The sequence below is a fragment of the Pseudochaenichthys georgianus genome, chromosome 20 (genome assembly GCF_902827115.2).
Source record: "Pseudochaenichthys georgianus chromosome 20, fPseGeo1.2, whole genome shotgun sequence".
Taxonomy (NCBI): domain Eukaryota; kingdom Metazoa; phylum Chordata; class Actinopteri; order Perciformes; family Channichthyidae; genus Pseudochaenichthys; species Pseudochaenichthys georgianus.
The window spans coordinates 16668909-16731322 of record NC_047522.1 but is presented as its reverse complement, the minus strand read 5'-3'; the positions used below and the strand labels follow the sequence as shown (position 1 = coordinate 16731322).

Below are 62414 nucleotides of genomic sequence, written 5' to 3'. Positions count from 1 at the left end.
TTTGATGATTTTTTTCCTTGCTGTAATGCTTAATTGCAAAAAAAATTGACAGATACACTGAAAAAACTGTACTTTTTCTACTTTAATTAAATGTATTATGTCAACAGACTTCACATAACTAAACTGTATTAGGTTAGTTGAAAGCAAAAATAGCAAGTTTAAATAAAAATAGTAGGTTCAACTTAATATTTTGCTTTCAGCTAACTTAATATAGTTATACTAAATGTGTTGACATAATACATTCATTTAAAGTCAACACCTCAGTTCTTTCAGTGTCATATAGTTGGATACACTAAAATAACTGTACTTTTCTTACTTTAATTAAATGTATTATGTCAACAGATTTCAAATAACTGTATTAAGTTAGTTCAGGTTCTACTAACTTAGTTCTAGGTTCAACTTAATAGTATTGCTTTCATCTAACCTAATACAGTAATGGAACATTTGTTGACATAATACATTTAATTAAAGTCAATGTTTCAGTTGTTTCAGTGTATCTGACTATCTATCTATCTACACTGAAAAAATGTAAACGTTTAATGTAATGTATTGTGTTAACAAATGTCACATAACTGTATAGGTTAGTTGAAAGCAATACTATTAAGATAGATAGATAGATAGATAGATAGATAGATAGATAGATAGATAGATAGATAGATAGATAGATAAAAGGATAGATAGAAGGGTAGATCAGATAGATGTAACACATGTACCTTGAAGAGTTCAAAGATTTCAGTAACATACAAATATTCCATAAACATGACTTTTCTTTTCATCTTCATCTTTTTCAACTCCACACATAAACACGATGAAAAATAAAAGATATATCAAATAAAAAAGAAACTTTCTCCGAGAGGTCATGGTCATCTTCAATCCTCCTGCACGCACCTCGCTGTTTCTCTTACCCCGTGTACGAGCTGACTATCCGGTGTGTTTAATGAGAGGAGGGGGCTACAAAAGGAGCCCTCCATACAATATTTAGCCTGGCTATTTATTTAGATTTCCTCTGGGTCAGGAGAGAAGAATACTTGTCAGGTTTGCTTCTCATCAAAGCTTCATGTGTTTGCCTCACCAAATAACAACAAGACAAGTGTAAAGAAGGAGAGAAATATATAAATAAACGGAGAGAGAGCTCTTTTGAAACTAAACTCAAAAGTTTGATACAGCTTCCCTGTCCGCGATGCCTTTGAAAAACGGGCAGGCTGCTGAAAAAGAAAGTAGTAAATAAATAAATAATAATAATAAAAAGCACAGACAACATACATTATTAACATTAGACTGAAAACTGATGCTCAAGATGCTTTCTCGTCTTCCTTTCAGCCCCCCCCCCCCCCCCCATTCATTTCAAGATGTATTTTTATTTTTGAGTGGTGATGGCTGTGCACTCCTCTCACTTATTTGATGTTCTTTTGTTTTTCCACGCACGTCATTTTCCTTGCGTTTCCCATTAACTATATAATTGTGCAGATTCAGCGCCTGACCCATATCTGTTTTCTCAAACTGTTTGTATTCTGCCGCTGATAAAAGTGTACTTTCTATCCTCTGTCTGCGGCATTTTCTGTTTGAATGAAGAGGAACAGGAACAGGATTATTACTGAAGGAAGTGTCAGAGTTTGAGCTTCGCATCAATCATCGTTAGACGTCAATCTGATCAGATGTTCCGAAAGTTCTTCCTTGTTTTAAAGTTTTATAGCATCCTATCAAAAACTACCATAAATAAAACATGAAAATAGTATCCTGTTCCTAAAAAGCTTCTTTTTTTTTTAAAAGCCTCTTCCAACTTTTACCTAGAAAATTGAACAAAATCACAGCAGGCGGCGAATGCTCCAGACTTCAGATTGATAGGGGGGCAAAAGTTAGGGTCATTTAATTAATTGTTCGCTTCAGAATGAATGAATACAGTATATTAGCGCAATATAAAGTGAAAAAAGGCATTTAAACTTAAACTAGACAATATAGTAGGGCCTCAAGATGTAAGGATTTTAGCTCAATTGCGCTTTAAATGAATTTACTACAGCAAAATTATCAAAAAGGCCTACTTTTCCTGACTAGATCCGGCTATAAATGCTGTGTGAAAAACTGTTCCACACTATTCAAGTGTCCTCATGATAAAACATTAAATAAACAAATTATGTTTGAACTCTTGTTTTGGATCAGGGAAACCCAAACAAAAACCTTTAAAGTGCAGAAATCTCAGCAGGAAGAACGCATATGCAAAAAGCCAACACTAATAAGGTTAATAGAAAATGAAGTATTCTATTCAAAACATAAAATGTGATTTCAGGCTCTGCAGAGATCTAAGAGCAGTACAGTAGTTTGAGGATTCACGCAGAGCCTTTGTTGTGAGATGTTTTGTCTAAAGAGTAATCCAGTAAAGAGGAGTTTTGACCTCTGAGTCTTATTGTTACTTTCTGGACTTACAGTAAGAAAGGTCTCCTCCATCTCTCTTCTTATATATTCCTCTCGAATCAAAGTGAAGTCTGCAGCCCGACTTGTTGCCATGAAACATTCCTGTTCAATCTGGAATTGTCCAGACTGTGGAGAGGGAGGTAGAAATAGTATGACATGTCTGCGCTCCAAATGGATTATGTTTCAATATCAGTCAGGACGTGGCGGCAGAGAGAGGGGGGGGGGGGGGGTTAGCGGTGTTGGATGCAGATGCTTTTAAATTGCTGCCTTTGTTTTCCATCAGGCATGAAGCATCCCCTTCCCTTATCTCCCAGCAGACACCGGGCTGATGTTCTGGGTAAATGAACTGTCGGAGTATCCCTCACCCTCCTTCTTGTTTTCACTTCCTGCCTCAAGGTTGAGATGTTGGTAGGCAACACCCGAGCCGCTCAGGCGTCTCCCACTTTGCACACCCTGATGCCTCTGGGGGGGGGGGGGGGCAATTACCAATCATCACATGCAATCGGGGTCGGCCATGCATGATCCCCTTTTGCTTTCACTCTTGTTCCTGTTTTTCTTTTTTCTGCATTATTAGCAATGACACGCTGAGGAATGTACAGGTGGAGGAGATAATAGGCCGGTTTTTACAGAGACACCTGTCCAGCTGATTGTCCGTTTCACTCTCCTGCCGCTCACTCTCTCAATGCCTCTGAGGTCTCTATTTACAGCACTCTGCTTAGTGTTCCTGGGGGGGTGGGGGGGCGGCAACTTCTCCTGAAAGTCTCAAGAAAACACAGGGAGGCCGTTACAGATGTTGATGCACACCTGCTTACCACCTATTCCACTTTATATTGAATACATTCATCAAATAACTCTACCCAAGTATACTTGTGTTTAATTTGAGTATTTCCATGTTCTACTAATTTATACTTCTACTCCACTGCAGCTTTCTTAAACCTCCCAATTCAGATTTTTTTTTAAATGAGATAATTCATCTTCAATATGTTATGCAATTTAGTGATATCATTGGGAAAGTGTGGACAATGTTCCAAGACTTACACTGTTGGAATTATTCAGTCTTCAGACACATTCCTCTTTCTATTGGTGGTTTAATTTACACCACGATATGTTTGGAAGAGATTCATCAATAAAGTTTTAAAAAGATATACACTTTATCTATCAAGAATAAGTCACATTGTCAAAATCATTCCATGAGAAGCGCTAAAAAATAATGTATTCCAACTTTATGGGCAACATCATACTAAGTGCTATGGGTTTAATTAGACTTTATAACGTCAGGACACTTCAGGACGCTATGGGACCGGTATAATGAAGTGTTACAACAATTGAAAAAACTCAACCAATTACAAAAGTAAAATGTCACTCGTATGCATTCGCAAAGACAAACATAGTACAGCTCTGGAAAAAATCAAGAGACCATTCCAAATGTTTCTTAAATCTCAATCTGTATGGCAGCCATTTCATCCCAGTGTCTGTTGAACTCCAACACAGAGAAATGTTGTCATTAGTTTATAGAATAACGTTTTTTCCCAAACTTTAAAACCTATCCATGCAGGACTTTAACTTGAAATAGTGTATTATTACAGTGTGGTATTTGATATGAATACTTATTCACTCTACATTTCTATACAGTTGAAGAGAAACTAATACCATGGATTTTCCTTTTGTCTAAAGTTCACGTCAGGCGTGCACATCCTGAATGAGTTTCTTCTGAATGCAGTGATAGTCAAAATCACAAGGACATCACAGCAGCAGTTTAAATACTGCCAATGGTTTCATTGTGTATTTAAGATCGCAAGGCCGGAGCAGTTTCAATAGCTCTCTGCTTTGGGCTCACAAAGAAGAGTATAGCTCTTTTTGTATTGACCTTGAAGATCATTCTATGTTCTATAATATGTATTACATTATGACTTTAAGTCATTTGAAGATAAAGATGTATTTATCTACTTGCACTCCGCCTTAATCCTGATTTTATCATTATTTCATTTTGTGTTTAATCTTAGCCATCTATATACATGGATGGGAGTTTAAATCCACACATTTGCTTTGAAATTAAATGATTGTAAGTATGAGGGGAGCAGGAGGTCAGTAAATGGATATTAAGGAACAAATAAATAGCAGAACACATAACAATAAATGGTTTATCATCAACCCAGAATCAGTTTGATACAATCCCTTAATATCTAGGGCTTTATTTGAGTTTTTCATCATTGATTTATATCATTTATCATCTGTTCATTGTAATGCTGTTTAAGGCCACATTGCAAGTGGGATGCCAGGACAAATATTGACAATTTTTTTCTAAAGAAATATGTTTTGATGCATCCTCTTAATCAATTCAAATTAAAGTCCTTTCATTTCAGTTCATATTATGAGTTGTTAGTACTTATTCCCAAACAGATTCATGGTCAATTGAATTAAAGAAACACAGTAACGACAGTATCTTCATGTTTTAGGTCTTATGTGTGTTTTCAATCGGCTTAAAAATACATTAAGAATAAAAAAGGACGTTAAAACCATTCTGTCTTTTATGCTGTTTGAAGGCCAGCCTGAAATCTGTTCTCATTTTTCTAAACTTTTGTAGTTGCTCTGCTTTTGTTTAGCAGCCAGGTGGACATTTAATTGTAAAGGGTCACAAAATACAAAGGTCAGGGATCAGTATTTTTGCGTGTAAGTGAATCTGCTGTGGCAAAAACATTCATAGTATTTCAAGTTTCCTGCAAAACACCACCGTTTTTAAATTACCACAAATTACACTTAGGGGTCCATCCTCCCGAAATCTCTCCATGGTTACGGCCCTGCCCATGTATAATAGTATGCTCCTTCATTTAAAACATGACAAAAAAGCAGCATCATGCCTGAAACAGATGAGAATGAGTTCAAACTGAAATGGTTTCCCCTCCTGCCAGGTAGTTTGTAAGCAGCGCATGGAAAACCCTTTGGCTAAGTGCAACTCTCCTGCTCATTGGTCATTGCAGCGCTAAGAGCTGGAGGAAAATAACCGGGCCTGCCCTCCATCATCCTCTCATCCTGCTGACCTCTTTACGTATGTATACGAAGAGGAAGAGGGGGGATAAAAGAGAATGATTGCATATCTGAAGGCGTGGAGAGAGCAGATATGGATGGGAGAGGAGTGACATGGTCCGACACATCTTTGCTTTCTTATTAGTGAAGGTCTGCGCGGACACTTTGGGCCCTTTTCATGGGGGGGCCATGATGAAACCCTCTGTGGAAAATGGCCAGGGGAAATCACAGATGAGAATCACTCAAAGACAGGGAGATGTCAACAGGCACATAATGATAGCTGATGGCCCCACAACACTCTCTCCCTCTCAGCCTGATACCTGCCCAGGTTGCACTGTAACCGCAAAACATAGTTAGAGAGACGGAAGCTTTATCTCTGTGTAAGCAATGCTCTTTGTTTTAGACATCAGGGAGTCTCCTTTTTTTCTCCTTCTCGATCTCTCTTTCTCTTCATGGAGAGGAGGGAGGAGAGAGGAGGAGGAGGGAGGGGGGGCTCCCTCTGTGAGATGCCAAGGTGCTCCCAGTCCATTGTGCTGCTGGCTGTCAGGTTAAATTAGGGAGTACAGGCTCCGTGAGTGTAAAAAAATCAATACTTGATGGAAGATTGCTCCCCGGAAAATCTGTTTTGATTCCAGGATTAATTCTTGACCAAAAAGCTCCAGCAAAATGACATGCCATTAGCTGGAAAATGAACACATTCTGCAGTGGAAATTGGATGGAAATGTGTCAGGTGATTGCCCCGGTTTGTTGTTTTGACTCTTTTAGCGAAAGGTGTGGTTGCAGAGAATGAGGCCTCCATTTCCAGAACAGCTCCACCGTGGCCTCGGAGAATTCTCGAGGCCTTTGTTGACCGGCGGCTGCAAAATGCCTTCCACATGTGATGAAAAAATGAGATGATCTAGAAATAAAAACATCCCTGTACTCAACTGTGAGGGGGGAAAGGGAGGTGAGATGCATTATTGATGGATGGATAATGTGTTTGTCATGACCGATGACATTTTCTCGTTGAAAACTTAAACAGGAAGCTTCAGATGCACAGGACAGTGATTTGAGCACCCAGAGATTTCAGGCTGCACTAAGTGTTTCATAGAAGAAGAAAAAAACAACAACAGCAGACATGATTTCTGACACTCTGAGGATATGTTTCCAACCAAAACATATAAGATGCATTTATTTTTTCCAGCAATATTAAATAGGATGATGTTGTTTTTTATCACTATGATTATATAGATGCAAAACATGAGTCCCTATGCATCACGCTTCTGTAGAATTTATGAAAAAAAATGCGAGATATCTTCATTATTAATATGTAGGCCTAATGTTGTTTGTAATGTTTAGGTTTATTCCAAAAAAATACTTAAGCAAATGTATGTTATTAATATGACTATACACTATTTTCAGGAATAACTTTTTAAAATATTTTTTTAAATAATCTATCGTAACACAATGCATTTTTTAAATCAGAAATTCAGACAATTTAGGAGGATTATCAGAAATCAAATAGGGTCCTATAATTTATCCAAAATACATGAAACATCTAAAATATTCAGACACTTTTCATTGATCTGCAATGATACATTTTACATGTTTTAACTTAACCTTCTTTTAACTTATTCTGGAATTTTGACTCTAGTGAACTATGAAAACTCTGAAACAGAAATAAAAGACAGGAGGAGACAAAAGTAAAACGTAGAAATAGGACATATATGTAGCTTTAAAATCGTTCGCCCGTTATCTTCACACGGTTGATATACAGGAGGGTGTTTGATGGTTAGTGTCAGTCATTCTAGGTATGTGTAGACCACACTCTGCTTTACAGTGAGACACTAGCGCCCCCTGCGGGACATAAGCAGTAACATTATCTGATTTAGGCAACCACCGCAGAAGAAGTGTGTTTTAAAGGAAAAGTACACCCTAAAAGAGCATTTATAAACATGTCAGAAAAATTATAATAATAATAACAAAGAGAGAAAATAACAATAAAACTATTAATTATTTTTTAGACGTGTTTCATTTTTACAAGCTGCAACCAGTAAAGTAAACCATCAAAATCCGTTTTAGGGTAGATTTCTTTTTTCAGGCGCATGTTGATGACGTACTTGAGGATAGCTGGTGCTTTCTCAGGAAGTACATGTGAAAAAAGTGTCAACACAGGCTTCTGCATGGTAGTGTTTTCGGGATACGAATGAAATAATAACCGTTTATTTTAAAACATACAGTCTATTTAGAAACGTTTTTAATACTCCCATGATGTCTTGGGTTAGAGCTGTTTCGACCAGTGGAGATGTGTTTGATGAGAATGCGGACGAACTTAGTTTGCAAAGTAAAGAGTGGGCATCTAACATGAAGAAGCGAGTTAAGGTAAAGCTAATGTAGCGTTAGCCTACCTCGATACATACCTTAAAATGTGTATTTTAGGAAAATGCTGAACATTGTGTGACATTCAGTGGTAACTTGCTATATCATGTTTGTATTCCGGTTATTAAGTGTGTGTAACAGAGGTTTAAAGGTGAGTTAAGCGTGGTAATGTGAGACTTTCCCTCCCGACTGATGTGATGGACAGGACGGGTATGTGGACGGAGTGGATGCCGGGGAGGATGCCTCGCTTCAGGCCGGCTTTGACCTCGGATTCCGGGAAGGAGCAACTCAGACTGTGGCTGTGGGCCGGCTCAAAGGAATTGTAAGGTAGACCATCATTTAATTTATACTTATTGTGATATATTATCAGATTAAGATTGGGTTAGAACAGTAACAACGTTACATGTGGAGTGCCAATATCAGTTATAAAACCCTTTTGTTATGGACATTGAGAATCATTCTCAAAGGGCCTTTAAATAAAGCAATCCAATTGTTGGTAAATCTGTTAATAATGTATGATTATTTTAAGGACATAATCTGTGATAAGAGATTATATAAATACACTTTGATTTATTTTTGAAAGGTTCGCAATCCCAAACCAAACATGATGAGAACAACTGGTTTAAGTGATATTCATGGTATTATACCTATCACTTTTCACTATAATTTATTTAACTTGCTGCCACCCAGTGGTGACTGCAAATATTAATTCTGGTTGAAAAGTATCTACAAATGTTTGATTGCCATATCCTTTGATTCCATCTAAAATGTTTTACATGGGCTGTTTATATTTCTGTCAGGCAAGTGGTTAAGTGTTATTTTAGACGTGCCGATTAACTGCTGATACTATACGTTAGTTTATTTTTTATTTTTTTATTTTTCTGTACGTTTTCCTCCCCCTACTTTGGGAAATACAAACATGTTTTGCACAGAAACATCATGAGCCTCTTTTGTTCTGGTCAGTATTGAAGACTGTTATTTCCAGTAGTTGCCTGTCCCAGTCTCTTCTCTGTACCATTGTATCCCACACTGTTGCCTCTTTGTGTTCCCGTCACAGTGCTATATGGTGCTGGTGCCAGACCCAACATCCGGAAAGCCCCCTGGCGGCCTCTGTAACCCACCTCCTGCAGCAGGTTTCCCAGCATGAAGACACCATTATGGAGGGCATTAAGAACACTTTGGAGAATCCTCCTCCCAGTGTGAGCGCCGTCTCTGAGAGCATGGAGGACCTGGAGGTGGAGCAGGCAAATCCAGGCTGTGAAGGAGAGGGATGTAAAGAAACAGACTGCTGTAGGACAGGAGACAAAATGGATCAGGATGTTCCTCAGCAGCCACAAAGGCTCTGTTCAGGGTCTACTGACTGCTCCTCCCGCTCCAGTGAGACCCTGAAGTATCTCCTGCAGCGCTGCATGGATCTAGTGTCAGAGCTGGGACTGCCTGAGGAGCTGGTCAGCCACATCCAGGAGCTGAACAACATGTAGGGTGTGCAAATCGGACAGTACTTGGATGAGCACATGAACTTTGAAGTAAATTAGATTTTTGTGTAATCTTACACATTCACAATTAAGTGCTTTCGATGTATATAATGTAAAATAAAAATATTGCATTCCTAATTTGTATAACAGGGTTAGAATGAAAATAAAAATACATTTTCTGTATTTTACTAGTTTTGTTCTCATTACCGAATGGGTTGCGCATCTTAATGAAAAAACAACAACATCCATATTATCTCTAGTATTTATATTTTTTTGTAATGACTAATGCCCACCAATTTGTTTTAATATCTAGGTAATGTTTTGGCCTTTTAAAAACTATTTAAAACTTATCACCCAAAGCATTGTCAAACAAAACCACAAGCTACCAAATAAATATATATTTAAACCACACCATTTACGCCTCAACTATTTAAAGCATCAATGCATCTATTATGTACTCTTTAATTTGATTTGTATGTATCAATTAATTATTAATTCTATGTAAAAAAAAAAAGCCTCAAATTACTGGTTTTGTATGAAAACTATCCAAAACACAGATATTCATTTAAAAAGCCATATAAAAGAGAAAAGCAGCTCACAAGCTAGAAACAGTGCATCTTGGTTCGTTTTGCATAATTTAATTGTATTCAATTTAAGTCTACCCAATCAATCCAGTAATTGTTATGATGTGTACCAGGGTTGGAGTGAAGCTTGAGAGTCCGAGGAGCACTTGAACGCACCAAAACCCTCGGCGCTCATGAGAATGACGTCATCGCTCGGACCGAGCCGTGACCTGCTGCTCTGGCTATGCTAGGGGTCCGTACAACAGATGTTCCGCCAACAGTAGAGTAAATAGCCGTTCTTTTTTAAATGTAACGTATCACATTACAATGCTTTTGTCCTCATTGCGGTGATACTCGGGAGAGGCGTTCGGTATTTAGTAGCGCATGTTTATCATTTAAGTTTCCCCCAGCTAGCTGACTAGCTAACTTAAGCTTGTTTTCCAGCTAACCAAAAGTGAAAGAGAAATCGGAGCTGCATGGTTGCACGCTTGCGGAGTTTGTCTCGAAATAAACTCAACTGAGGTACGGTTTAACGTCATTATTAACATGGGAGTGATAGTTAAATGTTCTGTGTGAAATGTGCTGTCATTTATCGATACTTCCTTGCATGTGTTGACATTAACAACACGATGTAGCTTTGCTTTGAGCTCATTTTACACTGACATGTATACTGTGGAAACATAGTAGCAGGTGTTTCAGCCACTTCAAAAACAGATTGTCTTTTTCAAATATTGAACATTTACTGTTTTGCGATTGGTGCTACCGCAAACAGTGCCCTCTTAGTTTTAAGATAGGGTCAGACATTTTTGATAGATGTTAACCAATCAAATGTGACAACATGATATACAGAAAGACTAACCCCTGGCATCTCCATTGTTGGCAACATCTATCCTAATGTAGTATGTGATTTAAAATGCAGGTGACAGAATCTAATTGGTCACATAATATAGTGTAACACCTGCTATATCACACATGGAGGAGTGCTTTGACTAATTTATTCAGTGATGTTGCACATTTTGCTTTTAGGTATCATGACTATAACAAGACTAAATATGGTTGCTCCTGGCTTTAGCAGCAGCTGGACCCCCCCCATCATGGCCTCCTGAGATCCCCAGGCTTCAGCGACTCCTCAGGTCGCTTGGGGTTGTTTTGGACCCGAGGTCAGTGTCCAGACTACGACCTGTCTGACCTCCCAACAGAGGGAGCGAGCAGATGGGGAACTGTTGCTGTCGCACTGAGAGTCCCTGTGGCAGCGCGGAGGAAACAAGCGGGTTACTGAAAGATGACTCCAAGGCCACGACGCCCGCAGGAGAAACACTTGTGAGGGGGTCCTGTGGTCCTGAAGGAGATGACAACATCAAGTGAGTCTTTCAGTCTCATTTTTGACCTCAGCACCACTTACGTCTCAATTTGATTGGGTGACTAAGTGTCTGCGGCGAAAATCCAAATTCCAGTAAGACACCTGACTTTTTTGAACACATTTACACATTGTTGGAGCTAAGCCTTTTCAGACTAATATCATTGAAAACCTACTCCGTAAAAGAAGTATCGAACACAGACATTTTTGGGCTGTATTTTAAACGTTGGTTTGACACATTGGACATCATGAAATTGCCTCTTAAGGTTTGACCTGCCACTTTAAAAAAAAAAAACCTTTTAGTTTTCCCCCCAAGGTTTGCGTAGGGTGTTTTAATGTAACCAAATCACACGGTGAATGAGATGTGATGGTGTAGGAGGGTTAGGGGACTTCCTAAGGTCTTAAAATGTTAGTCATTTCTCCCTTAAAGTGAAAAAGAGTACTGTTTTGATTATAGATTTTCCACCTAACTACATGCATTTTGAAACATTGACTGCACAATCTCATCTGTGATCACATAACTACTCCTGTTTTCCTGTTCAGCATGTTGTTGTCCTGTGATGTGACATTGCTTCTCCTCTCTGTGTTATGTCACTCAGGACAATGCTTGATGAGGATACGATGGAGCCGAAAGAGGCTGTGAAAGTGAAAAAAAGTGTCCCGGTCGTTGTGGAGAAAGAGCCCAATAACACTCAGGAGAATGGAGCCTTTCAGAAAGAGGTCATACAGAAAGCATCACCCTCTCCAAGAAAAGGCTCTGAACTAAAAGAGAACTCCACCGCAGTGAAAGAGGAAGTTATAAAGGACAGTCCTGCAGACGGTGGACAGGCAGAACCCATGCAATGCACTTTAATCTCTCCGCAGAGAGAACATGCCACCGCAACAAATGTGGCACCAGAGGAAGAAAATCCAGCCTCGGCGCACGACAAAATCCCTGACAGCGGCTCAGTAATAACTGAGGCGGTCTGCCCTGAGACAAACACAACAGAGCACATCACATCAGACACTACTCAAGATAATGAAGAAGAAGAAGAAGAAGAAGAAGAAGAAGAAGAAGAAGAAGAAGAAGAAGAAGAAGAAGAAGAAGAAGAAGAGGAAGAAGCAGTCTCCACAGTCACTACTGAAAGCAGTGCTGTAGCAGAGCCATCGGAGGAGCTCTCTCCAAACAATGAGGGTCTCTCTGAGCCAAACCCTCCGCCCACTGCAGCGGCCGGGCAGATGGCGTCCGTCTCTGCGGTCAGACAGCAGGGTGACAAACAGCCTGCGAGCTGGTGAGTCACACGCAGAGACAAACTGGACTTTTGGTTTCTGCTGCTGCTCGGAATGTGGTTTAAAAAAAGACCAGGAGGTTCAATCCAAAATTCCTCCTTAAGGAATGAGAGATACATTGTTATTTATGGTAAACGTCTGTCATTTAGTTTGCATTTTCACATTTAATGGTCAAAATAACTAATATACTGTAAAGCAAATTCTGGAGATAGACCAGTGGTTTGAAAAATGGCATTAAAGGAATGGTCCACTCATTAGATAATTAATCAAAACTTCAGTATTTAGTGAAACGTTATGTTTAAACCATACCCTGAAGAAATCAGCGATATTCCCCGGTAAATAATGATTTTATAGCTCTTTTTTATCAAGACCTGTATATTCCGTCTGGCCGCCGCCATGTTTGCCATTTTCAGTAGTCACGTGATGGTCGTGACGTCATCCATGCGTTCACTTTGTCAACACACGGAAACATGGTGGAGTATTTCAGTTCGGACTCGTCAGCAGAGGAACAAGTTTTGACCAATGTGAAGAGATTGGATGGGGGAATTCAGCCATACATATCAGTATGACAATACGACACCCTCTGTCCTTAGTCCCTCACATCGTACAAGGAAAAACTTCCGAAGAAAACCCACAGTTTAAAGGGAACATGGGAGAAACCTCAGGGAGAGCAACAGAGGAGGGATCCCTCTCCCAGGACGGACAGACGTGCAATAGATGCCGTGTATAAATTGAAAAGATAATACATTTGCAACATAGGTAGTCCAAATGTTTGGAAATGCATGTGTGTATAATAGGAAGATGATATAAGATACTATATGTATGCATGTAGTACCACCCTTGCTAGCGATTCCCTCTCTAGTTTAGCATACTCAGCTTCGTTGTCCCTGGCCATAGAATCACGATTTTATGGGGCCGGAAAAACTGGGGGGAAATACACACTAGCCGGTACTACGCTATATGGAAAGGCCACCAAAAACTGTCCTGGCCTGGACGTTAAAACGGGGCTAGCCGCTGCAATGGAAATGCGCTATAACATACCTTATTCTTACTCCGAGCACTACTTCTGCTCCTCCGTCGCTTCACACTTGCAGAGGGCGATTTCTCAACTGGCCGAACTGGTGTCCTGGTCGGTGATGACACCAGAAAGACCGATGGTACTGCATCTCAATTGAGTAATGGTTGTTCTTTAAATCCCATGTTATGTTTGATCATACTCTCAGAGTAGTCGTCCGGAAATGTGAAATGTTCGCTGCATACATGAGCCTGTAAATCTCTCGGTTCGGGCCGGCCACATTTCGCTAGCCACTGCCTCCGAATGTACTTCTTATGCTTACCTTTTGGCAACAGATGGAACCGAGCATTCCGTGGATTGTTCCTATCCGAATTATGGCAATATTTCGCGATACAGTGAGGCATATTTGAAGAGAGAAACTACAGTAAATAACATGGAGATCAACGTGTCTTCGAAAACCAAACGCATGGATTACGTCACGTCCGGGAAATGGCGGCGCCCACAGTGTTGATGTTATTTCGGTATATAATCAGTTTAAAATCACTGATAATGTCATCGGATTAAAAAAAAAAAGAGAGAGACTGGCAGAGACTGGTCTGTTTTATCGGATGATAATTTTTAAAAAATGAGTGTCATGAGCATACCATTCCTTTAAGTTAAATAAAATGTCATGTAACCACAAATGTAATAATTAACAGCTTGGTTTAAATTACTTGATTCAAACCAAAGTAGGCAGGTTCAAATTACTTGATGTATTCATGTTAAATATTTGTTTCTACTGTGCAATATATTTATTTGTAAGCTCCTGCGCCTTTTCTCTAAAACCGCACGACTGTCTGAAGAGCTGCAATGCATTTTGGGGCTGCCGAGTACTTCTCATACTACTATACAGTCACAAATCACAACATACTTACATTTGCGTCAATCTATACAGAGATGTTACAAAACAAATATTCTGTGATGCCAGATTTTATGCAAATCCTGGGAGGGGAATGGGATTTAAAAGAAAGAAAGAAAGGCCGGAGTAAAAAGTGTGCAAGTGAAATTTTGTTTGTGAAATATGTAAATAAACATAGGAAGGTAGCTAAAAAATACTTGTACAAACGCAATATAAAATATAATAACAGCATGTGTACAAACCTAAGAAGTAAAAGTGTGCATCGTACAATATATAACAAAGAGGAATATGTAAACATGTCTATTATAATAAATTCAGTGGTGTATTAGTAGGTATACAGATGTGAATTCTGAACGGCACAATACAGAGGATTTAACCTGCTCATGGTGAAATAAGTCCAGTGGTGTTCGCTGGTGTGCATTGGCAGAATGGACCCCTGCTTCATAGTAATATCTGTCTGCTGCCATCCTGTGTCTAGTGCTCTGCCCGAGGGTCCAGAGAACAGCAGCTCTTCAGCGTGCGAGGAGGCGGGACCTGAAGACACAAACAGCCCTGCGTCCTGTGAGTCCTCTCCTGGATCAGAGCCCTCAGAACCGGACCACAATGAGGAGGAGCAGGAGGCCTCCAGCTGTGTCAGGGAGCCAGAGACCACAGCGCCAGCAGACTCCAGACACAGGTCAGCAGGTCCAGAGTTGTGAAAACAAAACAAGATGCTTGTTTACACTAACTGTTTACACTAACTGTTTGCTTTCGTTTTTGAGCCACACTGTCACCACAAGGGGGCATTTAAACACCACAGCATGCAAACGTATGTTTTCTATTGCACACTTTGTTCTTTCTTATTATAGGTTTTGTATTTGTACAACTAAATATATATTTTATGGTATAAGTGTGAGTGGTGCATTTCATAATATGAGTTTGAGATGGACTCAAATATGTATATATGTTCATTTAATATATTTCTTATTTTAACAGTTCCTTACCTGTATATAATTATATTTGTAATTGTATCTTTACTGTCCTGTTGTTCAATCTCACGCTGTTGCTGCTTAAACTCCTGCATTTCCCCAAAGGGGTTAATAAAGGTCTATCTTATCTTAAATAAAACCGTTTTAACTTTTTTTTATTGAGGAATAAAAGTGCTGAAGATGTCTTCTCTTCCCAGCTTAAATTCCGATCAGGATGCACAGGCAGATCCTGAATGCTCAAAGGAGGTCCCTTCCTTGGAGAACTTTGAACGGGATATTGAGGAGGAAACGTTGCTGAAAGGACAAGATGAAAATGGAGATGTTCCCAGAGTGGAGGAGGAGGAGGAGGAGGAGGAGGAGGAGGAGGAAGAAGATGATAAGATGAAGGTGGAAGATGCTGAGATCCAGGAGGCGACAGGAGAGGAGAAGCAGCTGGCAGAGAGCACGGCTGATGTGAAGGCTGAGGATGAGACCGCTGTCCCAGAGAAGGGGGACTCTGCTGGAGACGGCCTGGAGAACAGGTTTGGAATGACCTTTTCTTTACGTGCGTCAAAGAGTCAACATCCCGCCATGTGTTCGGCTATTTGAACCGTTGAAAGATTGAGTCAGAGTATCACCGATTCCGGCATTCTAAAACGAGATGTTGAGGTAGGACACAAAACAGGAAGGGAACTGTGTGGAAATGTAGACTCAGTACCACATGTTTCATTTGTAGCTTTAAAAATGTCTGACATCCTCCCCGAAGAAGTGGACGTGTGATATGTTGTCTTTCCTGTATGAGCATGCCTGAATGGTAACGGTTGTTATGTGTTGGCACTGCTTAGAAAATGTCACTCAGGAGCAAAGAGTGAGTTTGTTTGGGGCCATTTCCAGCTTTGGGCTTACACCAATTTGGTGCACTTCAAAGCAGCAGGATGGTGTATGTGGGATTAACTCCAAATAAACTACAGTAACATTGAGGAACATGTCACCCAGTGAGGGTCATTGGTGTGTTTGATAGCTTTGGAATACAATATGGCACAAAAGATTAAGATATCAGACTTTTTTCTTTAAACAAAAAAGTAGACATATTGGTTTGTCTTTTCAAAGAGATCATGGCCTCTCTTACGCATGACTTGGACAGCTCGGATAGATAGGCTTAGATAGCTAAATGTGTTTTCCCCCTTTTTTAGTGAAGAAGACCTGTACAGAGGAGCCGAGGAGCTGTCGGAACCACAGACAAATCCACCAGAAAGTACAAGTCAGTATATCCAAATCACACTTCTATCACCTGACATTGCTTTTGTCTCTTTAAAAATATAAACTATACCAATCATTTTCTCTCCCTCTCTTCATCCCTCAGTCTTCAAGGTGGAGGACAGATGCAGTTTGGCACCAGCGGTGGATATTCTGTCGTACAGTGAGAGAGAGTGGAAAGGAAACACTGCCAAAAGCTCTCTCATTAGAAAGGTCGGTGCCCGAGTGTTTCACATTAAGGCCAGTTGTTGTTGTTGTTGTTTATTCACATGAATGTCTAAGAGACTTCCTGTGCGGTCCCGGGTGCGGCTGCAGGGTTATAAGGAGATGTCCCAGAGCTTCAGCAGCTTGAGGAGAGTGAGGGGAGACAACTACTGCGCCCTCAGAGCCACCCTGTTCCAGGTGCTGTCCCATAGCACCCAGCTGCCCCAGTGGCTGCAGGAGGAGGACGCTCACATGGTAAACACACACTCGTAAACATCAGTTGGTGAAGCCGTTTCGTTAGCGTTGTTTGCATGTTAGCCAGTTAAGCCCCCGGTACCAGGGGCAAAACGTAACATCTTGCAAGAAACAACTTCTGAGGGCTTCTTAACATTGAACAAACTATGAATGTGTCATACCCACTTAACGGGAAGAAACTCAGCTATCAGACAATATGAACCATTTTTAGCTCAACGAAACACACGGGTATTAGTATCATCACTCTGCGAACTCAGGGCAGCGAAGGCGAAACCAGACAACACACAACTTAGCTTTACGGAGCCAAAATGGCAAAATATTGCTTTGCTGTGTTCTGATCAAAAGTTGTGTTCAATGGCATTAAAACGATAAAACGCTGCTGAAGGTTAATCCAATGTGTCTGTCACTTTGAAATGATTACTGATAATCCATCATTCCATTTTTGTCAAAAACTGAGATTTCATATTAGCTGTTATGAGAGCTACAACCCAGCTTCCGGTTTTGGGCAAACTGCGTGCGCATCACTCTCACTCCTCAATGGTAATGTTTAGATGGATTTGAGGAACTTCCCCTCGATTCTATTGGCTCCAACGGTTCAAAAGAGGTGTCAATCAAACTCGACCGAGGGGGGCCAGAGATATGGAAAATGCTAAATCTCTCTCAAAAGTACCAAGTATCAAATCTTGATACAGGGTACTTATTATATGTTATAGTCTGGATTCCTCAAGCTTTTCAGCTACTAACCCATCATTCAAGGGTGGTTTTCACTATAAGTAATGGTGTATTTGTGGACGGACACTATAATTAAATAGTTTTTACTATGTTCAATCGGAATTTACTTTAAAATAAAAAAAATCTTTATTGATTCTGACTTTTCTACATCCAACTCACAGGTTTATCATTGCTTTGAGAAAAAAGATTATTAATTTACCCCTTTTTTAGAAGTGAAGTTATAGTCCTTTGTTCTGGGAATGTCATTTTTTCGCAACCTGAAAAACAGGCTGTCCTGGAACATGTCCTGGAACATGTCCTGGAACGCCCCGTAACAAGCACAACAGGTTGGACAATCTACAGTGATAAAGGTTAAGATAGTCCATCAACAATAACAACTTTCACCATAAACACATTGTGAAAGACGGTATCAGTAGAAAAACTCCCCTTTTAAAATGTATTTATGATTTTGTTTATTATCGTGCTATTTGCGTTTAGTTCAATTTGTTTAAAAGAATGTTGCAAATATTGTTAATTTTACAATATTAAGCAGTCAATCAGCAGAAAGGCAGAACTGTTTATTTATTGCAAGTAAAATGAATACTCAACAGTTATTTGTGTGTTCCCTATGTTGTGCAGCCAAAATGACTGCTTATAGTCCAGGCTTGTCCGAAGAGTTGGACTGTTGCTGAGAGGTTTCATTAGTTGTAGCTAAGCTAATTATGCTAGCCAACTCTGTGGTTTGAATACACTGTAGCTGATTTAATTTTGAATACATGTAGTACTTATCAGGGGCGATAGGTAATTAAAGCTAGAGAAGGCTAAGCCACCCCTATATAATTGGTCACTAGACTTTTGTGCACCACTTACAAAGATTATTGGCAGATGCTACGACTTACCAATGTTCCCTAAACGTCTCACATGCATGTTACTGCTAGGATATATTGTCATGTTCAGAAGCTCCAAATATCCGCCAGTGATATAAGCCTTAGTTTCCTAGATAACTATATATGTGTTCATCAGAGAACTCATAAGATCGTAGCACTATTAGAGCGCTACAATGTTTTGATTCTGTCAGAATGAGTAGAATGAGATTGTAGAAACAGTTAAGCAGCATTTACTCACAACAAACAGAGCTGGTTCAGAGACAACAAAAGCTGCATTATTCTTATCCGTTAGTGCTGTGAGCTCAACGTATGCTGTGGGGGCTATTTGTGTTTGCACAGTAACGGTTGGTGGCTCTGAATTACCAGCGCATTTAGCTCACAACAGCATTTTGTAAATATCACCTTTGCCCCAGATGCCCAAATGTTTTAAAGCTTTATTGTATTAGAAGACGGAGAAAAGGGGTAAAAATCATGTAAAAACAGCCTTGTTATAGTGTCAAAATATGTGAGATCAGGCTAACAATGTGTGGCTGCCAGGCTAACATACTCGTGTTTTCAGAACAGCTGAAATCTCATCTCGGCATTTGAATTACAGCTGCCGAAGCGCCTTGAGACCCAGGAAGGTCTGATAAGCCAGTGGACATTTCCTGGAGACTGCCTGCAGGGAGATGGGACGGGAGATGCTACCCTGCAGCTAAAAGGCTACATGGAGCTTCTGAGGGATAAGGTACGGAGTGAATACTGAAAATATGCACAGAATAACCACTGCACTATTTTTATGCCATACGTGAACACTGAGGGTATTGATGTTCGTCCCAGGGCTTTTAGATGTGATCGCTACCATATGGAACAGTCTCTTTCTAAATGCTGCTCTGCTCATTAACTGGACCCGCCGCCTGAAAGAAACTGTTTCAACTTTGAACCGCAAATCACAGTGCCTCCCTACTGTAACCATATGAGGCCCCAAACTTAATTTATAGTCAGGCGCTGCCACTGTTGGCTCGTGAGGAATTCTAGCTATTACTGTACACACATGTTTTAAAAGTCAGGCTTCATGAGAGGTAACTGTGAGAGGGTCTGGATTCCATACAGTCGCTGGGAATAGACCGTGTGTTGTGTAATTCTGGTCTGGGCTGGTTCCACAAATATTTATAGAACTTTAATAGAAGTATGATGAAACTGTTTTTTTTGGTGTTTTTTGGGGTCATACTTTGTCTGAGAAAAAGGGTTTGAATAGAAACTGCACGGTATGTAGTAAAGCTATATTTAGCAGATATATTTGGCCATAATTAGCAGATGTTTTTGGCCATTTGCACTTGAGAAATGATTACAAATATGAATTATTTTTGATTGAATGTCATCCATGTGTCCCCAGTGGCAGGCAGCCTTGGACTGCCCCTCTGCTGTGGAGCGGCAGCAGCTCTGTGAGCGGGTGTTTCAGGGTGGAGAAGAGGAGCTGGGGCTGATGGAGGCGCTGAAGCTGCTGATGCTGGGCCAGGCGGTGGAGCTGCACCGCTGCATGCAGGGTGGGGGGGACGTCCCGCTCTTCTGCTGGCTGCTGTTCGCCCGCGACTCCTCCGACTGCCCCCGCTCCTTCCTCTGCAACCACCTCGGACACGTGGGCCTCAGCGCCGGGCTGGAGCAGGTAGGAAGAACCCAGGGGGGGGGCTTTTTATTTTTTATTTGTTGACCAGCCAACCGCAGACCCACTTCAACGAGGCATTTAAAGACCTGTTTTACTAGCTGCATACAGTAGTTTCCTGCCAGTTATGAGCATTTACATGATCCTGTTTATGGTTTGAATCAAGCAATACATGTCGGCTGAATAAACCGCTGTCGTGCAACAACAAAACAACTCGTATTAAATGTCACGAGAACGGGTGTGTACTTCATAAACTGAGACCTGAGCAGTAAAACATGCTGGCACCTGCTTTCTGTGTTTCCCACGAACCCCGGGGTTGAGCAGGCTTCAGGAGAGACAAGCTGCTGAGTGATCTAATTGTTATTTTCACTGTTTTGATTGAGGCTTTTAGAGGGAACATGCATAAAGGAACCCCACCCATAAATACCATGTGCTCGAGCAGCTGATTAAACATATTATGCATTTAGAAATATGTGCTGTTTACTCTAACCGTGCTATTATCTCCCCGACAGGTGGAGATGTTCCTGCTGGGCTACGCCTTGCAGTGCACCATCCAAGTTTACAGACTGTACAAGGTCGACACGGAGGAGTTTGTCACCTACTACCCAGACGACCATAAGGTCGACTGGCCGTGGGTGTGCCTCGTCACCGAGGACGACCGCCACTACAACGTGCCAGTTGTAGAAGCTGCGGAAGAACTACACGAGCCGCTCAACTCGAGCTGATTGCCACTGCAGAGAAATCTCCTGCCATATAAACAAAGCACTCCTCAGGTCGATCCAGATTATTACTTTTACGCCAATTAAAGAAATAGTTTGACATAGTGGGACATGTGCTTTTTGGCTGAGAGTTAGACAGATCAATACCACTCTTGTCATGTCTGTTGAGTATGAAGCTCCAGCAAGCAGCAGATTAGTTTAGCATAAAGACTGCAAACAGTTGGAAACAGCTATCCTGGTTCTGTCTGAAGAGTCTTTGTGCTAAGCTAACTTGCTAGTTAGCTTAGCACAAAGACTCTTCAGACAGAACCAGGATAGCCTGTTGTTGTTTCATATTAGACATGCAGACTTAAGAGTGGTATCAATCAGTACATTTAACTCGCAGCAGAAAAGCATGTGTTTTTTCCCCCCAAAATGTCACTTTATTCCTTTAAACAAAGATATGCTGATTTGAGACCCTGTGCAAGATGTGGTTTACACATTTTTGTACACACTGTACTGTATACAGAGTTTTCTATTTGAGTATGTGTACATATCTGTGCATCTGATATTACAAGATCATCTCAGTGAGATCCAAATTTGTTTGGAGGGTGTCATTTTGAGGTGGGGGGGGTAAAAAAAAGCCCATGTTTTGTTTTACATTTTTTTGTTACATTGTGATCAAAACACAACAGAGCTGCCAACAGCGCCAATAGATTAAATGGATGGGGTTCACACTGGAATTTGGGCACTTTAAGTTGCATATTATTTATTATTTTTCCATTTTGTACAAAGTGAAATGAGTGAAGAGCGTTTGATGATTTATCAGGTTTAACAACAGCTCACACCCGACTGGTGTATTTATAGGAATATTTATCACGACCTCTGTGTCAGAGGTGTGTGTGTAACATGTTGCCTTTTAACCAAGCTGTTCTGAAGGGAAAAACTTGCCAAAGTTGCTGCAAATACTGGCAACAGTCCCACCCACCAGCCACTGGATTCAGTTTGAAGCTCGCTTGGTCCGCCATGTTGCCTTAGGAATAATGCACAATAAGAATGAATGTTGGTTATTACTGATAAGAGGCCATTTTCTCGCCCTTATTCCAGAGCAGGTGAAGGGGATCTGTTTGCAGTAAACATTGATTATGCCATTTTGCAGGAATGTTCTCTCTGTTTATGGATGGCATTTAGATTCAACTAAAGTACAATTTTTGTAAAAGTCTTTTTTTCTCCTTATGATTTAATCAGCTTGTTGAAGCCTTGCCTAATTTTGTGAGAAATGTGAACAGAAGTCTAAGAAGTACCATACAGAAAATAATTTTGTTTGGGGTCTCAGACTCTTTCTGTATATCATGGTTGAATACAATGAATTTTCCTATGCTCTAAAACTGATGTATGTGTGGACTGTGCTTTACCTTATTCAGCAGCAATACCCCTCCCAAAACGCTATATAGGTGTTACAGGTAATGGCATCCGTTTGTTCATTACTTTTTAGGGATACATAGCCCATATAACATTTCGTATTTTTGTATAATAACATGATTTATGGTCATTTCCGTATTTTGTCAACTGTGTCAAAGGAAAGGCTTACCACTTAAACTTTTATACAAATGTGAAAATAGATACACTTTGCAATTACTAACTTTTACACATCCAGCAGTGGTGTCTGAAGTACCACACAAAACAAAAGGATTTAAAGCAGATGTCAACAAAGCAAAGGTTAATAATAAAGCAATTTATTTGCCAAATAAGAATGTACATACGACAGAAACTACCAGGGAAAATGCTTGGCAGAACAAAAGTAGATGGACTCCCAGACTGCATGGAAAGTGAACAATCATAACTGTTTTCTGTAACACACGCAATGATATAAGGAGGGATTCCTGACCCCTCTGGGCATTTAAATATACACATTGCATTACCTATATAAAACAACAATAATCTGTACACCGGTGTATGTAAAATACGATTGCACAACCCAACAAGTCCCACAATATGTCTATTTGATTTCAAGCAACGCTCTTGTCGCTTAATCTTGATATAATGAACTCAGTATTTTGGCAACTCCACTACCACTCATCAGACGTTTCATTCTTGTTGCTGAGGAGGAACAGTTCTCCTGTGTCGTTTTCCCTTGTTTACCAGTAAACACAAGTGGTGAATACACCGCCTGATGTGATGATGCAAAACTATGAGAACGGAGGAAAAAAGGGGGGTAGACGTAACGGTATTTACACTGATGAATGATCACTTTGAGGTGCATGGCTTTCTTTACAGTGTGCGTTTAATGGTGTGCAGGTCGACGCGAAGAAGACCTTGTCACCCTTCTTCAAAGTCTGTCGGGAGAACCTCTGAAACCAAACCATACAGTAACACTGGAAAGTCTCCTCTTCAGCAAAATTCCACATGGAGGTCTGCTTTACTTTCCCCTGCAGTCGCAGTTCACCCCTGTTCCTCCTCCTCTTCCTCCTGGAGCTCCTCAATGGCGTCCATCTGAGTCCTGGAGCACACCTCGCTCATAGGGGCGGAGTCCTCACCCTCCACCACCAGATCATTGGACATCTCACTGTTTTTCTGCAGAGACGGTGGAAATAAAAACCACAAAATCCTTAAAAGTCGCTGAGAAAAGGAGAACTGGTGAGTCTGGCTCACTCTAAACACTATTATGATAGGTGAAAGACACGCGTGGTTAAAAAAGGTTGCTGATTGGATTTGCAAAAGCACGGAAAAAGGTGTGTACTCTCACGCTTGAAATGACCTAAACCCAGATGTTCTCACCTGTTGTCGATAAACATAGCACGCTGCTATGGCAACCATTGTCGACTCTCCTATGAAGCCGGCCAGGAGGGATCCAACCCCGAGTGTGGCCCCATGGACCCTGAAACACAAAGGATTATAATGAAGGATTATATTAGAAGTGTGGAAGTGAATCATCCGCTCCGATCTATCTTTCCAGGAATTAAAATACTTGTAAAAAACAGATTTGACCAGAATAGCTTACATTATGAGGAAGCCTGAGTCACGGTGCTGACCTTTGTGACCCTGACACTGTTCTCTGAAGTGTTGACTTACCCCATATAAGGCAGCACAACCAGACTGGTGATGAGGACAATGATGCGGAGAACTGAGCTGGGGGCCAGCACAAAGGTCTTTTTCAGGGTCATGAGCCATCCAGTCAAATGAGCCCGAACAGTCACTGCAAACACAAAAAGTGGAAAAATCACCCCACTGGTCCGAGGAAAGCAGCTGGACACTGATGCTAAAAAACTAATAGTGTCTTACCTGGCACGGGAAAAAAGGCGAAAATTCGGAGCGGGACCACACACAGATCAGCAAAAGATTTATCCACTCCAATGACATCAATCAGGATCTTCTCTGATAAACCAGGAGTCCAAAACACCACAAAGCAAAGCTGGACACAAAATGAACAAAAGCAAAATTAATTTGTTGTGTTCACTGCTCAATAATAGAATCGCCCGGCATGCCTCATTAGATTTCATCGGTTCATTAACTCAAGAGGAATCAGATTGAATGTGGGCCTTTGAAGCCCACATAAATCAAGAGAGATAGCAAACACATGACAGACAATGCTATTGTTTCCAGAAGCAGGAGCGGAGGCACATACAAAATTACCAAAATATCTCAGAGCTTTTAGTGTATTATGAACATTTTAGGGAGTGTAAAACAGAAATATAACCTTGTCTGATCTCGTCAATTTGTTTAAAATAGCTTCAAGATATTTTCTCTGCACTCCAAATTAAGATTAAGGTGTTTTCCCGGAATGTTTGTGTCATTCAAGGCCATCACAAATCTCACATCCGTGCAGAAAACCAAAAATACTGATAAACGTTCCAGAATTCCTCACTCACTGTCAGCCTGCTGTCAATAAAGCTGATGTCATCCCTGTCTTTGCTAGCCAGTCACATATTATACACACTAGCCCACTGAAACCTAGATGCGTCCAGAAATCTGCTTCTCCACCTGCGCTTTCCATCAATCATGCTGCTCGGGCATCAATGCAAGGAGGTGAGACAGGCTTTCTCATTTTTTTTAAATCTACATATTCCACTGTTAAAAGTGTTCCTTATTTGAATAACATGCAATCAGCTATCGTCATCAAAACTCTTTTATTGTTATTTTGTCTCCAACAGGACAACAATTGTGTCCATCACTGAACCCTGAGCTCCAGGTACATTCCACAGTGTTTAAGCAGGCCCCAAGCCTTGTTGTTTAAGCAGGTTGAACAAGACAATCCTGAACTGACCTCAAGTTAAAATATTCATGCAGGTCTCGCTACTGCCTCACATACACACAGTTTTAAAGCAAGTCTCAGGTTTAAATGTCCTCCCTCAAAACAATCTACTTGAATTAAACCAATATGATTTCCACTTCTTCTTCACTGCTGTTAGTGATTAAACGGCAATGCTGAGGCCTCATTTAGCTGGAACTGCCGTTGGCCTTTGACACAGAACCACAAAATCATCCTGTCCACCCAATCTCGAGTACAGCACTGCTCTGGTTTCTTTCTCAAAGAGCTTAGTTTTCACAGGGATTGCTTCAAGTAGTTTGGCAAGGAACGAGTCAGAGCATCAGTTTCTTTACACTCGGATACCGCAGGGATCTGTGCTTGGTCCCCTTGTTTTTTAATATACATCTTGAAAACCAAATCTCATTCTAACACAAGGATTTCTCAAAAAGAAAGACGATTGAATATTGCTTTCAACATAGTGGTTCAAAATTGTATTATCCCTAATTGTATTACTCAATTTAGACAAACGCTTCTGCTTATATAACCTTATGCTGCTGGCACTAAGTGATACTTAATGGAAAAATTGATTAAGTGAAAGAAGAAAGAAGACATCTCCCAAAATCAGGAAATAATTCATTGAGCAAAAGCCGTTAAGAGGTGGTGTTGTGGTTTTTGATCCCTTGAACCAATATAAATGAACTTGTAACTGATGATTTCATTTGGTATCACCTTACCATCTATCATTATTTTAGCAAGATGGAGCCACATAACTAATTTGTTTGGCTCTAGTGAAACCACCATCTCCCCTGACTCAGGTGTGGTTTCTATAAACAAGGTGAGACATCCACACTCACTGCTTCGACAGCCTAGACAGTCTGTTTTCATATGATGACGGTTTTGTTATAGAACATTAGTCAGTTGCTTTCTTAAATACACTGCGCCTGCTTCTGCTGTTGTTGTACATTGTGTTTTCTCTTTTCCATGTATAATCAGAACAAGTTCTGGCTTGACGGCTATCTGCTTGTGTTTTCAACAACGATACGATGATATCTATCTGCCTGTTCTGCTGTGTCAAGCAAACACACCCTCACATGCATGTTTACAGCACTGGGATTCCACATCTGGCGAGCCACACTCCTCCTCCCCCTCCTTAAAGACCCAACCTTGGCCACAAACTTCCTGTTTTTCTTATTCGGGTTGCTACGAAAACTGGGACAAAGTCTCCTTTTTCTTAACAAAAAATATTATTTTTGTATCATCATTGACTAGAAAACACCTAGATAATACAGTGTTTTTGTCAATCTGCTGGTATAATTATCTAAACTTTTTGCAACAAAAAAGCAACAGCGTGTGATTGCAGCAATCATTCTTTAACCGAAAAAGTTCACCTGCGAGGGGCTTTTGAAATGTGTTAACTCATCTTTTAAGTGAATGTCTTTTTATTAAACTTTTAAAGCTTGGGTGGGAGTGTAGCGGCAGGAACAAAAGCCCCCTTAGCCTCTTCATAAATTCCATCCTAATGTGTCTCCCTCTCTCAGCAACCTGAAACCACGACAGGATGGAAAAAGGAAAGTACATTTAGTACGCCTGAAGCTGAGCTAGGGACCCCCATCACTTTGAAAATTAGTGTACAGCTGAAGCAGGACGATTACCTTGAAGCTCTTTTCTAAGAAATCCTAAATGTGTCTTAGTTTCTGAAATAGATCAAGTTCAGTATCTCGTAAAAAGAAATTCACAGCACTGCCTTTGGGAATGTTTCCAAAAATGTGTCAAACATGTTTGTGCATAACACTGGACTGGTTCTGCCAGTCTTTGCTCTGAACCCTGACCTACAGTACATGCAAAGGTAATCATAGCAGAAGTGTTGTGTGTCAGGGAGAGCGTTCTGCATGTGGGCGCGTCTTTTTACTTTTTCATCAACACGTGCAGAAATAGATTTACAATCCCAAATAACTATCTATAATAAATCTGCTGTCGAAAAATATGCAGTTTATGCGGAATGAAAGGCATCTTAAATACATCTTAGACATTTAAAACACACGGCATCTATTGCACGTCTGTCCGTCCTGGGAGAGGGATCCCTCCTCTGTTGCTCTCCCTGAGGTTTCTCCCATTTTTCCCTTTAAACTGGGTTTCTTTGGAAGTTTTTCCTTGTACGATGTGAGGGTCTAAGGACAGAGGGTGTCGTATTGTCATACTGATATTCTGTACACACTGTGAAGACCACTGAGACAAATGTAACATTTGTGATATTGGGCTATATAAATAAACATTGATTGATTGATAAAACGACTCGTTTTGAATATGACTTAAGGCACTCTGTGGGACAGCTGACACCAGGACAAGTCTCATTGAAGGACACTTCAATGAGACTAAACAAATACACAGCAAGTGCAGGAGTGATTATTATGAAAATGAATACTGAACTTAATAGTAGCTGTATCAATTTCCAGGATGACAGCAATGCTTGCAAAGTAATAATATCAGTTACTTTATAAGGGCTGTCAACTTTTATTGAGTTAATACATCATCAGAATATATTATAAATGAAAAAGCACTCATTTTTCCAAGAGACATTACATTTTTAATAACATGTCTAATAGAGATGTCCCGATCCTATCACGTGATCGGGGATCGGAGCCGATCACTGGATTTTCAAAAGATCGGAATCGGGAGAAAAAAATCGGGGATCGGGATATATATTTTTTTTTAATCAACTTTTTTTTCTTTTTTTTTTTCATTTAATGTTACAAAACAAAAATGACCATGTTCACGTCTTAAAGTCATCCTGAGGCCTTAGTTTTGGTTTAAAATGACACAACATCATGTATGTGTTGCTTGGGCTTGTTTTCAGACCTGGTTGCTTATTTCTCTCAAAGCTGGCAACAGAGTGGGCGCAGTGTCTAATAGTAGCAGTAAGCTAACGAGAGGCTACGTTCAGCTGGTGACTCGGGAGTCGGGACAGAGAAAATGTCAGGAGTTTGGAAGTATTATTAAATTGAAAGCGAAGGCAGTGTAACAGCCAGATGCAATGTTTGCAAGGCAGAGGTTCCGCGTGGTGGAAAGAACAGAGCTACGTTCAACACGACCAATCTAATACGCCACCTGAGAAACAAACACCAACAACAACACGACGAGTACACAACGGCCACTCAGGTAACGGCACTGAAACAACCGACACTTTCAGAGACTTTTAAAAGGAAAGAGAAACTGCCCCAGAACAGGCCAAAGAAATAACAGCCAAGATAGCTGAATTCATCGCGTTGGATGGCCAGCATCTGTTACCTTTGTTTTCTCTTAAATAACTTGCATTGCATAAAGATCGGATCGGGAAAAATCGGTATCGGCAGATTGTCAAAATCAAATGATCGGAATCGGATCGGGAGCAAAAAAAGGTGATCGGAACATCCCTAATTTCTAATGATATCTGCATAAAAAGCTAAAGACATCACAATTGTTGCTAATGTTTCTTTAAATATTCCAGTCAGATGTTCGGGATTGTATCCAGACCGTAAAAACAAACGGTTCACCGCACATTCATGCTGAGCTCATTGGTGACATATTGTGAAAGTTTAATTACGTGTCAGAAAAATATTAAATCTCATCTTACCGTGAATGATATAGCCAGACAGCAGGAGGTAAACTTCTTAATGTGCGACTTGGTGACAGGGGAGCCAGCGTCCAGCTTATTGCTGGGATTGTTCTGTTGATAAGAGAGTAATATTAGTGGTATAAACTGTTACCACTGCAGCAAACACTAGTAATAGGAGTCTGGATTACCTTGTCAAAGGCAGGGTACACTGCTCTGAGTTCGGTTAACCAGCCGTAGGGCATGTGACCCACTGGGTATGTGGCCGTGAGGACAGCCACAGCCTGGAATGACAAAGACAGTGTAGGTCATCATCGCGCCACTACTGTAATGTTGAGAATACCACATGCGGCACACACAGCTAAATTAATGACAGGTGTTTTACAATAGCAGTGTATGGTTTCTAACAAGTTTATGATTGTAAAGCAGCCTTGAGCTGGTCATTGTGTCCCAAACAATGGGCAGTGTCCAGCTTTACGCAGGAACAGTAGGGCCATGAAGGAATGTTTTCACTCAATGTAATCATGCTCTGACTTCCACATGAACGTGGTGAATCACCCAAACCACTGACAGCCTGTGTTGACTTCCAGTTTGTTCTAGTAAACAGCTTTGTGTTGTCTCCATTAGTTTAGGGTCTCTGTAAGCCAGAAAGCTCCAGAGGGAGTGTGTAAGCATCTGGCTTTTCATCTGCAATAACTTGAGGGGAAAATTAGCGCAGTGGCTTCACAATGCTGTAAAGTCGTTATTAACGATGTCCACCAGCAGTGTATAATTATACTTGTGTTATGTTTAAGTAATTTGTGGCAGCTTTAGTTATAGCATCCAGATTTTATGTACACTTCAGTTATCCCTATGTCATGATAAGACGTGCCAGGAAAAAAGTAGTTCAGATATTTTTGGTGAATTAAATTCCTAATACCTCTGTGGATTCAGAAGTCCCCTTGAGGTCGCGGGACACAAAGAGGTTGACGATGGGTCGGCTGATACGCTGAGTGGCCAGGATGAGGGCCAGGGGCCACCAGAAACTCAGCATCTTTTTGATAGTGGCATCGCCCTGCAGGGATCAAAACAAAGCAGATAAATCACTGTTGTTTTTAGAAAAGACAAGCCTAAATCCTTATTTTATTATGAATAAACAGCAAACAGCACTTACGCCCACATCCATTCCACTGGATTCTGGGATGTTGTCGTGGATGTTACAGTAGTAACCCAGACCCACAATGGTGAAACGGACCAAGGCACCCATGTACAGGGAGAGGATGGGGATGAGTAGAGGCTCCACACATTCCAGGTTACTGTGGAGGAGAATGGCCACGAACACAATCTGCAGGGAAGAACAGTGATCAGAAATAATCAAAATCTTCAACTTTTTTTAATTTTCTGAATTAAAGAAAATAATAGCTCTCATTACCTGGGCCACAACATCAGAGATGGAGGCTGAGCCCACTATGACGCTGTACTTGTGCTTGAGAAGAATCCCTGCGTGGATCCACGCCTTCAAAACAGAACAATGGACAGAGATGTTATCCCAAGACACCAAGCTTTACACTCAAAACAAATGCTCTATGTTGGGCATTTTCTCAACCACAAGCTGGATGACAGGCTATAAAGCATAATGAAAGAGAGACTTTAGCACGGGGAATGCACCTATCACTTGAAACCAGCCTGGAGAGGAGATTCAAAAACAGCTTTCTTTTGAGGTCAGGTGTTTAAATCCACGACTGCATTATGTAAAATAATTCTGCAATACTGTACACTCACCATTGCATCCAGCAGAGGGAACGCTGCCAGGTAAAGGAAAGCCTTTCTTGTCTTGTTGCCCACAGAGTCATCCACATGGTGGAGCTTATTAATGATATAGTATCCTAAATCTGTGTAAGCTATAGACACAAAAAGAGGAAACCACAGGTCAGTGTTTTGAGCAGTAAAGAGGAAGAAACGCAGTCAGAGGGTGATACAGTAATGCAACTTTAGAACTCCGCAGATACTTAACTTTTACAGGATGCGGTTCAAGCACAGCGTGTCATCTGATTTGCACAAACAACCCTTAAACACACACCTATCAAGATGTGCAGGACGAACGCGATGACCCCGGCCGTCACCATGCAGAACACAGCCTTCCTCCGGTCCCTCTTGCTGTTGACGAACACCAAACCCACATTCTTGAAGTCGCTCATGGGTCCAGTGAAGAACTTCATCAGGGAATAGGCCAGGCCGTAGCTGGCCAGCATTTCAATGGCATCCTCTTTGACGGTGGCTATGCCCCTGTTGAGGGCCTGGAAAGTATAATATGGGTTGGAGAGGGTGAGGTTTCCGGGCAAGGAGACAGCACATGAGGGAGGGGGGAAAGAGAAGTTCAGTATGGCAGCGTGACCAGCCCACATGACCATGACTTAGCCGAACCTTATCTCTGACCAGATGGCCCTCCATCCCATTCAAACTGAAGACCTGCATGTGCTTTACTGGCACAATAAAAAGTGAGACCTTGAACTAGTGCAAAGCAGTGAGTGCCAACATAATGTCAGGACAGGAAACACCCACACTATATTCCAGAAGTGTTTCCATTTGGAACAACTACTACAGCTGCCCTTTTCCTTTGCATGACTGTGTGTGCTATTTATACCAGCTAACAGAGACATTACATAAGCTTAATCCTGACACGAGCCACAATGTGTGTCTCACACTATCTGCTCTTGGGAGAGGGCAGCCTCCAGATCAGTCTGAGGAAAGACAGGAAGTGTCCAAGCAGGAAATGACAATCAAAAGGAAATCAAATGCCTGTACGTTTTATCCGTGTACATGATCCGCCATGACCGAGATTTCCTGATAAATCATTTGACAAACAAATCACAGGCAAGTAGTGCGTGTCTCGGTCAGGCTGGTTAATAAATGAAAACCCGCAGTAGCTCAATACATTTGGTGACAGACAGAGGTGACAAAACATCTTCTCAGAATAAACACAGGCCCTCCCTCTCTTCCTCTTCACCCTCCTCCTAAATAATGTATATCTATCCTAATGGGTGCCTTCACGGTGCCTGTCAGCTAAGCTAACTGTAGCTACAACACAAGCCAACCGTCTTTAACTGACAGCACCAGGATCGTCATTATCACGGTGTTATCTGGAGCTTAAAAAATGCTGCTCAGCAACAGCAGAGGTTGACACACACAAACACAATTCTCACAGCGGTGTATAAAAAGCGTTTAAACCGTTAGCCACTGCTATCAAACGGCAAAGCTTGCCTTTTTGTTAATGAGTGGAAAAACAACGCTAGCAAATGAGAAACGTTACCTGCTCTCCGAGGTCGATGGCAACATTGGTGATAGCCAAAGGCACCAGAAAGCGGATGAGAGGCCAGTAAGGACTGAGAGATGGAAACTCCACCATAGTAAAATCCGGGATGACAGAGCGAGGGGCATCTGCCTCGCTCTTGGTTGATAAAAAATGAAAGATGAGCGGCTAGAAGAGTCACAGCACGGGTATCTGTAGCGATGCAGGGAGGTTAGGGGCAGCGGCGGGAGCCGGGGCGCTCCTGTGGCAGCGCTTCACAATGCTTCGATGCTGCTGCGCGGAGGCGAAGGTCAACGAACATTTCAGACAGGCGCATCTTCCTGGCAAATCATCATCAAGGGGGTGGGAGAAGCAAGGTGAGATGAAAACAGCGCCGAATTTGAGAGAGGAGGCGTCCCACGCTATCGGCTGGTAGAGGTTTGGAGACAGGCGATAATCCGACACTCGTTGGATTATTTGACTCGCTCCGCATCTGACTGCGCCTGTGCTACGCAGTCCTTGTTGTTGTCGATCCTCCCCGAGGCTGGAACACACTGATGCCCGCACGTGGGCCAGGCATCCCGGCCGTGACATCATCAGCAAGTCTCAACCTGGTTTTTATGTGTACTGCCTGTACACACAAGACTGCATAATAGGTGGTTACAGTACAGCATGAACATAAGAACAGTGTTTCTCTGACTATTGCTTTAGCTGGTGGTCAAGGTGACCAGGCTAAACATTATTTCGAGGGGATATTAATTCATGATGTGTCAGCCTCCAACATTTTTGAAAAATGTAATTGGTCCCTTGTACAAAAATAGAATGTGCAGCTGGATTAACATGATGTCAAACCCAAACTCACTAAAATATTAAAATGGTTCAAGCATGAAGAAATGTTTGGGAAATGTTTCATATTGTACCCCTCTGTGGGAACAGAAATTAGATAAAAAGAAATTAGATAAAAAGACTGATAAAACCATTTCTAGTTAAATACTGACCCCTACTGGACAAAGAAGCAACATTCTTCCAATTTCAAAGCCATGTATAATTTAACTCATTTAAATTGTTTTGAATGCTAATGCCTAGAAAAAAAATGTTTTAAAGAAATGCAAATAATATGATAATATTTGGTTATAAAAAGTATAGTATGTACTTCTACATCACATGCTCTGGGTTGGGAGTATTATTGTGTGAGTCTAACAAAACAAAATAACATACTTACTTTTATTTAAATCTTTAATCCGTATACCGTCCATTTGTTTTTCTTTATTAACGAAACTGTTGGACTCGGTACTAGTTTGACTTCTACCAGAAATAAAATGAAGTACTTTTACTGTGTACCAGTGACGTGCGGTGAGGTTCATGGCTGGTGAGGCACTCAGATTTACAAATATTATATTTTGACCTTAATCGAAATATTCGGTTATTTTCAAAAGCCTTTTTAGTCTGATGCTTCAATTCATTTTAAACATACCGTTCAACAAAAGGATAGGCCTACCCACAATTTAAATATTGGATTGTTCTTTCTTAGTAAGATACCATTTGCATTACAATTGTGGTCTTACCTTGACTTGAAGATGAAGTCCATGCTATCTTTCTGGACAACAATCTCTATTACTTTTTTGTAAAAGTCCTCCTTATCTTCCTGTAGTTTCAAAAGTCTAGTTTGTTGTTCGCGGGCCCATCTCACTTCTCTTATTTTTCATTTCCTCGCTCCTCGGTCTCACCGGAAGTTGATTTGTCTGCGCCATCTTGAGTAGCGTCCCAATGGCCTTATTTTTGCCGGAGGAGCGATGAGTGATAATAGAGGAGCTATAACCGAGGAACCACCAGACCAGAGCCATATAATAGAAGAGTTACGACAACGGAAGTCCAAAAACGGTTATCGTCACGTGGTTCATGTAGACGAGGATCGTTCCCCGGAAGTTCATGGCGGGCAATGTGAATGCATTGATAACAGGAGATAGAACTACGATTTTTGGTAATTATTAGTGAATAAAGGTTTTGATTTGCAATATTTATAAAACAAATCGATATGTGTATGTATTTACATCAATATGTTTTAAAAAATAAAATAGAATTTGCTAATATTAAGTGATAATATTAGGATTTGTGTGAACAACTAGTTTACATGTTAGGCTAACAGTGCCTTGGTTAAAGAGCCTGTTGCTGTTTATTTATAGCTTTGAATTCTTTAAAACCAATATTATCTTCTTAAACTTGTATAGTAGTCAGGAGCATCACTTTCTAATGTTTATTGATATATTTAGAGGGAGGGGATCTAAAGTAATGCTTTAAAATTCAGATTAGATTAATTTCTACCATTTTCTTAAATTCATGGTAGTTTCAGTAATCCCATGGTAATTGAGGACACAAGTTATCTAAATGACTAATGTCATCTTTATGGCTTTCAGAAAGGACAGGAGACCGGCGACAGGTGACTATCAAAGGACTAGCAGCAGCAGCATGATGATGATGTTAAATGTGTTGTTTTAGGAACATCCATTGCAAATACATGGAATTCAATAAACATGGAAAAAATGGCTGGCTCAAGTCAGCAGGAGCAATTTCACGACCAACACCAACAAAATATGTGATGTAATTATATACAAACACTGCATTTGCACTTTTTCACAAAACGAAAACCACACCATTGGGAAAGCTTAATGTTTTGTTTAATACAAAAAAACAGGGAAAGGCTTGAAAAACACAGAGTTGAGACTCAGGGTGCAGGGTGAGGGTCTCAGTGCAGGTATTCAGGCTCCATTGAATCCCCCTCTGGTTCTTGTGCTGAAAGAGGGAGTAACAGACAGGAGAAAGGGTTATACACACCTATATAGCACACCTATTGGATGGGAAATTGCCTTGGGGAGATAAGGTGTGGTCTTTGTTCCCAACTGAAGTTATGGAACTTTATTATTTGTGAGTTTAACAAAGTATGACAAATGGCATCAGTAACAGATGTGATATGAATTTCTATAAAGTTGTCTCACATTCTTTGTCATATTTTATATACAGTATGTAATGAGTATAACATGTCCAGTAAGTATAAAGTGTTTCCTAATACTGTGTATTCAACCACTATGGAATATGTATGTGGGCAGACAAACTGAGTTCTGTGTGTGAAGTAACCTCAAGTCACTCCGCAGGCACATTTTGATGCAGACCAGTTTGTCAAGACAAAAAAGGGCAAGACTAGGCTGAGAGCAGAGGCTATACCCACCATCTTCGTGCCCTGTGGTCAAAAAGAGAAGGGCCCCTGCACCACGATTCACCCTAGGACCTGTATCTACAAAGCCCATAGCTCATGATCACAGCTATAGTGTGAAAGGTGACACAGGTATAATAAGTATGAACTCTTAGTAACAAAAGTAATATTTCTTATTTTTAAGTGGTATAATATTTAAAATGTTCGAAAATGTACAGTGCCATGTCTTCTACTTACATTAGTCTCAAAGATTGAGGGAAGAAGGGATGAGGAGACTGAGAGAAAGGAAAGTGAGGGTGAAGAAAGAGAGGACATGGCTAGTGAGGAGAGACAGGGAGGGCGGACACCACCCACTTAGCCAGCAGCCAGTCAGCATACGAGGGAACCAGCAGCCAGTCAAACAGATCTATTAAAACAATTAAAGAGAAAATTAAAGAGCCAAGAAGGAATCACCAAAAAAGCAAAGGCTGCACTAAGAAAAACCAGGAAGGAAAATGCAGCTCTCAAGACAACAGTGAAAATTAGGGACAAGAAATATAAGAAAACGTTTTCAAAAGACCAACTTAAGGCATTAGGCAGACTCACCACAAAGGGGATGAAATGGAGCAATGAGACAATTAACCTGTTAAACCCCGAGCCTGTTTTTCAGGTTTCAGGCTCGAAAATGACATTCCCAGAACAAATGACTGTAACTTCACTTCTAAAAGGTTTATATGAATATTTTTTGTTATCAAAGCAAGGTTACATCTGTGAGTTGGATGTAGAAGTGTCAGAATCAATATAGATGTTTCTGTGTCAGAGTAAATTCAGATGGAACATAGCAAAACAATGTAAATTCCTGTCTCCGCCTAAAGAAAACCCATTACTTATAGTGAAGACCAACCTTGAATGATGGGTTAGTAGCCTAAAAGCTTTAGGAATCCAAATTATAACATATAATAAGTACTCTGTATCAAGATTGAGGCAAAACAAGTGACATTTGACCTTTTTAGAGAGGTTTATGAAAATAAAGTCCAGGCGGAATAAGCTTTGGGCACATTTGGGCCCATTTGGGCCCATCAGTGCCATTTGACCTTTTTCAGATACCAGACTATAAAAATCATTGTATTACATTGAATAATCACTATAGGTATTCATTCCATTAAAAAAAAAAAAAAAGATTCTTAAAAAAATATAAAAAATATTTGTGTGAGTGTGTATAAAAAAAATCAGGGTCCCCGTCGGCGGGGACCTTCGGGCTTAACAGGAAGGCTTTACAAATTCCCTTTGGGTACGGACCAACGGGTTACAAAACTCTGCAGGAATTGAAGATTCCCCTTCCAGGAATAAGGACACTGCAAAGAAGGATGCAATGTGTTAAGTTTGAGCCTGGTGTGTTGACAGAGGTCTTTGATTTCCTAAAATTGAAGGCAGATTGATTGACAGACCTTGAAAGGGAGTGTGTGTTGACCTTGGATGAAATGGCAATCACACCAAGTGTGGAGTTAGACATGATTACAGGCAAACTGTACGGTGATGTGACTTTACCAGGTCACACAGGGGTGGCAACACATGCTTGTGTGTTTATGTTGGCTGGAAACACAACACGGTGGAAGCAAGTAGTGGCATATCATTACACTGGCAATTCTACCAATGGAGCAGAGTACAGGCCAATCATTATTGATATAATACAGAGGGCAGCATTCATAGGGCTACATGTGCTTGATGTCACCACCGACATGGGTAGCCCTAACCGAGCCATGTGGAAATCCTTTGGGGTGGACCAAAATAAAACATCAGTGCCACATCCAGAAAAACCAGACGGGCAGCTTTATTTCATGCCCGATGTCCCACATCTGGTAAAAATGGAGAGAGGGACTTGAAAAACCTTGGTGGCTCTCTACTCATGTTGTTACAGTTGTCTTGGTTACAGCTCTCAAGTTTTTTTTGTTGCCATTTCCACATCTTTAGAAAATATGAAATAAAAAATTGAAGTGAAATCAACCTCTTCTCTGGAGAACAAACTTTGATTTCTCTGTCTTGTGAGTTTGCAGTCTTGCAGTTTTGCTCCTCCACCTGTAACATCACTGCCCCTCCACCTGCCATACAGTAGGTTACTAACAAGATTACTTATATAATACAGTGATAGAATACATGTTTAGTATGCTTACTTATATAAAACAGTAGTATTAAACTTACCTTGTGTTTTCACTCTCACTTAAGTCCCTCTCCCTTTGCCATCAATCCAAAATCAGCTGAGCTGCAACATTATACAGACAGGTAATAATCAACATAATCACAAGGACACAATATGGCTCTGCTAAAAACACTCACTCTTACACGCACCAAAGTTATATTTATCTAATATTTAACTCCCTCCACCCCCGCATACAATCCAGTTTAGAAGCCCCTCTTCTCTAATTCAACAACGTTGGACGAAATGACATTAAGAGAACGGAATTTACAATTAAAAGGCTGTTCAACGTGTGTTGCTAACTTGCTTCGGTATCCTAGCTTGATCTGTTATCTGTAAACGTTCCCTAAATCTACTAATTTAGGGATAATCCACTGACATCCTTTAATACACATGTTAATTTGAATCAGATGTACTGATAATATCCGCAATATAAATCTTTAAACTTCTTCTTACCTTTAAAAATCCGTCACGAACGGTCTATTATGCTGCAACTCTACTGCTCTGCTAGCCTTGGCGCTAACTTCCGGGGAACGATTGAGAGGCTCCACGATCCGCCATTGCTTTAAAAAAGTGGTCCATTGGAGTGAACGGAGATGTCATAACTCTTCTATTATATGGCTCTGGCTCACATGGCGTGTAATGTACCCCCTTTGAAACATTTTCTCAGCCCTGACCGACCCCGAACATTTTTGATCGAAAAACCCTATACAAATAATTCCAATATAGTGATGTTCCCTCAGTGTGTGATTTATTTACTCCTTCATGCATGCATTACAACAAACTAAGGATATTTTTAATTGTATGCATGAAAAATAATAACATAACGAAAAAAAATGTAAACAGATTTTTCCAAGGAGTTTTTCAATTGAAGTTTAACAAACCAATGAACAAAATGATATATTATGCAAAACTATACAATACACACATTTGACATGTTTATATGAGGTGGTTCTAGGAATATTTTATATAAAATTGTGTTTTCTATTTAATTTATTGTAGGCTACTAAGATTATTTTTGTAATCATGCATGGTATTTTTTTAATTAACTTGTTTTTGTTTTAAATCTCATGTACCCCCTGCAGTACCCCAACGTACCCCTAGGGGTCCGCGTACCCACATTTGAGAATCACTGCTCTATAGTAACGCAGTGTAGGTGGAGCAATCGGCTTGTTGTTGTCCTTCACTACGCGATACTCACTCTTCATCTTTTTCAGTTTTTCCCTACACTGCAAGACAGTCCTCGAGTAACCGCTTCCGCACATCAGTGTAGAGACCTCCTGAAATACTTTCATATTGTGAGTTGTCCCGTCGAGCTCCCGCTGGATCTTGTCATCTGCAATAAAGTGTAGGTACGTCGTAACTTCCTCGGCGGACCACGGTGTGCTTTTCTTTGCCATTTGTGTTGATCCTCTGTTAACAAAAATGCTGTTTATAAAAATGCTGTACACTTCGCTATATGCGACGATTCTCTCTGACCAATCAGCAGTCGAGAGTGACGTCACAGCCTGGTTGTTCCTGGCCCTAGAACCCCGATTTTATGGGGCCAGAAAAACTGTGAATTAGGACCTTTATATATACAGTCTATGATTAGGACCCGCTAGCCGGTACTAGGCCAAGTGGAAACGCAACCAAAAGCGGGCCGCTGACGTCACAGCCCTCTTAAAAGGGGCTCCGCGCTGTAGTGGAAACGCGCCATTAGTGAATAATCTTCTGTCATAGTCCCCTCCATAATGCATGTTTTTCTGCTATCTTTGATGAATGATAAACATATAATTTTACCATTAGTTCTTAAAGAAATGTATACTGTTTGACTTTGTATTAGTTAGCCTACTACTTACAATACATTGAAGTACTTTTACTGTGTATTTTTTGAGAAATACTCTGTCAAGGTCCCCTGTTGAGAACAAAATCAAGCCACTTCTGCTAAATTTGATGAGGGAATTATTTTTTGTTGCCATTAGTTCTTTGTGAGATTGATCCTGTTGGACTCAGTTAGTGAAACCTCCACAAGTACTATGAAGTACTTACTGTGTACTTTCCCAGTACTCCTCTGTCAATGTCCCCTCCTGAGAACAAGAATGCATGTTTCTCTGCTATTTTAAATAAGCGTTAAAAAACCTTTCTTCATGAGACTGATATTGTTGGACAGAGTATTTTAAGAGGATATGGTAGACATAATATTAGTAATACTTTCAGTCAGTACTCCAGCATTGTTACCCCTTGGAAAGTCTTTAGAGACTGGCCTGGATAGTATATCCTTCAGCACACTGACACACCTTGTCACTCTTGTTGGCCTATTATGAAGCTGCTGTCTTTTAAAATATGATTATTTCTCTGCTCCTAGTTCATTCCACGCTCTTCCGTTTACGTGTTTGATAAAGAAAAACAATTGGACACGAATTGAGTAGGACATTTTTGTACACAAAGTAGCCAAATAAGCTGTTTTTATTTTTAAATCAGATATGTTTTCCATATTTTTAGATTTATTTCATTGTGTACATGTTTCTACGGACTTTATATTTCTGTACAGTAGTAGTTTTTTTATTTTGTGTACCAAAATACCAAGACACATTTCTTGTATGAAAACCTGGCATCAAACCTGATTCTGATTTTGGTGAACAACAGAAAAATAAAATGCTGTCACTAATCTGACCTGTCAAAGATTGGCATTTTTAAATTTCAAATATGTTACCCAACCTTTGCTTCAGCAAGAAAGTTCAATTTAGATCTTGGAAACAGTAGTGTAACTAAAAACACATTAACGCAAAGTCATTTTATTAAAGTAGCTTACTCATAGGCTATGAGTAAGCTACATATCTGTGTGTTTACATCAGCTATGACTCATAGCTGATGTAAACACACAGATATGCTACTTTGCTCTGTTTACAGTTAATGTAATGTGTAAACATCCAATTGTGTAAAATCTCAAGTCTACAACCAGAGTTATGTTCAGTCAAAACAGAGAACTGTTTGTGTCTCTGCTAAGTGCCTGGGGGTGCTTCTGTAGTGATTATAACTGTTAACACGGCCTTAATAGCAGACATGCCTTTCCTCTGCTGCTGTAACTCAAGTCAGATGTTTACTATAGAGTGCATACCTACAAGTACACTGTGTAAAATCCTAGATGTTGGGGAATATTTTCCAAGGCCCATAACTTTCACCCAGTTTATCAGTTCAAACTGTCCTGACTGAGCACACGCACCTCGTAACCTTGGCTGCTGTGCTCTCAGTGTTCTGTCTCCCTGTTCCTGCCTGTTGACGTCAGCTGATAAAGGTGTTATGATTTTATCTTGTTATGCAGCATGTTGATGATGCTCTCGGAACTAGCTAAATACAGGGGTCTGGGGTAGAGTTCTTCAGAATTGACGTGGCAACTCTATCGTGCAGTCAGATCGTGGCTGCTGTGACTTGTGATGTGAATTCTCCGGCCGAAGCTCCAAATAAACCATCAGTGTTTGACATCAAAGCTCCTGCTCTTCCCGTGTCTCTTTCCTGAGTCGGTGACTCCCACTGCATTGCTGCTACACAGAAGTTTCCTTTACACTAGACATATTATATATTTCTTTAACATCCTAGGATTTCAGAATTGCAAATACTGCTCACAGATTTACATAATAGAAGTCTTTGCGGTTTTCTTTCGAATGTCAATCATTTTTAAACGAGGTTGTTATTTATATAAGTGTGTTTAGCGCATTGTAAATCCAGCTGTGTGTACTCAATATTTTTGTAAGTATGATTTTAGATATCAATCATGGAGTGGTGCCCGCCCGGTTATTCTAGTATCAAACGTATGTCTGTATGTTGCTTATTAATAATAACAATAATGTCATGTGCTTCAGCATAATCTTGTTTCTGCTCAAGGAGCTGCTGTGTAGGAAGTTGCAACTTTGAGTAAGTTCACTTGTGGATTTATCATGTTTAGTTAAGTATCCAGCAGAATTCTTGAAATCATATGAGAGTTGTTGAAATATTTTTGAATTAATTGGTTTCATTCAATGAAAACTACTGAAACATTTCAAATAAAATTGTGAGTAAACATTAGTTGGATTTTCAAAAACAGTGCTGTGCAAAACTAGAAACAGTTCCTAGAGTATACTAGTCTGTTGACATGTTTGTTATATAAGTAGGATTTATACTTACATACTGTTGATGAAGGAAAGATGTAAGGATGCTTTATTTCTACATCATATTACAAATACATTTCAAGGTGCTCAACACTAGCAAAAAAATGCTTCAGAATTACATTTAAATCAGGAGTGTCCAAACTATGGCCCGGGGGCCAAATGCGACACACGGACCATTTTTAATCGGCCCTCAGCAAATTAAAAAATTATAATGGTAATATAAATGTAAAGATATATTACACAGTAGTATTCATGTGTTAATAGGACCACTTTTCAAATAAATTCAGTCAAAAAAAGTTGGAAAATGTTCTAACAAATCTTAGTTGATAAGAAAAAAGCCCAATGACCTGCTTGAAATACACCCTTCCTGTTTCTCCTTATTATAATCAATCTGAGGCTTCTGTTTTAAGGGATGAGCTGCCAACACTCACAAGCATAATTTACCTACATTTGATTGATTTTGCTAACTTATAACTGAACTTACGAGGTAAAATACCTCTAGTGAGCCGCCCAGCCCTTCGTATGTTTTTCTGTATGTGGCCCTCGGTGAAAAAAGTTTGGACACCCGTGATTGAAATCATTGATCAATAAAAACAATCAAACTAAGATGGAATAAAATCACATCTTAAAAAGGGATAGATGTGAAGAAGTAACATACAATTAAATTGACGTTATCGATGCGCAAATTCCGTAAGAATAACTGTAATAACAATACTTTGTTAATTTATCCAAATTAAATTAAAAAGAAACTACAAACCAGTAAATCAAAGTTTTTAGTCATACTAGACTCCCTCTAGTGGTCAAGTCAGGGACCAACAGCTTTTAGCACCACCTGGAATAACTGATTCAGTCATTATGAGCTTTCTTAAGACTAACATCACAAAGTGGACAGAAAGCTCATCCTCACAATCATCAGAGACATATAATGCAGTCCTGATATATTACTGTAGCTGTTTTTTTCAGGGAGTTGAATGTCCACGTGTCTTTCTTCCTGTGACATCATTTTCAATCTTCATCACATTATTAAAAAGTAACATCAAATTAAGCAGGCGATTCTGAGTTGGCACCATGTCTATGCATGCTAGTTGCGTAAAATGCAGAGAGAGAGAGGGAAGAATGCTGAGACATGGTCAGGTTGTCTCTCCTGTAGCTCTTCATCACTCATCTCTTCACTTTCCAGGTGTTTCTCCTCACTGGGGATTTATGTTGTTTACACACTATGGAGCAGTACATGTGCTGCTGCAGAACACATTTCCAAATACTACAAATGGAAACAAATGACATTTGTAAGGATACCCTTGGGTGCCTGTTAAGCCCGAAGGTCCCCGCCGACGGGGACCCTGATTTTTTTTATACACACTCACACAAATATTTTTAATATTTTTTTAAGAATCTTTTTTTTTATTTAAATATTTTTAATTTTTTTTTTTTTAATGGAATGAATACCTATAGTGATTATTCAATGTAATACAATGATTTTTATAGTCTGGTATCTGAAAAAGGTCAAATGGCACTGATGGAACCAAATGTGCCCAAAGCTTATTCCGCCTGGACTTTATTTTCATAAACCTCTCTAAAAAGGTCAAATGTCACTTGTTTTGCCTCAATCTTGATACAGAGTACTTATTATATGTTATAATTTGGATTCCTAAAGCTTTTAGGCTACTAACCCATCATTCAAGGTTGGTCTTCACTATAAGTAATGGGTTTTCTTTAGGCGGAGACAGGAATTTACATTTTTTTGCTATGTTCCATCTAAATTTACTCTGACACAGAAACATCTATATTGATTATGACACTTCTACATCCAACTCACAGATGTAACCTTGCTTTGATAACAAAAATTATTCATATAAACCTTTTAGAAGTGAAGTTACTGTAATTTGTTCTGGGAATGTCATTTTCGAGCCTGAAACCTGAAAAACAGGCTCGGGGCTTAACAGGTTAACACTTCCCTTTAAGTGTATTTGCTTTTCTCTTCCCTCCAATTTCCTTCTTTTCAGCTTACATCTGTGTCCGACCAATTTACAACCCAAGCTCTGTCCTACCTCACCACAACCCTATCCTGTACTGCACCTCTACACAGCTAAACCATAACTTTATTTATTACCCTCATAAACAATCATCCATTATAGATGCAGTAAGGCAGTAAAACCCATGCTCTTTAAAGACGCATGCAGATACAATATTATCTATATTCACAAGCTATTCCATCTATCCTTTGGTATAAGGAAACTAAAATATTCATTATCTAAATAAATCTAATTTATCATAAGTGCATCAAAAATACTACGTTTTTTTATTCTACCAGCGGTATAGAAAACATCACACATTACAGTAGACTACTCTCATACAACACGATATTACAATAATTATGATCATAAAGGATCAGACATGGTCAAATGAAACAACATTATTTAGGGCTAGAATTAAGAGGTATTTTTTCATATTTTGTTATACTGATACATGCCATATTTTAATTTAAATCCAAGCTGTCTTGTGGTACTTGTTTAAACATTATATCTCTTCTCTATTTCAATTTGATGTTGTTTGATTGTGTTACAACAAACACCCTGTATGTTCAAACTGCACGTTATGTAGCTGCTGTAAAGGCATAATGTCAATAACTGCCTGTTGTCACTGTCAATAATTAATGACACAATTAGCTCCTGAGTAGTCTGACAGATTTGCCGTGCTCTCATTGCTTAGTTGGCATCCTCCTCTTACTCTCTAAACTGAGCAGATATTGATTTCCTGCCTCATGACTCGGCATCATGCTGAACTGTGTCCTGAGAAACAGCACACTCTCTCTATGTGTCTGCTCATGTGTTGTATGTATACTTTCATTTAGCGTGCAGATGTGTGTATATGCTGCCACATGAATGATGCAAACCTATAAACGCATGATAGCATCACCTCACACGAGGCTCGGAAGAGGAAGTGTGTTGTATGCTGAATATGCTTTATAAAACCACACAACACAGGACGTTGGATTTGTGGTCAGAAATTAAGGAAGTTCAGGAAGGAGGCGACAGGAAGGGCATAGGGAAGAGCTCTCGTGAATCATTCAACAGTTATTTATCTATTTTTGTGTTTAATAGAAAAGAGATCGGCAAATCAGTTTTCTTTCATGCAGGCTTATATCATATGCACATTAAAACTTTTAAAAGTCTTCTGCAAAATCCTTTAGTTTCTCTCACATGGGCAACAAAATGAGAGTGAAATATTCCTTTGTGTGAGAATGCAGTAGTTCGTTTTGGCTTTCTCTTTGCATATAATGAGTTTTGCCTCCTGCATTTGAATTTGACTTTAATTTTCACATTTACTGTAACACTCTATTATTTACTCTATAGATATAAGGCCCTTATACATCGTAATTGTTTTAACTATCAGTAGAAAATTCAGTGGCATCGTTTTAGACTTAAGGAATTGTTAAGATCAAAGTGGGAGCATTGCTTTGTTGGCTAATAGTGTAGATGCTGTGGATATCAAATTCTTTCTTTCATCTCCTGACTTTTTGACGACATTACATAAATGTTTTTAACACTTCAGTATAATTTAGTAAATATATTGCACTTAGCAAATAAAGATTGATTTCTGACAAACGCCTCTGTCATTGTGTTCAGCTGCATATAATCAGCTCATTATGGTCATTCTCTTTTAACCAATTACATTCCACCACAATCTCCAGCAGCCAATCATCGTGCTGCAGTCAAACTTTAAAATTGTTTTCCTCTCTCCTGCAGTCAGCTGCGATTGCAGGTGTTTATGCTGCGGCCGCCTCCAGCCCATCTACCTCCTTTCATCAGCTAATCCAAATACCACATCTCCTCAAAACCAGATCTTCAGCATTCTCTTCTTCCCATTTCCTCATCAAATCCAGATCTTCAACATTACCACCAGTATCTAGACCCCGGGGGGTTCCTATTATACTCATGGCTGCACTCCCCCCTTTAGATATATGATATCAGGGTCTAATCCCCAAAGACTATTAACATTTATCATATGGCACACGTGACAATAAATGTTCTTTAAACAAATAAAGGTAAATAGCTTACTTGTATCCTATAGCAGATAAGGCACTTATATTAAACTAATGTACGATGATGTTATGTAACTTTTTTTCCCTGTACAGTAAATTGATAATCATTTGCCAAATAATCAACATTAAATGTTGTTGTTAAAACACCCTTTGCACTATACTGTCTAAAGATTGTGTCAATCAAAAGCGGAAGAACCAGTTTCACTGAAAGAAAAAACCCACAATCACATTTCTCCCAAGCACCTTCAGTCTCCACTTATCGGAGGAAATGATGCCAGCCAGTCTCAAAGCTTCCCTCTGTGTCTCCGGACGCTCTGAAAACACAGTAACACAAGAAACATCCGGAGCCGATAAACATAATGACCACAACACATGACTCGGTTGTGATCGCTATCCTCCTCACCGCATCCCAGAGTGAGGAAAGGAGAGAAGGGAGGGAAAGGATGAAGGAATGAGTACAGAGGACATGAGAAGGGTGTAATTATAGTTTGGGTGTTCTTTTCCACGTCCTCTGGATTTGATCAGAAATCTCTCTTCTCTCCTTTTCTATCCTGTAAGGATATACCATTTCATTTGAAAGCTAAGAAAAATATGTTGTTAGTCCTTGTTGGTTGAGATTAAAACCTTAAAACACCAAAAAGAGTTCTCATCAATAAGTCAAGGTTAGTCAGTATTGGTCAATAGTTAACTTGTCGACACGTATAAACTCCTTGTGTTTATCTTTACCATTGTTAAATCATTGAAAAAAGGTCTAAACAAAAAAACAAACCTTCAATAAAGCAATTACAAGTTGCATTTACGCTGAAAAGCTGAAACATTGACTTTAATTAAATGTGGTATGTCAACAGATTTCACATAACTGCAGTAGTTGAAAGCAATAATATTAAGTTGAACCTAATCATTTATTTCAAATGTAATATTATTGCTTGATACAGTTATAATAATAATAATAATACATTTTATTTCTATAGCGCTTTTCTTGAACCCAAAGACGTATATTTGAAGTTATGTGAAATCTGTTGAAAATAATACATTTAATTAAAGTCAACGACACGCCAAGTGTGAATACTTAGGGTAGGCTTATAATTTCAAACATGTTGATGTAGATTTTATAAAGTATATTTATTTATAGCGCAGGCTACTTTATCAAAATGCTCTTGTCGTTTCCAGAACTCATTATATTTTTAATGAAGTGACCCAGTAACCCCAATGTAAATCTCTACTAACCCACTGCACAACACTATTAGTTAATACACCACATGTAGTGTTGGTGTTACACGTAACAATCTCTCTTTAATCTGCTTTTATTCAATAATCTCCCACTTTAAGGATGGTTTGTGGACTTTATGTTCACCTCCAAGGTTTGACCCTGCACCTACCTGGCTGCAGTCCATTATTAATTTGCCCAGCAGAGGGCGCTCGCAGCCCGTCCAACCCTCCACCCCTATCACATCAGAGGAGGGCACTACCACCCAATAGTACCGATCTGATCCCTTTAATTGCTTCCTTCCTGTAGTTAATTGGCGCCAATCTGTCCAGCCTAAAAACCCAGAGCTACAATACATTGTCAGAATCCCACACACCCCATTTCTAATTGGTTCATTTATACATTACCCCACAAACTTGCTTGTTGAATTCACCTGTTTCAGCCAATTCAGAGCTGCCAATGGAAAAGCCTGCAGACAGATCTAGATAAGCCCCTGCACCTGTGAGCTTTGCATGCACAAATTGTACAAACAGCTGTTAACATTTGCAATGTATTGAATCTTTGCAGGTAGTCACTTTCAATTAGGATTGGAAAAACGCTTTGTGCAAAAGCATGCAAATTCATTTACTATAAATCAGTTTAAATAACTACAATGAGAGAAACATTTGCAACAGATTTAAAGAAACAGTTTAAGAGGTGTGTTAATATTGAAGGCGGTATAGTAGTGCAACAATCCCTCATAATTATCGCCTACTACTACTACTACTACTACTACTGCTACTACTACTTGCGTTAGTATTTTTTGCATGTCTCCCGTCAATGGAAGCTCTACTCTACTATGACCCCTCCCACTTCATTTTCGCCGAAATAGAGCCGTTATGAAAAGAAAATATGTCATTTAGCAACTAACTTTACCAATGAAATCACGTGTTTCGAGTTTAAATACATCTTTATTTGTTGTGTGAATAATTTTCGGCGATAAAAGCATGAAATTATGTTGAGGTTGTGTGATATTTTGCCGGCGAGTGTTTCGCGGGAAAACGAGCGGAGGGATACAGCGGATGAGTAGGGGGAGTGATCGGGTCGTTTTTATTGCAGGCGGCGAAGCTCTCAGCTGTGATTCTCACGCTGCTGATGACAGACAGTGCGTCGTCCTCACCGGGTCGCTGGTGCAGCCTTTCAATTTCCCATGCATGCTTCAGACAGCCTCACAGAAACCACCAGCAACACCTACGTGGAAGGACTTAATGTTACTTTCGAATTGGAATAACTTTCCTGCCCTTTTTTGCGCCTTTTGGGTCGACTTCGCCTCGTCTTTTTCCGCCGAGAGTTTACAATCTAAAAGGTAAGGTGCTGACTGGGTTTCTGGAGATTGCACGTTAACTTCTCACACCAGTTTAGTCAAAAATGTACTAGTTTATCATCAGTAGCAGTTAACTGAAGGTGGGGCTCCCCCTCTTGCACTTAATTTACTATCAGTTTCCCAGTTGAGCACCTGCTGCTGCAGTGGCGAATGCAAGAGGGTCCATGTTTTGGAGTGACCATGTGATGTTGTTGCCCTTAATGTTGCAGAGCAGGATCAGTGCCAAGCAGCTGCATTGAACCTGCAGACCTTTTTTAGAATCAATATCTAATCAACCTTTATTTCTATTTCTTTCAATCAGCTTCACGATAAGGAAAAAGACAACACATTCAAAATGCCGCTGAATTCAAGTTTGGCGAGTAAAAACTATGACTACGACTACGACTCTCTTCAACCGTATTTCTACTATGACAACGAGGAGGAGGATTTCTACCCTCAGCAGCTCCAGCCTCCGGCACCGAGCGAGGACATCTGGAAGAAATTTGAACTGCTGCCGACCCCTCCCCTCTCCCCGAGCCGCCGGCCGTCCCTGTCAAGCCTCTTCCCCTCCACGGCGGATCAGCTGGAAATGGTGACCGAGTTTCTGGGCGACGACGTGGTCAACCAGAGCATAATCTGCGACGCGGACTACTCCCAGACCTTCCTTAAATCTATCATCATCCAGGACTGCATGTGGAGCGGCTTCTCCGCCGCAGCCAAGCTAGAGAAGGTGGTCTCCGAGCGGCTAGCCTCCCTGCACGCCGCCCGGAAGGAGTCCGTGTCCGGGGACTGCCCGGAGCCCACCGGAGCATGGAGGCTAAACAGCAGCTACCTGCAAGACCTCAACACAGCCGCGTCAGAGTGCATTGATCCGTCTGTGGTGTTCCCGTACCCGATAGCAGAGACGCCCAAGCAGAGTGCAGGGACGCTCCCTAGTAAGGATCTGGGACTGGACACCCCGCCTAACAGTGGCAGCAGCAGCAGCAGCAGCAGTTGTAGTGACTCAGGTAAGCTTTGAACACATCATGCTGTCACACCCCTCTGTGCAATTAGGAATTCCCTCTGTGTGCAAAGATTGTAGTTTGATATAAAGGATGCTTGTGTTTATTAATGTGATCCATGCAGGAGGTAGACATGCTGCCTGTTCCACACATGTTGGTGTCTGTTGTAAGATTAGAGAAGGGTTACTCCCTCCATTTCCACACTAGCATGAATGATTCAGATTGTGATTGTTTTGATTTGTTTTATTGTTGCAGAAGATGATGATGATGATGATGATGAAGACGAGGAGGAGGAGGAGGAGGAGGAGGAAGAAGAAGAAGAAGAAGAAGAAGAAGAAGAAGAGGAAGAGGAGGAGATCGATGTGGTGACAGTGGAGAAGAGGCACGCGGTGAAGCGGTGCGACCCCAGCCCCACAGAGTCCAGGCATCCCAGTCCGCTCGTGCTGAAGAGGTGCCACGTCTCCACCCACCAGCATAATTACGCCGCCCATCCATCCATGAGGCACGAGCAGCCGGCTGTCAAGAGGCTGAAGCTGGAGAGCAGCAGCAGTAACAGCGGTGGAGGTGGGGGGGGCGGCCACAGCAGGGTCCTCAAACAGATCAGCAGCAACCGCAAGTGTTCAAGCCCGCGGACGTCTGACACGGAGGACTATGACAAGAGAAGGACTCATAATGTTTTGGAGCGTCAGAGGAGGAACGAGCTCAAGTTGAGCTTCTTTGCCCTGAGGGACGAGATCCCCGAGGTGGCGAACAACGAAAAGGCTGCCAAAGTGGTGATCCTGAAGAAAGCTACAGAGTGCATCTACAGCATGCAGTCAGACGAACAGAGACTCCTCTCAGTAAAAGAACAGCTGAGGAGGAAAAGTGAACTTCTAAAGCAGAGACTCTCACAGCTGCAGAGCTCTCGCACTTAAAGTTGAAATCATCATAGACTTTTTGGCCTTTTTTTTGTTTTTTATGCAAGTTCAATACTTAGGGTGTACAGTTGTTGTTGCATGCAAATGCAAAGCGGATTAAGTTGTTTTGAAATCTTGTTTGATTTCAATGTTAAAACTGCCTCAATTGAAGTTATGGGTGGAATAAATATTTAAAAGTTTATTTTTATTAATAAAATATAAAAAAAATCGGGCTTCTCTGTTGAGAGCCCAAACTAAAATATGCATTTTTATGTTTTGTATATAATTAATATTTCCTAAGAAAATGTATTTTTGGATCTCAATTGTCTGGATGTTCAGACCCAGTGTTTGGTTTTTCATTATGTTCCTAGATTCTTTTTGAAATATAAAAAGATGTTTCTTCTTGAATTTGTGTCCTTGTTCTTGCAATGCAAACACACATCACACATTTCGTCACATGAATATGTTCTGGGGCTAGGGGTACATGTTGTAGTGTGGGTTATTCAGAAGGAGAGAAGCCAAATAAACAAATGCATGATTTAAATGAAGTGTCAGACTTGGACCAGATGCTCATGTTTGGGTGTAATGATGCATAGACAGTCACTCTTCTTACTTTTAATTAAAAAATCAACGACCTTTGGGGCTAAAATGACAAATATCTTCCACTGATACAAGTTACAATGGCCTTGTGAATGGTCATAAAGTATACAGCCAAGGTAAGCTAAAACCATGGTCTCTGAATAATGCATGAAAATATGTAATCTGTTACTATGGCACAATTTGAATTTAAGATTGAAGACAATCCAATAATTTATATATATACACACACACACATATAGACATATGACTAATTAGTACCATTACACATATATTTTGTATTTAAGAGGGGATTTTAAATCAATTAGAACTGTTTTGCTTTCAATATGCACTAGATTGATGCACACAGATTTCCTACATGTTTTTTTTCCTGAACATCTTCTTGGAACAAAGTTTAAGTACATTGAAAGCTTATTAATATTTATTTTATGTTTTAAATAGGCCTACTTTGGCAATGAAACTGAAATCTTAAAATGACTTACTCAAATAGATATATCTCAGATCATATTTTAGTCGAAGTGCACTCAAAACATTTTGCTTTACAGTTGCAAACACAGATGTAGGATTGTTCAGACTAAACTGTCTTGATGTGTGTGTTTCTTGACAATACTATATCATTGCTATAATATAGTAGACAAATATGTCTTGGAGGGAATCTCAAAGTAAATGTATCAATAATAGCGACAAAAACTCTTGATAACCTCCAAGTGAAGAACCACACATGGTAAAGTCTCTATACGATAGTATGTGTTATAGGCTTGTTTATAGCATAGCCTCCTTGTATTATTGTTGATATTGCACGGATTTCTCGACCAGTTTTCCAGTCTCGCGGTGACGTCACGCGCCATATCCAGAGCGCTCCCCTGAGCGCGTGGTCCTGGTCGCGAGCACATGGAAGTGAGGTCGAGATTTGTGTCAGTGAGACGCGAGACTGATCATCAGAAAAAAGGAATATAAAAGCGATAAAGCGGCCACAAATACTGAAGTTAAAGCGGTAAGAGCTTTTCTATGTGTCCTCTATCGATTGCATTCTTTATTTTTAAAGTCATTGTTTAGTTAGCACTGATAAGACCTGATGATATTATCAAGCAAAGGCTCGTTATCTTCAATGTGTCTGATGAAAACTTAATTTAGATGAGCAATAGTCGCGATGGGGCTGTGAACGGCTTTGCAGAGGTTTAATGTGATGTGAATATAAAACCTGTCTGAAACTATTGTTCTCAGGAGAAGTATTATTTTCGTCTGGCTTCTCTGTTGTCTGTCTAACTCCTGTTAATGCTGCTGGAGTTGTTTGTATGCCTGTTCTGTTAGGCTATTGTTGATGTCTGCTTTATGTTTTTTTACTGTATACTTTCCCTGTCGTTACTCTCCTTTATTCTCCATGGAGCACTAAGTATATCTGTTTTGCATTGTGTTATCCCCGTCACCAGTGATAGATCATAACAAAAGATGAGCAAAGGCTGTGATAACATCAGGAAGTGCTCACTGCTTATTCTAAATGTATATGTCAGTTTATGTAAATGTTGTTTGTTTGCAACTAAAGAAGATGTATTTTTTGAATGCCTATAAGAGCAGAGATGGTGTATGAGGTGCAGCCATACTGAGACATGGGAGGACTACAAAAGATGGGGTTAGTGTGGCTTCATTGTTTGGGCTTTCTGGGTGGGCAGGACGGTGTATTGTGAGCAGGGAAAGTGTGCTGTGTGCTGTGCCTCCATGACAACATGCACCCAACCTCCTCCAGTTTTTGTCCAGGGAAACACTGAAACCCTGTGTGGAGGTGATGTAACTTTGGCTAAAAAAAGAGTTGAAAAAAGGGTGAAAAGTGAAAGTTTTGTACGTGTCTTGGTTACAAAAAGCCCCTGATTCCAACCGCATTTCTGTGACTGCTTTTCACCGCTACACACTGTAGTTCACCGCAGTTATTGCAACATCTAAATATCTTTAAAGACCGGTATTCCATCTTTCATATAGGTGATCTATCTCCTACTGTTCCTATGATATCTATCAAGTATTCTATTCATGTCCAAACTGGCTCGGCATCAGGTAGAAATACAGTGTAAAGATCCTGATTTAGACATGCGCTGGGGTGAAACTAGTCCCAGTTTGTGCATCCAGTACATTGATTGAACTTTACCAATAACATATAGTAAAACTAGGGCTGTCAGTCGATTAAAATATTTAATCGCGATTAATCGCATGATTGTCCATAGTTAATCGCGATTAATCGCAAATTAATCGCACATTTTTTATCTGTTCTAAATGTACCTTATAGGAATATTTTTCAAGTTTGTAATACTCTTATCAACATATGAGTGGACAAATATGCTTTATGCTAATGTTTATTATCATTTGAACAATGACAAATATTCTCATGAATATTAAACACAACAACCTCTGAACATTACAAATATTCGCCTCAATTCAACCTGAAACCTCTCATACAATAAAAAGTGTGTGTGTATATATGTGTGTGTGTGTGTTGGATCGTTGGAGCTATGTGCAACTTAAGGCATATGCTCGAACGGGAGCTGCCTGGACGCAATCATGTTGCACTATCCTGAGTGTGCTGGTGTGCTGACTTCTCCTACAATGTCCCGCTGTCTGGCTGCCTGCATAAAGTCAAGTGCTAGGTGCAGTTGTGGCGAAATGTCGCTCCTCTGTTTTCATTTAAACAGCTCCTTATATCCGTTAGCGCAGCTAGCTAGCACCAGATGCTAACAACAACAACAATACACGTAAGGTCTCTCTCTCGCTCGCTCGGGCCACACATACACACACCCTCCCGGTCCTCCCGATGGCCAGTCGGTGCCTGCCGGTGAGCGTGGAAGTGTGGTCTGCCACAAGCGGGCTGTCAGCAGATGGTATTTTAAACTCGATGCGCTCTGAAACTACGGGGCGGCCGAGGAAAAGAAATACACATGCGTTAATCGCGTTAAAATAATTAGTGGCGTTAATTTTTTAACAGACCTAAGTAAAACATTTACATACTTGTACTTTACGAGAATATTTTGTTTATATGACACAATTTGCCTTACCTCATTACATTCTAAAGGGGAAAAGGTGTGCTTTTTACTTCACTGCAGTTACTTACAAAACACAGAAGAGCCTCTAAAATGGGATGTTTTGTCAAAAAATGTAACTATCAATAAGTTTATACAAGTACAGTTGAGACAATAAGTTGATTAATTGGAGAGAAAAAAAAGAATGATATCTATTTAGTTTAATTTCCCCTCAATAGGTTACATTTTAAATGCAGGAATTGTACAGAGTATTTTTACAGTACTTTTACCTAACAGCAACTTTCTTTTCCATAAGACCATTGCTGATGGTAAATGTCATCAATAAAGCAAGGTATAGCACTTTGCACTTTTGCTACTGATGCAGGTAATACAATAAAAAAAACATTTTGTATTATGTTAAAGCTTAAAAAAAGGAGGGGTCTGAGCACATGCGGGAGATTCTACCGGGAGATTCTACCGGCAGATTCTGCCGTGATGAAACGCCATATCATGGATTATCAAGGATTCTTTCTGAAACAGTATGGAGCTCAAAGGCTTTCTCTCTTGCCGGTTATACCACAAGGTCAGTTCCTTTTATTTCCTGCTTCTTCACACACATGCTCTGTGCAGTACAGGTTAGCTCTGAGTGTTAGCGATGCTAATGTAAACATGAACCGACCATATTACGTCCAAAACAGTTGGGCATTGTTTCTGATAGCAACGTTTCTGATAGGGCCGTGGGTGCAGCGTTTCCGCCAGGGGGGCGTCTTGCCATCATTTGACGCCCTTATTCAGCTCGGAACGCCCTGAACTCGAGCCGAGGGCGTCCACAAAAATAAATAATTAGAGAGAAGATCGAGAGTTTTTATCTCTTGAAATGACGAAAAGGAAAAAGGACAAGGACATCCCTCTGTTGGAGGGGCAAAGGAGTCTGGTGTGATTATTTTCGCCGCCAGCAAAGCGTGTTCCTGTGACGGAAAGTGTACTGCCGGCGAGCCTTAGTTGACGGGGGGTGCTAGTGGAGCACGTGCGTGAACTGCGAGCGCCGGAGCCTCGCAGCGGCGAAACTGAGGCTCTGTGGTAAACTGTGGTAACATGAAGAGCCATTTGGGAGCCGAAAGAGCCGGCTCTTCTTAGTGAGCCGAGCCAAATGATCCGGGATTCCGGATCATCACTAACGCAAAGAGATAGTATCTATAAGGGACGGCTCAATTTAAAAAAAAAAAAAAAAAAAACCCGCTCTTGGGGTGGACGCCCTCTCAGCCCTGGTCTGGCGGAAACACTGCGTGGGTGTAAAGCCAGCCTACATTTCCGATATTACGTCATATCGGACACAAATCTGGATCAGCTCCGTTGTAGCCCCGTTTTAGAGATTTGGGTACGGAGGAAAAGAGAGAGGGTTTTATTTTCTGACGCTGCGTGACTTCCCAGACACACCGGGGACACATATTTATGTATAAAAGACATACAAAAGTGCATTTTGCATGATAGGTCCCCTTTAAGTAAAATAAATCTTCTTGACTGACAGAAGTCTCCTGAGATAAATACTGTTGAATATAGTGTACTTGCATCCAAATATATCCACCTTTCCTCCAGTAAGGAAGTTCATTTATATTTTCTGCGTTGTAATGATGACATCAGCATACTTGTGTGATAGTCCTCATACTGGAGCGGTTTTGCAGTAAGGGTTGTATTACAGTCTATCTTAAAATATGTGAGTTTTCCAGTCCTTCTTACACAGAGCCAAACTGTCCTGCCTGGCCACAACGACTGCACACATACTTTTCAGATACTTTAGAGGCCCAAGAATACATGGAGGTCTGCTGTTATGTAATCTGTATTTTCCAGAGCTGGAATAGATTAAAGCACCTCCTGAAGTCAGGACTGTAGCCGCTCTCCAGCTAGACTTTGCTCTCTGGCTGCGTCTCATTTTACAGCATCATTATTATCACATGACATCACTTGCCTCTTTGGGAATATGCTGCCTCATTTACATGCTCAGTGTCTGTCTCTGAGCTGTCAGTGTGTTTTCATTGGCGGCGGCGACCTGTGTGTTTGGCTTCCAGCACGTTGCCTGCACACTGTTTTCATTTTTCACGTGAGAGTACAGGAATATGTTGCTGAGGAATGTGACACGTGTGCTCTTAAAACACATACTTAAAGTGGAACTGAAGTTTAAATGGTCTTGGTTTTTTGTATCAAGAAATATAAACTATGAGCCTGGAGGAGCTGTGCATACATCTTCCTTTTTTCAAGCCTTTTTTGGAGCTTTAAACCACAGGGTGGGCGATGGAAACAGTTTTAAGCTCCGTGTCCTTTTTACAATATTTGGAATAGAAATACATGAGCATATTTCAGATCAAAGCTGCGTTTTGAAATGGCTTTGGTCCGAGCAAGGGGGCCATAATTAGGAGGTTAGGAAGTGGGCTGGGTCCCCGCCAAATTCTGCGCCCCTGGCCCGATTTTGGCATTGCTTCTAGTTGGATCCCATCATGGTCTCTTAATTTTATTTGAGTTTGACTTGAAAAAAGGTTCTCAGTCCAAATATTCAAAATGTTAGGGTAGGTTTATTTGTATCTTTAACCTAACTTGTAGTGATAAGTTGTTATATTTTACATAACTTCACTTATAGTAACTTGATCAGTTAAACAGACTTAATTCCTCAGATTTCTTTTTTCTGTAGGTATAGCTCCGAGCAAGAACAACATCGGCTCTAGTGGGACAGTCACTTCCAATATGTTTTTAATTTCCTCCTTAACAGATTTCCAAAATCCTTCTATTACTGGGCAATCCCAAAAGATGTGTGTATGATCCCCTTTCCACATTTCCTCCAACATAATGCAACCAAGTGTCCTTGTACGTACTTAGAACATAAAGGCCGCCACAATTAAATATCGTCCGCCACAAATAGATCTCATAAATAAAAAATAGGGCTGATGATCGGAGGGTTGCGAATTCAAATCCCGCCTGGAACACCACCACTAGTGTGCCCTTGAGTAAGGCACTTAGCCCTCAGTTACTCCGGGGAGAATGTCCCTGTAATTGGTCATTGTAAGTCGCTTTGGAATAAGGCGTCTGCTCAATGCCTAAATTGTAAATTATATTTTTGGGAGAATAAACCCCACAGATCCTCAACTCCGGTGTGTCTCACTCATTAACAACACAACACAGAGCAACAAGAACGTTGTCTGCTACAGTAGCCATGAACTTGTATGTATGTGGTTATTGGAGGGAGGGTGGGGGGGTGAATGCGTGGGCCACACGAATAGGTTAAGGGGCCTTTGGCTTTTCTTGCCCGGGGGGGGGGGGGGGCCCACAGAATCAAATTATGTGGGAAACACTGAACTCTTGCCATAACTGGCTTTAATTTCTCAGATTGAAATAGTAAGTAGGCCTTCATACTGTATGGAGCCTCAGAAAGAGACCATTTGGAGCTGCAGTCGCTCACAGACATACAGGATCTGGCTGTTATGTAACTCTATTGGTCCCTATGGCGAATGATGTCAATGGCTCCCCTTATATGCTTTTAACATAAAGCATTTAAATAAAGAATGGAAAGAAACTACAATTTGTAAAACAAATCTCGCTTATATTCTAAGCTCAACTCTCATTTAAAACTTCTCTTTATTTGGCTTGATGTGGTCTTCCAGATTGCCAGCACACCACCTCATATTACATTACTTCTGAATGGTGTAGCGTTCACCCTCCTCCATCATTAACTCCTAGAAAGATTCTCTGACAAGCCTTTTTTTGTGGCATATCAACTTTCAGATGTAGCGCTGATGAGGTAAAAGAGCTCCTGAATACTCTTGCTGGTCAGCCCTTCTTTCTATTTGCATGCAGAAGACGTCAGTGCATAGCAGATTGCAGTGTCATGTGCAATAGTGTACCGCCGATCCTCATCAAAGCAGGGCGCTCCAGCTGGATTACATATAATTCTCCCACTGGAGTTCCCTCGTCTGAGTGGTTTCTGCAGAACTCCACACAGGAGGCCAGGGGGGGGGGGGGGGGCTGTTTTCTAAAGAAAAGTCCTGGTGTAGGAGAGGAATGCTGCAGTTTAAAAGCAGATACACTTGTATATTAAAGGGAGTTCAAATGTTCATCTATGTCAAGCAAGTGGAATTGTGATTTCCTAATATTAGCTTTGTGCATCTAAAGTCTATATTCACACTTTGATCAAATTAATTAGTCAATTGACAGAAAATGAATCACCAACCATTTGGAAAAATAGTTTTCTAATTCATATATTTGAGGATTTTCTGGGTTTCTCTTTTTTATTATCATTGTATAAAGAAAAACCTTTGGTTGTAGACTGCTGTTCCCATTTTGAGCAGCCCCATTGTGCTCTGGGAATATTTCGATGGGTCTTTTTTAACTCTTCTTTGACAATTTTGTTAATCGATACAAAATAAAGAATACTTGCAGTAGGGCTGCACGATTTGGGGAAATAATCTAATTGCGATTTTTCTGACAGATATTGCGATTGCGATTCGATGCGATATTTGTTTTTTAGCGACCCAACGGAAGTTTATTGTAAAATGCGGCCATAACTCCGGCTAGGAAGGTCGTATCAACATACTCCCGCCTCTAGCACCCCCGCAGCCCGAGCTACGAGTGAAAGAACTAAACGTACATGAAACTTCCGTTGGGTTAATTTAAAGTCAAGCTTCAGTTAAAGATTCACCTTGTAATAGATGTAAAACATGTGATGGACCATTACTAACCTGACTCAGATGGTTTGTTCCATTGGAAGCCATTTGGAAAAGGGCAGGCACTTTCAAAAATACTTGGCAGGTGATTGGATCAATCTGTCTATCACCTTCTATCATGGGCCACTTCTGATTGGTTAACAATGGCTGGTATATATGGAGCACAGCACTTCTGATTGATGTGGATGACTGACACACAAGAAGAACAAAACAAAACAAAAGTTAAAAAGAATCGCAGGCTTTGCGATTTGATAATTGCATCATTTAAAATCGCGATTTCGATTTAAAATCGATTAATCGTTCAGCCCTAAGCTGCAGCACTACACATTGGACAAAAACCCTTTTGGGGAGAGTTGTAGGTCAAGTCTTAATCTTGAACTTCTTTAGTATAGGCTTGATTACCCTTAGTTTCCATTAAGATAGATAAATGTGTATGTCCCCATTCTGTTCCTGCTTGTTCCATTTAGCTTTGTCACACTTAGATCAAATGTACTTTTTATGGCTGGACCATTATATGGAAAATTGGATATGCTCTGTATTTTATCCGTGTATTTGACTGAATGGAATAGATTCCAGCGCATGACCTCTCTCTTTTTCGTCTCTCTTGCTCACCGGAAGTAGCGCGGCACAGTTTATGCCCCCAATTTACCCAGTGCTAAAAACACACCGGAGGTCGGAGATGACCATCAATCGCACGAAAGGGAACGTGATTCTCAGCTGCTGCCAGACAGACAGGTGGATGCTTAGTTGGTTTGCCCCAATCATTCAAACCCTGCTCCACTTCCCAGGTTCTCCGGGTGAGATGAGTCACTCTGCAAACAATGTGTTTGATTTCACTGTCAGTTTACCTCAGACGTGGGAAGAGAGGGGAGAACCGACACAACTTGACTGACCTAGATTCTGTGTTTATGTGTCCTGCCGCTGGAAAGACTTTGAGTTTGAAAGGGAACATGCCCACACATTTAATAATCATTGTTGAGCTGATAGGGCAGAGGAGAGGCACAAAAAGGAGAGTGAAAGGTAAAGCCCACATTGATGCTGGTGCCTGCCAACTCTATGAAAATATGATGCATAATCTGACATGTTACCAGAATTACCATATAAACCCCTTTTTTATTTGGCATTCAATGGCTCTTTAGTGGTTCCAAACCTTGGAATATCTAAAGGCTCATGGTTACGAGGGAAGAAAATCATCAAAGAACGACATTTTGCTAAACAAAACCTACTTTTTTTCTTCTTAAATATATGTGGCTAGTGGATAGATGTGACCGGTTCATGATAACAGCTGATAACGTGATTGACAGCCCAAGACAATGACAGCAAGGAAATTATGAGTGAGTATGTGTGAGTGGAGTGAATGGCAGGATATACACTGAACAAAAATATAAACGCAACACTTTTGTTTTTGCTCCCATTTTTTATGAGATGAACTCAAAGATCTAAAACATTTTCTATATACACAAAATAACCATTTCTCTCAAATGTTGTTCAAAAATCTGAAGAAATCTGTAATAGTGAGCACTTCTCCTTTGCCGAGATAATCCATCCCACCTCACAGGTGTGGCATATCAAGATGCTGATTAGACAGCATGATTATTGCACAGGTGTGCCTTAGAATGGCCACAATAAAAGGCCACTCTGAAACGTGCATTTTTGCTTTATTGGGGGGGTCTGGGGGGGGGGCAAAAACCAGGCAGTATCTGGTGTGAGGGGTAGGGTTAGGGTAATGTTGTGAATCGAGTGGCCTGTGTTCGTCGTCCATTACATACGCCTGCCCATACCATAACCCCACCACCACCATGGGTCACTCGATTCACAACATTACCCTAGCCCTAGCCCTAACCCTACCCCTAACCCTACCCCTACCCCTCACACCAGAGACTGCCTGGTTTTCGGACCCACCCAGACCCCCCAATAAAGCAAAACTGCACATTTCAGAGTGGCCTTTTATTGTGGCCAGCCTAAGGCACACCTGTGCAATAATCATGCTGTCTAATCAGCATCTTGATATGCCACACCTGTGAGGTGGGATGGATTATCTCGGCAAAGGAGAAGTGCTCACTATCACAGATTTTTTCTGATTTTTGAACAATATTTGAGAGAAATGGTTATTTTGTGTATATAAAAAATGTTTTAGATCTTTGAGTTCATCTCATGAAAAATGGGAGCAAAAACAAAAGTGTTGCGTTTATATTTTTGTTCAGTGTATAAGAAATAAACAACAGGCCTATAAGCATACAAAAGAATAGTCTCCCTTCCTCTATAGAAAATGTAAATGAAGTCTGAGACCTGAATTGAACTGCTCAACTTGATGTCCAAAAATTGGCATTGGTGGAAACACCAGTGAGTTGGAAAACACTGATGAGAAGAGGGAAATCCTCCATAGTTGCCTCATGGGCTGCACCATTGATTTAATTTAGAAATATGCTTTTCAGTTGAAGGCTGTGGATTAATACATAACCTTCAAAGACAAGAGGGACTATGTAGCCCTGCTTCACTATCTACCCAACGCACAGATGTCATTTAACACATTTCCCCACTAATATATTAGTCGAAATATCACCTCTGAGTTGCCGCCAACGTTTTTGCAATCTTTTCAAATAGATCCTGTGTTGTTGGTATTGAGGGTGCTTTGCCTGAATGAAAGAGAGAGACCTTTGCACCCCTAATTAATGTCGGAGTTGCGTGTTTTGATGTAGTCCCATTGTCAAACATCAAAGTTGTGTATATTCGTACCTCAATTGGGGAATTGAGACGTTGTCTTCCTGTGCTAGAGCCCAAAAAATGCCGTATATTTAAAGCCCCGAGCCTGTTTTTCTGGTCTCAGGCTCGAAAATGACAGTCCCAGAACAAATGACCATATCTTCCCTTCTAAAAGGGTTAAATTAATAATCTTTTTTCTCAAAGCAAGGTTACACCTGTAAGTTGGATGTAGAAGTGTCAGAATCAATATAGTAAATTCAGATTGAACACAGTAAAAAAATGTAAATTATTGTGTTCGTCCAAAAAAAAAAATACTTATAGTGAAAACTGAAAACCACCCTTGAATGATGGGATGGTAGACTAAACGCTTTGGGAATCCAAACTACAACATATAATAAGTACCCTGTATCAAGATTGATGCAAAACAATTGAAATTTGACCTTTTTAGAGAGATTTAGCACAAAAAAACACTTCTGGGGTCATTTGGGTGGATTTTCCATATCCCTGGCCCCCCTTGCTCGATTTTGCTGATTGACATCTCTTTCTAACCGTCAGAGCCAATGGAATCGAGGGGAACTCCCACATACTCCTTATTTGTGTGTGTGTGTGTGTGTGTGTGTGTGTGTGTGTGTGTGTGTGTGTGTGTGTGTGTGTGTGTGTGTGTGTGTGTGTGTGTGTGTGTGTGTGTGTGTGTGTGTGTGTGTGTGTGTGTGTGTGTGTGTGTGTGTGTGTGTGTGTGTGTGTGTGTGTGTGTGTGTGTGTGTGTGTGTGTGTGTGTGTTGTGTGTGTGTGTGTGTGTGTGTGTGTGTGTGTGTGTGTGTGTGTGTGTGTGTGTGTGTGTGTGTGTGTGTGTGTGTGTGTGTGTGTGCGACACTGCCGCATAGCCAAGACCAGAAGCTGCGATAACTCTGGTGGCTACCATTAGCACTAGCAGCTAACTTTTACTCTCCGATTTTTACATAAAAATGGAATTATGGATTATAAAAAAAAAAAATATTACCCAGAAACATTATCAACCTATGAATTAACCGATTCAGCCGCGTTTTTTCTCGTTTTAATGCCATTGAACTAGTCTTTTGATCAGATTGACAGCTACGGTGAGACGATCTCCGTAAAGGTACGTGTTGTGATGTCTGTGTTTGCTTCCCCTGTCAAGAGTTTGGATCACTCAGTGATGATATATATACCTAAATAATCTGTGGAACCTCAGCTTCAATCGGATATCTTGTATGTGCAGCTACGATAAGTAATAAGGATATATTTTATCTTGAGTTCTGTGCCAAAGTGCGTTAGCATTTTTCACTCAGAGGTCATTTAGATGCTTCTTATGAG

At 40.4% G+C, this 62414-nt stretch overlaps 4 protein-coding genes across 11 annotated transcripts; 3 read left to right on the top strand and 1 right to left on the bottom strand.

Moving 5' to 3' along the window:
* Nucleotides 1–7570: 7570 nt before the first annotated feature.
* Nucleotides 7571–9675, top strand: otulina (OTU deubiquitinase with linear linkage specificity a). 2 transcript variants are annotated; one of them, XM_034108806.2, is made up of 3 exons: nt 7571–7794; nt 7997–8118; nt 8849–9675. In XM_034108806.2, the coding sequence occupies exons 1-3, from the start codon at nt 7681–7683 to the stop codon at nt 9270–9272; spliced, it is 660 nt and encodes a 219-aa protein (XP_033964697.1). In that variant the 5' UTR covers nt 7571–7680; the 3' UTR covers nt 9273–9675. The 2 variants fall into 2 exon arrangements, with proteins under 2 accessions (XP_033964697.1, XP_033964698.1); XM_034108807.2 differs by having other exon boundaries at nt 7704–7794; nt 7997–8113.
* Nucleotides 9676–10014: 339 nt separating this feature from the next.
* On the top strand, nt 10015–22361 carry LOC117465450 (retinitis pigmentosa 1-like 1 protein). 7 transcript variants are annotated; one of them, XM_034108247.1, is made up of 12 exons: nt 10015–10114; nt 10274–10351; nt 10905–11190; nt 11786–12457; nt 14847–15044; nt 15534–15857; nt 16509–16576; nt 16679–16785; nt 16888–17031; nt 19225–19356; nt 20005–20274; nt 20784–22361. In XM_034108247.1, the coding sequence occupies exons 3-12, from the start codon at nt 11042–11044 to the stop codon at nt 20994–20996; spliced, it is 2277 nt and encodes a 758-aa protein (XP_033964138.1). In that variant the 5' UTR covers nt 10015–10114; nt 10274–10351; nt 10905–11041; the 3' UTR covers nt 20997–22361. The 7 variants fall into 7 exon arrangements, with proteins under 7 accessions (XP_033964138.1, XP_033964137.1, XP_033964142.1 ...); XM_034108246.1 differs by having other exon boundaries at nt 10902–11190; XM_034108251.1 differs by lacking the exon at nt 10274–10351 and having other exon boundaries at nt 10021–10138.
* A 328-nt stretch (nt 22362–22689) lies between these two features.
* On the bottom strand, nt 22690–32705 carry ankha (ANKH inorganic pyrophosphate transport regulator a). The gene is made up of 12 exons (XM_034108252.2): nt 32097–32705; nt 30867–31083; nt 30569–30687; nt 30219–30302; nt 29961–30131; nt 29727–29861; nt 28999–29091; nt 28829–28921; nt 24252–24381; nt 24042–24165; nt 23748–23847; nt 22690–23543 (listed from the first exon to the last, which is right to left on the bottom strand). The coding sequence occupies exons 1-12, from the start codon at nt 32190–32192 to the stop codon at nt 23412–23414; spliced, it is 1494 nt and encodes a 497-aa protein (XP_033964143.1). The 5' UTR covers nt 32193–32705; the 3' UTR covers nt 22690–23411.
* A 15232-nt stretch (nt 32706–47937) lies between these two features.
* myca (MYC proto-oncogene, bHLH transcription factor a) lies at nt 47938–50479 on the top strand. The gene is made up of 3 exons (XM_034108666.2): nt 47938–48177; nt 48497–49181; nt 49431–50479. Exons 2-3 carry the CDS (start codon nt 48530–48532, stop codon nt 50087–50089), a joined length of 1311 nt encoding a protein of 436 aa, XP_033964557.1. The 5' UTR covers nt 47938–48177; nt 48497–48529; the 3' UTR covers nt 50090–50479.
* Nucleotides 50480–62414: the final 11935 nt, after the last annotated feature.

Coding starts and splice junctions, on each gene's coding strand:
- myca (XM_034108666.2), top strand. CDS start 48,530: ATGCCGCTGAATTCAAGTTTGGCGAGTAAAAACTATGACTACGACTAC. Junction 49,182..49,430: donor CAGCAGTTGTAGTGACTCAG/GTAAGCTTTGAA, acceptor TTATTGTTGCAG/AAGATGATGATGATGATGAT.
- otulina (XM_034108806.2), top strand. CDS start 7,681: ATGATGTCTTGGGTTAGAGCTGTTTCGACCAGTGGAGATGTGTTTGAT. Junction 7,795..7,996: donor ACATGAAGAAGCGAGTTAAG/GTAAAGCTAATG, acceptor TGTGATGGACAG/GACGGGTATGTGGACGGAGT. Junction 8,119..8,848: donor CGGCTCAAAGGAATTGTAAG/GTAGACCATCAT, acceptor TTCCCGTCACAG/TGCTATATGGTGCTGGTGCC.
- LOC117465450 (XM_034108247.1), top strand. CDS start 11,042: ATGGGGAACTGTTGCTGTCGCACTGAGAGTCCCTGTGGCAGCGCGGAG. Junction 15,858..16,508: donor GGAGACGGCCTGGAGAACAG/GTTTGGAATGAC, acceptor CCCCTTTTTTAG/TGAAGAAGACCTGTACAGAG. Junction 16,786..16,887: donor AAAGCTCTCTCATTAGAAAG/GTCGGTGCCCGA, acceptor GTGCGGCTGCAG/GGTTATAAGGAGATGTCCCA.
- ankha (XM_034108252.2), bottom strand. CDS start 32,192: ATGGTGGAGTTTCCATCTCTCAGTCCTTACTGGCCTCTCATCCGCTTT. Junction 29,092..29,726: donor GGACTTCTGAATCCACAGAG/GTATTAGGAATT, acceptor TTGTCATTCCAG/GCTGTGGCTGTCCTCACGGC. Junction 24,382..28,828: donor GTCTGGCTATATCATTCACG/GTAAGATGAGAT, acceptor TTTTGTGTCCAG/CTTTGCTTTGTGGTGTTTTG.